The following is a 72,089-nucleotide window of genomic DNA, read 5'->3' as shown; positions in this document are numbered from 1 at the left end:
TCTAAAATCCTTGAAACTGTGGCAAATGGATGTCACTCATGTACAACAGTTTGGATGCTTAAAATATGTGCCTGTTGGTATAGATACTTTTTCTGTGGCCGTTTGGGCCTCTGCTCAGACTGCTGAGGCAACGAAACATGTTATCAGACATCTATATGTATCCTTTGCTGTTCTTGGAGTACCTCAGTCTATTAAGACGGACAATGGCCCCGCTTATTCTTCTGTTCGTTTTCGACAGTTTTGTGGACAATGGGGTATTCGACATGTTACTGGTATTCCTCATAACCCTACGGGTCAAGCAATAGTGGAACGTTGCCATTCGGTACTAAAGACACTCCTTGAAAGACAAAAAGGGAGGAGGAAGGGAGTCCTCCTCAGGACCGGTTAAGTAAGGCTGTATATGTCATGAACTATTTACGCCTTACAGGAGAACGTACAGAACCTCCAATACTGATTCACCAAAAAGCTTTAGCAGACTTTGCTTCGGAACCTTCCACAAAATTTTGGTGGAATTCAAGAATTCCATCACTGGACAATGGGAAGGGCCGGCAGAGGTGAAACTGACTGGTCGAGGTTATATGTGCTTAGTTACAGGTACTGGAGTGCGTTGGGTACCGAGCAGATGGGTTCGACCATGGAAACAAACGCCTTTAAATGTGGATTCACAGTGATAATAATTCTGATACAAGTATTTGGTTTGGGAGATTGTACTGATTTATTTTATTTTAGGCTGATTCCACCAGATTTTAGTAGTAATAGTGTTTTGGTTTTTAAATTTTTGGTAGGTTTTGTTAAATTTTTCTCATATATTGGTAAAGAGTACGATAGATTCATGAGAATGTTTTTCAGAGGCCGAGAAATGCTGCGGAGAGAAAGAAATCCCCCCCCCCCCGCCTCTTTCCCCCGCGGCTGCTTTTCAATCCCCCCTTCGTGTGCCTGGCGATTGCTCCCAGCAAGCTTGCTATAGCTGCAGGTGCTGCCTCTGCCCCCGCAGATACTGTAGCTGTGAGCCCTGCTGGGAGGGGGAGGAAAGGACACCTCATAGCTTCATTAAAAAGACAAAAAAAAGAAAAGTTTCTCTAATGCCTTCTGAAAGGTATGAAGCAGAAGTGGGAAATATTTTTACATAGTTCTGGGCATCAAATGTCCAGGCCTGAATTTTGGTAGGCAGTAACTTGAGGTTTACCTGCTACTCATGAAAGATAGTGATATTTTCTTTTCCTTGAAAGGAGATTTTCGCTATCCATGAAATAGAAATAATTTTGCTTCAATTAGGTTGCGTCACTACTCTGCTTTTATGCAAACTCCAGATATTTTAAAACAACCTACTTTGATGGGCACATCGATTATAATTTGATCTATTGTTTAAGAGAAGAGTTTAAAAGATGCTCAAAGCTGCACTGCAAAATACTGTATACTATGCAGGGAGTGGTGTGATAGAAATTTCTTCAAGTTTAGTTTGAAACCATTAGAATACATGATTCGATAATAAAACCTTTTTCATTTCATACAATCAAAAAAAAAAAAAAAGGGGGGGGGAAAGACAAGGGAAGAGCGTATACCCTCATGAGAAGAAAAAAGAGGGTGACCTCATGAGAGCACTAATGAGTTATCAATAACATTTGCGATCAAACTGGTCGTTGCAACAATTAGGCCTAGAAAACAAGGGAAAATTTGAAATTTGGGTTTCTTGCTGTATCACACATAGCAAGAGGAGAAGCCTTCGGTAAGAATTGATAAAAATCATAAAATATACCAGTTAGCTTGTTGGCTTACAGATTTAATTAGGCAAGGCTTATCAGTTATATATGTTATTATTGCTTTCATATTACTAGTATGTTATTATTGCTTTTGCATCAGTATATATGTTATTATTGCTTTTGCATTATTGGTATGTTATTGCTTTTGCATTATTAGTATGCTGCTTATGACAATGTATCATTAGCATGTTATCTTACGTAAGAAATAAGTCAGAATTGCTCAAAAAACAAAAAGGAGAATATGTTGGGGAAACAGTTCAGAAATATACAGGTTGTGAGCAATCCTGACTTACTTCAATTTAGGCCACATTGGGTTAATGGCTATTGAGGCCTAGTTAGAGGCTTTCTAAAATTGAGCTAATGGGAAAGAGATAACTTAACTGGCAACAGAAGAGGAAAATAATTATGTGAGAAGAAGGTTCCATGAGAATGGAATGTGTAATTGGAATACAAAGCCACCTGCATGATAAGATGGTGTAAACAAGGCTTCTCTATATAAAGTGAGTGCAAGTTGCTAATAAACGATTTCATACAATCATATTGATGTGCACATGGAATCCTTAAGCCTCCGCAGACTGTTTTCCCACACGTATATTTCCTCCAACTGGGGCTCTTGTAGTCCATGTACCATCACTGGCCAACCACACCATTGGACCTAAGTTTTCCACACAGTCTTTTTCACATGTGAGTTGGGGCCAGATATCATCAATAATGATGTGATTCCAGGTATTATTAAGGGTGGTCATTAGGTTTCCGCATACATATCCAAAATATAACAATCTAGCTACATGCTATCATCGCTGTATTTCAGGATCTTTGAAGCTGCAGTTATATCGTTTAGTACAGTTCCACTGGGGAATTATAGGAGCTCTTGATCTCGAGATTCCTAAATTCCCGTAATGTATGTCAGTCTTTAAAGGATTGTAGGCAAGTCCAATTTCTCCTTCAGATGTCAGGCACCAGTTTGTGGTTAGGTCCTGATCCCATTGTCCATGCTGGTGCGTTTTCCAGACTTGGGGAATCTGCTCTCCCCAGGGCATATTTGTACAGTCACTATCTGGTGGCCTGTAGGTAAGAGAGGTTTTCCAAAATAGAGAGGATATGGTTAAATTACAGTCCTGTACTGTATCATTCTTAATTGTATAACTCAATGTATATTCTCTTTTACTATCATTCCATTGTAAATGTCCTCCTGTGCTATTCGGTGTTTTCCACATACTGAGCCATAACTGTTTAAGATCAACAGGGAGCGCTCCAAAATTTATAGGCTCCCCTGCACTGTATGGAAAGGGAAGACAGGCTGTTATAGAGGTAAGATTATGCATTCTTTTGAACCCCTGAATCAGCTGTAAAATCAAATTTTGTGAATCCCCAGATGGGTGTTTATGAAGCACAGGAGTTGTATTTGTTTTTGTTTCTAATAACAGTATCAAACAATAGAAACAACAATAGAAATGCCTCATTTTATCTTACATAATATCAGTGTGGTTGGATTAATTTGACTATCAATTTTCCATGGAGGGTTGTGAGCCTTCTTTATTCTTAAATGATGGATCCAGGAATCTTGCTCTCAGATTCTGACAGCAGTGAAAGATGTAAGCAGCACCTGGAAGGGTCCTTTCCACTGGGGTTCCAAAGTTTTTCCTGTAAGAGACTTAACATACACATAATCTCCAGGCTTAATGTTATGAATGGGACTATCCGATCCCCTACATCTGGTATCATATACTTGTTTCTCAATTTTATGAAGCTGCTTGTTTAGAGCAATCATATATGAGGTCATAGTTTCATCCCCCACTTGTGCTGACAATCCCTGTTGCACCATGTATGGTCTCCCACATAAGATTTCAAATGGGCTCAGTTTTTCCGCCATTTGGAACTTAGCATGGACTCTCAGTAGTGCCAATGGTAAGGACTGAGGCCATGCCAGGTTACATTCTTGTCCTAATTTAACAATTTGTTGTTTGAAGAATTGATTCATCTTTTCTACTTGGCTGCACGATTGAAGCCTGTAGGGGGTATGTAGTTGCCATCTATCCCTAAACACCGACTAATATCTTGTACTATTTTTGAAATTAAATGAGATCCTCTATCTGATGATATAACAGAAGGTATTACAAAATGTGGTATTATTTCTTCTAATAGTGTTTTGACCACCTACCTGGCCTTCTCAGTTCTAGTGGGGAATGCCTCTGGCCAGCCTGAAAAGGTATCTGTCATCACTAATAAGTGTTTGTAGCCCCCTTTCTTTGGCAGTTCTGTAAAACCAATCTATCACTGTTGTCCAGGTCCATTTCCCCTCCCAATTTAACCCACTTATAGTTTTGGAACTACTTTAGGATTGTTTCTGAGACAGACATCACATTGTTGTACTAGTTGCCTGAATGCTGTATACAAATTTCTTCCTATTATGCTTTAAGAAGAAGTTTATACAAAGTTTCTGTTCCCCAATGAGTCTTTTTATGATCTTCTTTTACCAGAGCCCATAACATTGGGGAAGGGACTATAATTTTCTTTTGTGGGGTATAAGCCCACCCCTCATCATTATGTTCTCCCCCTAGATCAGTTATGAGTTTCTGATCCTCTTTTGTATATATAGGTTTTCCTTTGAGTATAATTTTCCTGTCTGGAACAAGGGCATTCTCTGTACCTATTTTTACCTTTGCTGCCCATTTTGCCTCTCTATCCACCAGTTGGTTCCCCATTTCTTCTTTTGAGGTTACCTTTTTGTGTGCCTTAATATGAAATATTGCTATCTTCTGTGGTAGCTGGATTGCCTCGAGCAGCTTCAGAATTTCTTCAGCAAGTTTAATGTGTTTTCCTTGGGTACTCAAAAGTTCTCTTTCTTTTCAAATTGCTCCGAGTGCATGCAGAACCCCAAAGGCATATTTAGAATCTGTGTATCTGTTAATATTTTTCCCTTGGGTAAACTCCAACCCCCAAGTAAGAGCAATTATTTCTGCCTTCTGTGCCGAAGTATTAGGGGGTAGCAGGCCAGATTCTGTTACCTCAGTGGCAGTTGTTACTGCATATCCAGATGGTCTTTTTCCATTCAGGATGAAGCTGCTTCCATCAGTGAACCAATTTTCTGCTTCTTTCATAGGATTCTCCTTAAGGTCTGGTCGACTCAAGTAGGTTGCCTCTATTGTCTGGAGACAATCATGTTCAATGGGTTCTCCTGTATTTCCACTAGGGAAAGAAGCTGGGTTGACAATATTGGTTACTACTATTGTCACATCATCTTGTTCAACCATTATAGCCTGATATTTAAGAAACCTTTGAGGAAATAACCAGTGGCCACCTTTTGCTTCCAGGACTGCTGAGACCGTATGAGAGACTAGTACAGTGATCTTTTGGCCCATTGTGAATTTTTGGGCCTCCTGGATATTAGATAATATGGCAGCCACAGCTCTCAAGCATCCAGGCCAACCTTTAGCCGTGGTATCCAGTTGTTTAGAAAAGTATGCCACTGCCTGTCTGTATGAACCAAGTTCCTGGGCCAGTATCCCTAGGGCTATACCTTGTTTTTCATGTGAGAATAAGAAAAATGGTTTACTCACATCTGGTAGTCCAAGTGCTGGGGCCTCCATTAGAGCTTTCTACAGTTTCTCAAAGGCCCATATTGCTGCTTTATTCCATTGAAGCTGTTTCTGGTCAATGTTGGTTAGCACATACAATGGTTTAATCAGTATTCCATAGTTATAAATCCAAAGCCTACGCCATTCTGTCATTCCAAGGAAGGTTTGTAGTTCTTTGATTGTTTGAGGTCTCGGGGTTTGGCAGATAGCCTCTTTTTGGGCCTGCCACAATGTGCGCTGGTCTCCACACTGATTTCATATCCCAGATAAGTCACCTGTTGCTGAACCATTTGTGCTTTCTTCTTGGATACATGGTACCCATGTAAGCCCAGAAAGTTCAAGATACTCACAGTCCATGTTGTGCATGTGTCCTGAGTTTCATTGGCTATCAGGATATCAACAACATAGTGAAGTAAACTGCCTGTTCCAGTTGGTTGTTCCCAGGATGCCAGGTCTTTAGCCAATTGATTGCCAAAAACAGTGGGTGAGTTCTTGAATCCTTGAGGCAGCACCATCCACAGAAATTGTGTTTTCTGCCCAGTTTTGGGGTTTTCCCATTCAAAAGCAAACAGGTTTTGACTGGCATTATGGAGAGAGAGGCAAAAGAAGGCATCTTTCAAATCTAAAACTGTAAACCAGGTTAATGTTGGGGTTACAGTTGTAAGTAAGGTGTATGGGTTTGCTACTACTGTGTATAGATCCTCTGTGATTTTATTTATAGCCCTTAAGTCCTGTACTATTTAGTATGTACCATCAGGTTTGCGAACAGGTAGTATGGGAGTATTGTAACTAGATTCACATTCCTTAAGTAATCCTAATTGCAGAAACTTTTCTATTGGTTTTATCCCTTCCCCATCTTCTTTTCATAGGTGATACTGCTTCACTTGTACTGGTTGATATCCTTTCTTTAAATGTATAACAACTGCTTTAGCACTCTTTGCTCTTCCTGGGATATCAGAAGCCCATACTCCTGGATAAACTTGATCTATTATCTTTTCATAGGGTTTTCCTTCTATGGGAGTGGTGGCCAATAATAAGCTCATTATTTGAATATAATCTTGATCATTTACTTCAAGAGTTATTTCTCCCTTTTCAAACTTTATTACTGCTCCTAATTGTTCCAGCAAGTCCCTCCCCAGAAGGGGCTTTGGAGAGTTGGGCATGTATAAAAATTTATGTATCCCTATTTGTTTACCCAATTTGTATTTTAATGGCTTACAGAAGTATGCCTTTTCAGCTTGATCGGTAGCTCCCTGTACCATAATATAATTGTTTCCTAATGGTATTAGTTCCTGATTTAACACTGAAGATGTTGCTCCAGTATCAATTAAAAATTCCACTTTCTTTTGTTTGCCCCCTAGCTCCATTATAACCAGCGGATCCGCTAGGGTTGATCCCTCGTGTCTCCATCAATTCTCTATACTGGCAATCACTTGCTTTCCTCTTTGACTACCCTTTTCCTTATTAAGTTCCGAGCACTCATTTTTCCAGTGTCCTCTTTTCTTACAGATAGCACACTGGTCTCTTCCTAGTTTCCATCCGTACCCTCTAGATGGCGCCCGATTCTTTTTCTCAACTACCATTATTTGTCGTATTCCTTTTCTACAGCTTCTCTGTTTCTACAAACTCGCAAGGCTTCATGCAGTAACACTTCCAACCTCTGGTGTTCTTAGTTTTTGTAATTTCTGCTGTATGTCTCCTGTGGATTGTCCCAAAAATAGGGAGACTAATTGTTGGGTGCCAATTTCAGACCCCGGATCTAGAGGCGTATTACGACACATTGCGTCTCGTAACCTGTCCAAGAATTTGGACAGTGACTCAGAGGGACCTTGTTTTATTCCATACAGTATTGATCAATTACTGGTTTTAGGTATTGCCTTCTCTATTCCCCTTGTTATCCATTCTTGATAAGCATTCAATCTCCACATATGTGCAGACATATTCGGGTCCCACTCTGGGTGAAAGTAATCTTTGATATCTTCCCCAATTGTTTTATAATGGGTTTCAGCCAAATTATTTGCTGTTTTTGTCACCAATTGTTTCTCAGTTTTTGTTAAATGATCTAGTAATAGTTATATATCAGTCCAGTCCGGATTATGTTGTTTGATTACAAAATGAAAATATTTGCTTACATTTACAGGGTCTTTCTGATAGTCTTTAGCTATCTTTCCCCAAGCTTCTAAATCCGAAGTGGAAAATGGTGCTTTAATCAGAATGGACTCCCCTTGGGGTCCTACTGCCAGGCGAAAGGAGACTGCAGAGCTGCTGGGGGGTCCCTCCTTCTAGTACATTGAGCCACCAGACTATCGGGAGGTAAACATTCTGAGTCCTCATCCCAAAATCAGGGAGGGGGGCTAAGAATCATAGAATCAGCTGGGTTGGAAGGGACCTCTGAGATCATCAAGTCCAACCCTTGATCCACTACCGCTGCGGTTACTAGACCATGGCACTGAGTGCCACATCCAGTCTCTTTTTAAATATTTCCAGGGATGGAGAATCCACTACTTCCCGGGGCAGCCCATTCCAATGCCTGATCACCCTCTCCGTAAAGATATTCTTTCTAATATCTAACCTAAACCTCCCCTGGCACAAATTGAGACCATGCCCTCTTGTCTTGTTGATAGTTGCCTGGGAAAAGAGATCAACTCCCACCTGGCTCCAACCTCCTTTCAGGTAGTTGTAGAGAGTGATGAGGTCTCCTCTGAGCCTCCTCTTCTCCAGGCTGAACAGCCCCAGCTCCCTCAGCCTCTCCTCATAGGGTCTGTGCTCGAGTCCCTTCACCAGCCTGGTTGCCCTCCTTTGGACCCGCTCGACGACCTCAATATCCTTCCTGAACTGAGGGGCCCAGAACTGGACATAGTACTTGAGGCGTGGCCTCACCAGGGCTGAGTACAGGGGCAGAATCACTTCCTTGGACCTGCTGGCCACACTGTTCCTGATACAGGCCAGGATGCCATTGGCCTTCTTGGCCACCTGGGCACACTGTTGGGTCATGTTCAGCTTCCTGTCAATCCAGACTCCCAGGTCCCTCTCTGTCTGGCTGCTCTCCAACCACTCTGTCCCCAGCCTGTAGCACTGCATGGGGTTGTTGTGGCCAAAGTGCAGGACCCGGCACTTGACCATGTTGAACCTCATCCCGCTGTAATCAGCCCAACTCTCCAACCTGTCCAGGTCCCTCTGCAGAGCCCTCCTGCCTTCCAGCTGATCGACACTCCCCCCCAGTTTAGTGTCATCTGCGAATTTGCTGATGATGGACTCAATCCCCTCATCTAAATCATCTATAAAGATATTAAACAGAACTGGTCCCAACACTGATCCCTGGGGGACACCACTAGTGACCTGCCACCAACTGGATGCAGCCCCGTTCACCACCACTCTCTGCTCCTGGCCCTCCAGCCAGTTCCTAATCCAGCGCAGAGTGCCCTTGTCCAAGCAGAGGTCTGACAGCTTTTTCAGGAGAATGCTGTGGGATATGGTGTCAAAGGCAGGAAGTCCTGATAGACCACATCCACGGCCTTCCCCTCATCCACCAAGCGGGTCACCTGATCATAAAAGGAGATCAGGTTGGTCAGACAGGACCTGCCCTTCCTAAACCTGTGCTGGCTGGGGCACTGAGGATTATCTGCGCCATAACTTTGCCAGGCATGGAGGTCAGGATGACAGGCCTGTAGCTTCCCGGGCCCTCCTTCCATCCCTTTTTGTGGATTAGCGTGACATTTGCCAACTTCCAATCATCTGGGATGTCCCCAGTGAGCCAGGACTGTTGGTAGATGATAGAGAGAGGCTTGGCGAGCTCTTCTGCCAGCTCCCTCATCACTGTTGGGTGGATCTCATCTGGTCCCATAGACTTGTGGGGATCCAAGCAGCTCAGTAGGTCACTGACTGTTTCCTTCAGGATTAAAGGGGGGCTGTTCAGATTCTCGTCTCTTTCTACAAGCTCCAGAAGCCAGATGTCCATAGGACAACCTGTCTTACTGTTGAAAACTGAGGCAAAGAAGGTGTTAAATACCTCGGCCTTTCATCTTTGATAACTATACTCCTGCCCACGTCCAGTAGAGAATGGAGGTTTTCCCTGCCCCTCCTTTTGCTATTGATGTATCTGTAGAAGGACTTTTTGTTATCCTTCAAAGAGGTGGCGAGATTCAGTTCAAGTTGTGCCTTTGTCTCTAATTTTCTTTCTACACAACCTAACTATATTCCTAAATTCTTCCTGAGTACTTAGCCCTTTTTTCCATAATCGGTAGGCTCTCTTCTTTACCCTAATTTCTTTCAAAATCTCCCTGTTCAGACAGACCGGTTGTCTTCCCCGCCGGCTCGCCTTTCGGCACATTGGGACAGCCTGCTTCTGTGCTTTCAAAACTTGCTTCTTGAAGTATGTCCATCCCTCATGGACCCCTTTTTTTTTCAAGGGCTGTTTCCCAGGGTACACTCTGAACTAGTCTTCTGAATAGGCCAAAATCTACCCTCTGGAAGTCCAGCGTAGAGCTTTTATTGACTGCCCTCCTTGCATCCCTGAGTATTGAAAACTCATGATCACTGTGTCCCAGACATTCACCGACCACCACATCTCCCACCAGCCCCTCTCTGTTTGTGAACAGGAGGTCTAGCGGGGCTCCATCCCTGGTAGGCTCATTTACCAGCTGGAGCAGGAAATTATCCTCTATACACTCTGAATTTTCATATACTGCCTCCTCTCTGCTGTGTGGAGTTCCCAGCAGACATCCGGCAGGTTAAAGTCACCCACGAGAACAAGGGCTGACGATTTTGAAACATACACCAGCTGCTTGTAGAATAATTCATCACCCTCATCATCCTGATTGGGTGGTCTGTAACAGACTCCCACCAGGATATCAGCCTTATTGGCCTTCCCCCTGATTCTGATCCACAGGCACTCAACCTTACTGTTACTGACTTCTACAGAGTCAAGAGATTCTCTAATATATAGAGCTACCCCTCCACCTCTCCTACCCTGCCTGTCCCTTCTGAAGAGCCTGTAGACACCCATGGCAGCACTCCAGTCATGGAAGTCATCCCACCACGTTTCCGTGATAGTAACTACATCATACCTTTCCTGCTGCATGATGGCTTCCAGCTCCGCTTGTTGCCCATGCTGCGTGCATTGGTGTACATGCACTTCAGCTGGGCTGCTGATTTGGCTCTTAACTTGGGCTGTCCACCCTTGGGCTCCTTTCTGGAGAGCCCAGTTTCAACCCCATCCACCTTTAAACTGAGTTTAAAGCCCTCCTTATCAGCCCCGCCAACTTATGGGCTGGAGTTCTTTTGCCCTTGCTAGATGGATGAAGCCCATCTGGTTTGAAGAGACTAGGTTTGATGAAATTTGGCCCATGATCAAAAAACCCAAAGTTCCGCCGGTGGCACCAATCCCTTAGCCACCTATTGATAAGGTAGGTTTTCCTACTCCTCTCCTCATTCAGCTCTGCTACTGCAGGAATTGAGGCAAACACCACCTGTGCTCCTGACTCATCAACTAAATGACCCAGTGCCTTGAAGTCCTTTTTGATTTTCTTGGTACTTCTTCCATTAATGTCGTCACTTCCAGCCTGGACAACCAACAGTGGATAATAATCAGAGGGCTGAATTAGCTGGGGGAGTCTCCTACTAATATCCCTCACCCAGGCCCCAGGAAGGCAGCAGACCTCCCTGTGGGATGGGTCTGGTCGACATATAGGGCCCTCAGTTCCCCTCAGAAGGGAGTCACCAACTACAACTACCCTCCTTTTTTTCTTTGTAGCTGTAGTTGTAACCCATCTGGTAGACGGGGGGCGAACAGGAGACCTTCCAGACAGATCTTCCTCTTGTCTGTCCTCTGCCTGATTCTCTGAGTCCAGGGCCTCATATCTGTTCTCTAAGGGCACCTGGGGGGATGGTGGGGATTGAGAGGGGATTCTTTTGCCTCTCCGATGAGGGACCTGGTTCCCTTCCCTCCCATCCACCTGGTTTGCTCCAAGTGCCTGATGGCAGGAGGGGCAGGGCTTCACCATCTCCTTCTGGGCTTCTTTTAGGTTAGAGAAAGGGTGTGACTCCACCAATTTCCCTTTCACTGTCCCTAATATTTCTTAGTCTCTCTACCTCTTTCTTGAGCTCTGCCACCAGGTATAGCAAGTCATTCACCTGCTGGCATCGCACACAGACCCCACTCACACTGTCCTCTGGTGCTAACACCAGGCTCTACGCAGCCAGAAGCCTGAACAGCTACATCCATCTTGGTGTCCCTCTTAAGGGGTTCTGTCTGTGGACACACCCTTCATCTGAACAGCAACAGCTTTTGCTTTGTTGGAAACCATTGCTCCTTCAAGAGAGCTAGGAGGTGGCTGTGCCCCTCCTGCTTGCCATGCCTGCACAAACTGCCGCACCAACTGCCATGCCACATTCCTGTTTGCCTGCTCCATGTCACTGGCACTCCTCGCAGGACTTTATATCCCTCTCAGCAGTGCTGGGTGCCGCCCCCTTATCAGCTGATTGGCCTTGCCTGAGACCACCCTCAGAAAGTTGTGCTGTGAAGATGTATCAATTCCTCCTCATAATGTTTACATACTTTTTCTCCTCTTCTGCACCTTTGTTCTATGCTACAAGCAGAACAACTTTTCTTTAACCATTCCTGCCTTCCTTTTCCATTTTCACTTTCTAAAGCCAAAAGTAAAGGATCACTGGGCAGAGTCAGGCTACAATTTCTCTGACACTCCGGGTGATTTTTAAGAATAAGAAACAAATCTGAATATGTTATCTCTTCCCACTTTTCTTTTCAAAAACGATTCCAGTCTCCTGATGATACTATAATCTGTGCTCCCATTTAAGGGCTACCTAACCCCATCTTCCAACTTATAGAATGGCTACTGCTCATTGCACTATTTGACAAGAGTTTTCTTGCTTTTCATTCCATAATTTCCAACAATGTCTTTCCAACGTGCCAAAATGCACCCTAGGGGACTTCTGATAACTTTCCCACTCTGGCTGCTCTGGCAGCCCCCCATTTTTCTACTTTCCACAAGTTCCTTCCACTTACTTTCTAAGACCTATTAAAATTCAGGTAATTCAAATTCCCATCCACGCCATAAAACCCAAAATCTGTCAGTAATATACCTTTAAGATCGGTATTACATCAACAATTCCATTACATTCATGAGGACAATTACAGCACCTTGGATCAATATTCGAGGAAGAACAACAAATCACCTCTTTACAAGCAATACAATGACTTTTTCTTATTCTATTTTTTTTTTAACACTTCAAAGCATACTTCTGATAACATTAATTCCCAGGATGAAAGGAGAAACATTTCAATACTTTCAGCACTCATTTTAGTCTCACACACTTACTACTCGAATTTAACATAAAACAATGATTGAGTCTGACCTCACTGATTTGCAGCTGTCTCAAAGGAGCAATTTTAAAATGAATAGCCCTAGCTAGGGTGGAGGACCTGGCTGGCCAGAGCTGAGCAGGGGGTGACACCTCAGGATGTGATAAGGCCTATTGGGTGGAGGCTATTCCTCTTCTCTGAGCTCCAGCCTTCAATGCTGGGACATCCCTCCAGGCACGACTAAGCCACCTTGATTGTACTTGCAAAGTACCTGGCTAAGGGGGCTGGAGCAGAGCAAGGATGGCACCAGGAAGAAGATAAGAACTGATGAATGGGTGGAGACTACTCCCATTTCCTGAGAGCCAACCATCAATACTGGGAAGCCCCTGGAGGCACGATGTACCTTGCTAAAGTGGCTGGAAGAGAGGAGGAATAGCATCTGGAAGAAGATAAGAATTGATGAGTGGGTGGAGGGCTACACCCTTCTGCTCCCTCCAGGCAGCCTGCCTTCTAATGACCCTGGCTGACTGACAGCTGCCCCTTCGGAACAAAAGGGACTCCGGTATATATTGCTGTCCATGCTCTGATTGGTGTCGTCTCTTGACCCACCGCCATTTCTGCACTGGACCCTGTCTAGCATCAGCACACCATCCTGAAGAACCTCGCTGGATCCCTGGTGGTGACTCTCTCTCTCTTCACACTTTCTTACCCTTTATTTCTTCACTTCTCTCTCTCATTCTTTCTTACCATTTTCTTACCACTTCTCTCTCCCTCTCTTATATCTTCTTTTCCTCTCTACCTCTTTTGCCTGGCTCTATATTTCTGCCTGAGTCAATTGTCAAATAAAATCTGCTTGCACCCGACCTTTTCTATGGTTGTACTTTGTTTCGCATATCCAAAACAAAAATAAATTTTTATGTTACCTCAGACCGTAACAAACAACAACAAGCAAATGTTACAAATACCTACCTGACCGAGAATCAAACCCAGGCCACAGCAGTGAGAACACAAAATCCTAACCATTAGACCACCAGCTGGTTTTCCTGCTTCCTTTTTCCATCCTCTTATATAGTCAACAACAGGTCCTTTGGGTCTCTTGGGTACCCCCTGCTATTTACCCAATGAATTCTGCCTGCACTAGACATCTCTAGTGCACTCTCTTGGCAGCCTCGACCCAGAGTAAGTGCCCTTACGACTTAAAGGTCTCCATACATAAAATCTAACAAACATAACTTATCCACTATCCATGGGCAATTATTGCCCACACCCACAGTGAGCATTTAGGAGCAAAGCCCCTCTGAGAAGTCTCAGGATGTGTCTAGGTTGTCCGTTTCCCAGTCGATCCTGCAGCCAGATGGAGAAGTGTCCTGCTGTGGTCACCAAAACTGACTTGCGGAAAGACGACTCTACAACTTGGAAAGTTATAGAGAGGTATGTTTTATTCCAGCGCAGGGTGCAAGGGGGATCTCTCCACCTAACTTGCACACCAAACCCATGCCTAGGCTCTTGTTATATACACTGAAGTTATGCATATTCATTAGATTTTGCAATACACCTATACATGCGCATCACCTACTCCCGCTTCGTATTAAAATTAGTCCCAAGAGGTCATTTCCATGATCTCTTCCCTCCTGCACTTGCATAGTGTCTTCTGGTGGTGGTCATGGGGATGAAGTAAAAATGAAGCAAAGGTCTTTCTCTGGGTAAACTTTTCACCTCTTCTTCTCTGAGCATCCACATTCCTTCAGTCCTCAGCCAAGCTGACAACATGTTCTATTTCTTATCTCAAGATTGCTATAGCTATCAGTTTAGTACATATATCTTCCTTGTAAAGTGATGACTACCCAAACAATGCCTTAGTTTCTATTAAACAGGCATTCTATGTTAGTTTCTATTAGGTCAATATGACCCCTAGACAGTTACTAGCAGGCATTTTATATTAACCTTTACATCACCACACTGCCTTCAGTGCCTTTGTGGAACAGGTACAGGACCCTGCAGGAGGAACTGGCTATTAGAGAGGAAGATCACTTGAAGGCCAGAAGCGCTACAAAGGCCAACTCACCCTAGACCAACCATCAAAACTGAGTTCAAAAAGAAAAACAGATGGGTCATTGTTGTGGAAGACTCCCTCCTGAGGGGTGCAGAGGGCCCAATATGCAGACCAGATCCACTGCATAGCAAAGTCTGCTGCCTCCCTGGGGCCAAGATAAAGGATGGTATAGGCAAACTTCCCACTCTGGTGATGCCTTCAGATTATTACCTGCTCTTGGTCTTTCAGGTGGGTAGTGATGAGGTGACAACAAGAAGCCCAAAATGGATTAAGAGAGCTTTCAGGGCCTTGGGGCACCTGGCTAAGGGATCAAGAGCGCACATTGTGTTCTCCTCCATCCCTCCAGCGGTGGTGACAAATGAGAGAATCAACAGGAAGACCAAACAGGTCAATTCATGGCTCCAGGGTTGGTGTCATGGGCAGGATTTTGGGTTTTCTGATCATGGGTTGCTCTACAAGACACCATGCCTGCTGGCAACAAATGGGATGCACCTGTCCCAGAGGGGAAAAATTATCCTGGGGCAGGAGTTATCAGAGCTCATTGATAGAGCTTTAAACTAGTTTCAAAGAGGGAAGGGGATAAAACAAGGCCTGATAGGAATAAGTCTGGGGCTAACATGCCAGGGTTTGTAGAATGGTGTGCTAGTGAAGACACTCGCTCTGCAATCTCAGTTGAGATGGTTTACAGGGAAACAAAGAGGCAAGGGTTATCAATAGTTTGGAAATCACAGAAACACCTGAGAAGGGTCAGGTAGGAATTAGGGCCCATGTCCACAAAAAGGTGTTGGGTTCATTAGCCCATCTGAAGTGCATATCTACCAACGCATGCAGCATGGGTAATAAACAGGGGAGCTTGAAGCCATGATGCAACAGGGAAACTATGACATAGTGACTATCATAGAAACATGGTGGAATGCCTTACATGACTGCAGTGCCACAACTGATGGCTACAAGCTCTTCAGGAGGGATAGACAAGGAATGAGAGGCGGTGGAGTGGCCGTGTATATTAAGATTTGTTATGAATGTCTAGAACTTGAATGTAGTAATGACAGGGTTAAGTGTGTTTGGATCAGGATTAGGGGCAAGGCTAACAGTGCTGATATCACTGTGGGAGTCTGCTATAGATCTCCCAACCAGGGCAGTGAGCTGGACAAAATGTTCTACAAACACCTGAGTGAAATCTCACAGTCATTTGTTCTTGTTCTTGAGGGGGATTTCAACTTCCCTGATGTCTACTGGAATTACAACACAGCAGAGATTAAACAGTCCCAGAGGTTCCTGGAACTTTCTGACTCAGCTGGTGAGTGAACCAAGCAGGGAAGGTGTCCTGCTGGACCTGCTCTTTGTGAACAGAGAAGGGCTAGTAGGAGATGTGACAGTTGGAGGCCGCCTTGGGCAAAGCAACTGCAAAATAATAGAGTTCTCTATTCTTAGACATACCAGGAGGGGAGGGAGGGGGCAGCAAAACTGCCACCCTAGATTTCCGAAGGGTAAACTTTAACCTGTTTAGTAGCCTGATTGCCAGAATCCCTTGGCAATAGGTTCTGAAGGGTATAGGAGTCAAGGAAGGCTGGATGTTCTTCAAGAAGGAAATCTTGAAGGTGCAGAAGCAGGCCATCCCCATGTGCTGTAGGGCAAACCAGAGGCATAGAAGACCAGCCTGGCTGAACAGGGAGCTTTGTTTGGCACTCAGGGAGAAAAAGAGAGTTTATGGCCTTTGGAGGAAGGGCCAGGGTACTCACAATGCCGACAAAAATGCTGGGAGGCTATGCAGGGAGAGAATCAGAAGGCTCAAAGCCAAGCTAGAAATTAATCTGGCCTTTATGGTAAAGGACAACAAGAAAAGTTTCTATAAATATATTAACAACAAAAGAACTACCAGGGAGACCCTCAAACCCCAATTGGATGCAGGAAGAAACATAGTGACAAAGGATGAGGAAAAAGCTGAGGCGCTTAATGAATTCTTTGCTTCAGTCTTTAGTAATAGTACTGGTTATAAAGAAGAAACCCAACTCCCTAAGATAGGAGACAGGTACCAGGTGCAGAATGACCTCACAATTCAGGAGATGGTCATTGACCTGTGTCACAGTTTAACACTGGCCCAGCAATTAAACCAAATAACAGATGCTCTCTATTAATCCCCCTCTCCTCCCTGACAAAGAAAGGAGAGAGAATAAGGGAGAGAGACTTATGGGTTGGAAACTAAACTACACAACTTTAATGAAACAGTAATGATAAATAGAAAAAATTACTAAAAATATACAAATATACAGGAAAATTGATACCACGTTCCTCCCCCTTTTCCCCCCAATAGATCTCACATTACCACCGATGCTGCAGTGCAGCCCTGGGAAAGTCCAGGCTGGACTCCTGGAGTCGGCAGCAGTCGGGAACTGGAGGCAGGAACACAGATTCAGGCTGGCATGGATCAGGACAACAGGCAGACAAACAGACGGAATCCTCCCAGGATGCTGAAGCAAACAGGGAACGGGCAAAGAAGGGGACGCAGGAAGGGAAGAAGGGGTTTGACCCTCGTGATGCCTCAAATTTATACTGAGTATGATGTGTATGGGATAGAATACTCTGTTTGGTCATTTTGACCATCTTCCTTCATACCACAGAGGTTTCAAACTTTTAGCTTGTTTAATTGAGGCACATATGTCACAATCGTGGATAACCTGCGCAATAGCATCCAACGTTAAATCCACCCCTTGGTCACGAGCCCATCGATATGTTCCATCCCCGCCTTGATGACCTGAAGCATTGTGAGCCCATTTGGCCAAAAACAGTTCACCTTTATGGTCCCAGTCTAGATCTATTTGGAACACTTGAGCAGCCTCATCTGATCGTTGGTTGTTTTGATGTTCCTCAGTACCTCGATATGAAGGTACGTGGGCATCTACGTGACGCACTTTTACATTAAGTTTCTCTAACCTAGCAGCAATGTCTTTCCAGAGTTCAGCAGCCCAGATAGGTTTATCTCTACGTTGCCAGTTGTTTTGTTTCCACTGCTTTAACCAACCCCATAAGGCATTTGATACCATCCATGAGTCAGTATAGAGATAAAATCTCAGCCACTTTTCTTGTTCAGCAATGTACAGAGCCAATTGGATGGCTTTTACCTCTGCAAATTGACTTGATTCACCATCTCCTTCATCTGTTTTTGCAACTAGTCGTGTAGGATTCCATACGGCAGCTTTTCACCTTTGATGGCCTCCTACCAGACGACAGGATCCATCAGTGAAAAGAGCATATTGTTTCTCATTCTCTGGTAACTGGTCATATGGTGGGGCTTCTTCAGCCCATTTTACCACTTTTTCTGGTGGCATTCCAAAGTGTGTGCCTTCTGGCCAGTGTGTTATTGCTTCTACAATTCCTGGACGATTAAGTCTTCCTATCCTAGCTCTCTGTGAGAGAAAAGCAATCCATTTACTCCAGGTAGCATCAGTAGCATGATGGGAAGATTCTTTGCCTGTGTACATAAAACCCAGTACAGGTAATCGTGGCACTAGGAGGAGCTGTGCTTCAGTACAAATCACTTCTGAAGCAGCTCTAACTCCTTCATATGCGGCCAGTATCTCTTTTTCAGTGGCTGTGTAGTTGGCTTCGGAGCCTTTGTAGTTTCTACTCCAAAATCCTAGAGGTCGGCCTCGAGTCTCTCCTGGAGCTCTCTGCCAGAGGCTCCATGTAGAACCATCACCTCCATCTCCGGTGTAGAGCACTGTCGTGATTTGTGATCCGCTTATTATTTTATATATTGATTATGAGGATAAATCAGCCACTACCCATAGACGATGCTTGAATTACAAAATAACAAGACTGGAGTAAAGGTATTCATTACTCAGGATGACCGCAAGTGGCAGAATCATAGAATAGAATCATAGAATTGGCTGGATTGGAAGGGACCTCAGAGATCATCGAGTCCAACCCTTTTACCACCGTTGCGGTTGCTAGACTATGACACTGAGTGCCACATCCAGTCTCTTTTTAAATAGCTCCTGGGACGGAGAATCCACTACTTCCCTGGGCAGCCCATTCCAATGCCGGATCACTCTTTCCGTAAAGAAATTCTTTCTAATATCTAACCTAAATTTCCCCTGGCACAACTTAAGACCATGCCCTCTGGTCTTGTTGAAAGTCGTCTGGCAAAAGAGACCAACGTCCACCTGGTTACACCCTCCTTTCAGGTAGTTGTAGACAGCGATGAGGTCTCCCCTGAGCCTCCTCTTCTCCAAGCTGAACAGCCCCAGCTCTCTCAGCCTCTCCTCATAGGGTCTGTGCTCAAGTCCCTTCACCAGCCTGGTTGCCCTCCTTTGGACCTGCTCCAGGACCGCGATATCCTTCCTGAACTGGGGGGCCCAGAACTGGACACAGTACTCGAGGTGTGGCCTCACCAGGGCTGAGTACAGGGGACTGTTGGATTTAAAATTAGTTACAAGGGTTTATTTCTAAAAACAGGGAAAGCCGGTTTACTGGCAAAAAGGCCTTTGCATAAAGTAATCACCTTAACAGGAGGTTAGATTAAAAGAGAGAAGAACAAAAGAGAGAATTTATCACCATCCGTGCGACCTGGCCTCGGGCTGGGGTTGCTCCTGGTTCTCAGCTGTTCGAGCCTCTGCTGTGTCTTTTCGTAGCTGGAAGCCGAGGTCCCGAGAGGAGGGGGCGTCTGGACGAAGAAGCCGCGTTTTCCTTTTTTCCTAGCGTTTTTTATACCCCAAAAAGGAAGAGGGCTCCCTTCATTGAATATGGCCCTGATACATACAAATCTCCAGGCTTCCTGGGATGAGTCATCCTTATCTTTTGTTTCCTGGTGTCCTGCTAGTTTTGGGCGACCTGATAAGTAATCTTATCTTCTAGGTGTCTGTCAGGCATACATTGAGGTAAACATATGGTAATTACAAGCAGGATGAGGGAAAAAGGAAAAAAAAGATTCAAGAGACATATTTTATATTTTCAATTCCACATGTATACCACTAGCACATTTTTAATGTCTGGCCCTGTTCAAAATTTTCCAAGGGCCATTGCCTGCACAATCTCCTCTTTAATATATCCTCCAGAAACCAACAGTTCCTAAGAAGGACTGAGTTTCCTTTTCGGTAGTTGGTGGGGCCATAGCTGTCATTTTGTTAATCATGTCCATTGGGATGTGGCGACGTCCATCTTGCCACTTAACCCCCAGAAACTGTATCTCTTGCGCAGGACCCTTGACCTTGCTCCTTTTAATAGCAAAACCAGCCTCGAGAAGGATTTCAATTATCTTCTTACCTTTCTCATAGACTTCCTTTGCTGTGTCACCCCACACAATGATGTCATCGATGTACTGTAGATGTTCTGGAGCTCCACCCTTTTCCAAGGTATCATGGATCAGTCCATGGCAGATGGTAGGACTGTGTTTCCACCCCTGGGGCAGTCGATTCAAAGTGTACTGGACACCTCTCCAGGTGAAGGCAAACTGTACCCTGCATTCTGGTGCTATAGGAATAGCAAAAAATGCATTAGCAATGTCAATAGTAGCATACCACCTGGCTGCCTTTGACTCCAGCTCATACTGAAGTTCTAGTATGTCCGGCACAGCAGCACTTAGTGGCGGTGTAACCTCATTCAGGGCACGATAGTCCACTGTCAGCCTCCACTCTCCATTAGGCTTTTGCACTGGCCATACAGGACTGTTGAAGGGTGAGTGAGTCTTGCTGATCACTCCTTGGCTCTCTAGTTGCCGGATCAGCTTGTGAATGGGGATCACAGCATCTCTGTTGACGCGATATTGTCTTCAATGCACTACTGAAGTAGCAGTTGGCAGCCGCTGGTTTATAGTTCTCAGCAATCCCACTACAAAGGATTTATCTGAAAGGCCAAACAAAGCATGCAGCCATTCTGCATTCTCAGTCTTAATAGCTGCAGTACCAAAGGACCAGTGGTACCCTTTTGGGTCCTCGAAATCACCTCCCTTGAGGTAATCTATGCCAAGGATGCACGGAGCATCTGGACCAGTCACTATCGGGTGTTTATGCCACTTTTTTCCAGTGAGGCTCACATCAGCCTTCACAATAGTCAGTTCTTTAGATCCCCCCGTCACTCCAGAAATAGTGACGGATTCTGTCCCTTTCTGATTCGATGGCATTAGGGTGCACTGTGCACCAGTGTCCACCAAGGCTTTATACTTTTGTGGCTCTAATGTACCAGGCCATCGAATCCACACAATCCAATAGATTCGGTTGTCCCTGTCCTCCACCTGGCTGGAGGCAGGGCACCTCTAAGCTTGAGCACATACAGCATTGTCAGTATGTGCATTACTGGAGCTTGCATCCCCAGTACTCACACCTGATGTGCTGGGATCTTGAGTCACCATCATTTTTGGATTGGGTAACTCCACACTGAAGACTTGAGCAGCCATCTTTTTAGAAGGACCTCCTTTTGCCTTCGGCTTACTTATCAACTCAAACACTCTGTCCTGTAGGGCAGCAGTAGGTTTCTTGTCCCACTTTTTCATGTCCTCTCCATACTCACACAGGATCGCCCATAGGGTTCCTCTTGCTAATTTCTGTTTCTCTCGATTCTGTCTCATAGGAGGGCGTCTCCTCTTAATGGCTGCAATGCGGTGTCCTCCGTCTGTCTGAGGAGAAAGGGGTGAATGGAGTTTCTCAGATGCTCCCTTGATAGCTGAGACCCAGGCCCAACAAGGGGCTATGACAGCATCTTCACACTCTCGTACTGTTTTAATCACTTCACCCACAGTTCCCTCCACATCTGCAGGAACCCATAGCATTACTGATAGTGTATGGTTAAAAGGTGGTGGTGCAGCATGCACAAACCTTTGCATCATAGGTTTAGGGCACGGTACGTGATAAGGATCTTCAATGTCATCATTATTATAGATCACGTCCCGCACAGCCAATTCTTCGAGATACCTGATAGCTTTTCCAAGTCTGGCTGCTTTGATCTGTGGGCAGTCTGTCCTGGTTTGGGCCAGCATAAAGTGATTTTTCTGTCTTGTACTTTTGCTTTTAGCTAAGTCTCTTGTAAGTAGTTGCACTTGCTGAAATTAACAGCAAGTTTCTCAGTGTGTGTTTCCAGGATTGATAACACTTGATGTTTATAGTTATTGCTAGAGACTGGTATGCAGAGCCAAGGACACTGCTCAGCTCTGAGGAAAACATTTTACCGTCCAGGAGGAGTAAAGAGGTCCCACCTGAGCCCTCCTTAGGGGAGGAACAGACAAGATAGATGCCAGAATTGACCAAACAGAGTATTCCATCCCATATACGTCACACTCAGTATAAATTTGAGGCATCACGAGGGCCGAGCCAGATCTTTTCCTGATTTCCTGCTTCCCTTCCTTCACCTGGCATCCTGGAAGGATCCCGTCCGTTCGTCTGCCTGTGGTCCTGATCCCTGCCAGCCCATATCTGTGTGTTCCTGCCTCCGGTTCCCGACTGCTGCCGACTCCAGGAGTCCAGCCTGGACTTTCCCAGGGCTGCCCTGCAGCCTCGGTGGTGACGTGAGAGTTATTGGGGGGGGAGAGGGGGGAGGAATGTGGTATCCATTTTCCTGTATATTTGTATATATTTAGTAATTTTTCCTATTTATCATTACTGTTTCATTAAAGTTGTGTAGTTTAGTTTCCAACCCATAAGTCTCTCTCCCTTATTCTCTCTCCTTTCTCTATCAAGGAGAGAGAGATTAATAGAGAGCGTCTGTTATTCGGTTTAATCGCCGGGCCAGTGTTAAACCGTGACAAGTCTATTTCCTCTTTATAGGGATATCTCTCCCTTACAGCTGACAAGAGTCGCTTCCATAGGCTGGTAGTTCCAGCCTTTTCCCCAAATGCCCGATCAATACCTGCATCTCTGGCCAGGGATCCCAAATGCCTGGCTTCCTTCTGAGTTAATGTTATGGTAGCAGCCCCCTCATTCCAGCATCGGAGTAACCAAGAGAGAAGTGGTTCACCTGAAAAACGGCTGTAGTCTTTTCTCAGAGTACGCAAGTCTCTCATGGAATAGGGCTGAGCAGATTCTGAGTCTGAGTCCTCAGCTGACTCTGCTTTGGAGTATGCTCTAGCTGCTCTACGAGGAGAGGCAGTATCTTCTATTTCCTCTATCACCTGGTCATCTCGTTCAGACTTTGAAGGGTTAAGGCTCGTTTCTGATTTCCATTGTTTTCCTTTTCTCCTACTTACAGGGTCAACAAGTAACTGTGTGGGCTGAGGGGGAGAGGCTGAGGTGTCTGCAGCAGTAGCAGCAGCAGGGCTTGCTTTCTGAGCAGCGGCAGTGTCTGTGGGAGTAGACACAGTAGCTGGATCTGTAGCAGATACGCTGGCAATGCTCGCCAGCCTTATCTGAGTTGTGCCCTTGCGTGAGGGGGGGCGAGAAGCGGCTGCAGAGGCAGGAGTGGGGGTGCTCTCTTTACGAGGTGCACTCGTTCACCTAGTTGTGGTTGTCTTACTCCTCACCAACATATGGTAGTACATGAAAATATTCACAGACACCTGAATAATAATGCCTACAAGAATCAGGAGGTTCAAAACTATAACAATCATAATGCCATTTTGATAAGAATCCATTGAACTCAGCCCAAGAGTGATATACTTCCTCAAAAGAAGGCTGAAAATGTAATTACCAACAAAGTTCTTAATCCTTCTATGAAACACCACTACACCATGCACCATGATATACATCAGTATTGAGGACCATATTGCAACGATGGTTCTTAAGCATCTCTTACGAAAGAAAAACCACATATTAACAGCAATTCCAGCTGCAAATAAGCAGATTGCATACCCTAAGTACCAAAGGTACGGCACGATTGGTTTAATCTCCAACCCTGTGAAATTTCCGAAGAACAAGGTCTGATTCCAGCTCAGGAAAGCCATTCTTTAACTGGAGTTGGAATTCAAACTGTTCAGGCAATTTAGGCAAAATTTAAACTAGACTCGAGCCAATTAGCTCAGGCCCCACATTGGGCGCCAATAAATCCGTCACAGTTTAACACTGGCCCGGCAATTAAACCGAATAACAGACGCTCTCTATTAATGTCTCTCTCCTCCTTGATAAAGAAAGGAGAGAGAATAAGGGAGAGAGACTTATGGGTTGTAAACTAAACCAAACCTTTAATGAACAGTAATGATAAATAGGAAAAATTACTAAATATATACAAATATACAGGAAAATGGAAACCACATTCCTCCCTCCTTTCCCCCAATAACTCTCACGTCACCACCGAGGCTGCAGGGCAGCCCTGGGAAAGTCCAGGCTGGACTCCTGGAGTCGGCAGCAGTCGGGAACCGGAGGCAGGAACACACAGATATGGGCTGGCAGGGATCAGGACCACAGGCAGACGAACGGACGGGATCCTTCCAGGATGCCAGGTGAAGGAAGGGAAGAAGGGAAATCAGGAAATCCAGAAGTCTGGAAATCTGGAAATCCGGAAAAGATCTGGATCGGCCCTCATGATGCCTCAAATTTATACTGAGTGTGACGTATATGGGATGGAATACTCTGTTTGGTCAATTCTGGCATCTATCTTGTCGGTTCCTCCCCTAAGGAGGGCTCAGGTGGGACCTCTTTACTCCTCCTGGATGGTAAAATGTTTTCCTCAGAGCTGAGCAGTGTCCTTGGCTCTGCATACCAGTCTCTAGCAGTAACTATAAACATCAAGTGTTATCAATCCTAGAAGCAGACACTGTCTGAGAAACTTGCTGTTAATTTCAGCAAGTGCAACTACTTACAAGAGACTTAGCTAAAAGCAAAAGTACAAGACAGAAAATCACCTTTATCCTGGCCCAAACCAGGACAGACCCGTCCTTCCTGCTTGGTTGATTTTCTCCACTTTTCCTTTCTTCCGCTGTTGCTGTCCCGTAGCTGAAGCCGAAGTGGAAAGACAAGGGGGGGGGTGGGGGGCGCAGAGAGAGCTGCATCTTCTCCTTTCCTCTTGGAGTTTTTATACAAAAAAAAGGGATCTGTCGTTTCATAAATCACTGGCAGACAGACTTGCTAAAGATGACAAAGACTTTTGCCATCTCAAGAATTTATCTTTTATTTATTCTTATCTTTCAGTCTTTGTCTTCTTGCTAATTTTACTGTTTTTGTCTGGACCATGTACCAGGAAGCAACCTGATAAGCACTCTTATCTTTAGGTGCCTGTCAGGCATGATATAGTGAGGTAAAGATCTGTTAATTGAGAGTATGTTTGGCATGTTTAAAAAGAGCAGAAAAAACTACTGATTCGAGAGACATATTTTGTACTTTCAAAGTGTTTACATCAACTGTGCACCGGTGTCCACCAAGGCTTTATACTTTTGTGGCTCTAATGTACCAGGCCATCGAATCCACACAATCCAATAAATTCAGTTTTCTCTCTCCTCCACCTGGCTGAAGGCAGGGCACCTCTAAGTTTGAGCACATCCATCATTGTCAGTACGTGCATTACTGGAGTTTGCATCCCCAGTACTCACACCTGATGTACAGGGATCTTGAGTCACCAGCATATTTGAATTGGATAACTCCACAGTGGAGACTTGAGCAGCCATCTTTTTAGAAGGACCTCCTTTTGCCATCGCCTTTCTCAGAAACTTACATACTTGCTCCTCTAGGACAGCAGTAGGTTTCTTATCTCACTTTTTCATGTCCTCTCCATATTCACTCAGGAGTGCCCATAGGATTCCTATTACTGAATTCTGTTTCTATCGATTCCATCTCATAGGAGGGTGTATCCTCTTAATGGCTGCAATGCGGCGTCTTCCTCCTATCTGAGGAAAAAGGAGTTAATGCAATTTCTCAGATGTTCTCTTTATAGCTGAGACCCAGGCCCGATGAGGGGCCATGACAGCATCTTCACATTCTCGTGCTGTTTTAATCACATTGCCCACAATTCCATCCATATCTCCAGGAACCCATAGCATTACTGATAGTGTATGGTTAAAAGGTGGTGGTGCAGCATGCACAAACCTTTGCATCATAGGTCTAGGGCACGGCATGTGATAAGGATCTTCAATGTTTTCATCAGTATAGATCAGATCTAATACAGCCAATTCTTCCAGATACCTGATAGCTTTTTCAAGTGTGGCTGCTTTGATCTGTGGGCAGCCTATTTCCTCTATAGGGATATCTCTCCCTTACAGCTGACAAGAGTCGTTTCCATAGGCTGGTGGTTCTATACTTTTCCCCAAATGCCTGATCAATACCTGCATCTCTGGCCAGGGATCCCAACTGCCTGGCTTCCTTCTGAGTTAATGTTATGGTAGCAGCCCCGTCCTTCCAGCATTGGAGTAACCAAGAGAGAAGTGGTTCACCTGAAAAACGACTGTAGTCTTTTCTCAGAGTAGGCAAGTCTCTCACGGAATAGGACTGAGCAGATTCTGAGTCTGAGTCCTCCTCAGCTGACTCTGCTTAAGAGTCTTCTCTAGCTGCTCTACGAGGAGAGGCAGAATCCTCTATTTCCTCTATCACCTGGTCATCTCGTTCAGACCTGGAAGTGTTAAGGCTCATTTCTGATTTCCATTGTTTTCCTTTTCTCCTAGTTACAGGGTCCACAAGTAGCTGTGTGGGCTGAGGGGGAGAGGCTGTGCTGTCTGCAGCAGTAGCAGCAGCAGGGCTCACTTTTTGAGCAGCAGCACTGTCTGTGGGGGTATAAGACTGCAGCTGTAGCAGAAACACTGGCCGGCCGTATCTGAGTTGTGCCCTTGAGTGCCGGGGGGCGAAAAGCATCTGCAGAGGCAGGAGTGGGGGTGCTCTATGTAGGAGGAGCAGCTCTCACTCTCCGAACAGCAACTCTCGGCCTCCGAAAAGGCATGCTCATTCTCATGACTGTGTTTTTTTGTTGGGGAAACAGTTCAAACTGAGAACAATCCTGACTTACTTCAGCTTAGGCTACAGTGGGTTAATGGTTACTGAGGCCTAGTTACAGGTTTCTAAAAATGAGCTAATGGGAAAGAGATAACTAATTGGCAGTGGAAGAGAAAAATAATTATGTGAGAAGAGTGGTTCCATGAGAATGGAATGTGTAATTGGAATACAAAGGCACCTGCGTGATATGATTGTGTAAACAAGGCTTCTCTATATAAGTGAGTGCAAGTTGTTAATAAACGATTTCATAGGATCATATTGATGTGTACATGGAATCCTTAAGCCTCCGCAGACATTTTTCCCACGGTTTTTGTCTTACTCCTCACCGATATATGAGAAAAATTAACAACACCCACCAGAAGATTGAGAAATGAAATGCTATTGCTGCTAAAATCTGGTAGAGTCAGCCTGAAATAAGATGGAGTGGTATAATTTCCCAAATCAAATCTGGGAGTGTAATTACCAACCAAGTTTTTTATATCTGTATGAAACACTACTGCATCATGCACCATGATATACATTGTTGGGAAACTGTCTGGAAGAAAACAGACATGTGAGCAATCCTGACTATTTAGCTTTAGCCAGAGTAATCTAAGGGACTTGAGACCCAGTTGCAAGGTTACTGAAATATTAGCAATGGGAGAAAGATAAGGGAGCTGGCAGCAGAAAAGAAGAATAACAGGACAATGATGTAGCCAGCAGAACTTCTTCGAGAACAGGATTTGTGGCCAAGATATAGCCACCTGCAAGATATCGTTATATAAACAAGGGCTCTATATAAAGCGAGTGTGAATTGTTAATAAATGACTTCACTTTAACCATATTAGTGACTACGTGTTGTCCTTAAGCCTCCGTGAATTTTCTACATCAGTATTGAGGACCATATTGCAACGATGGTTCTTAAGCAGCTCCTATGAAAAACAAACCACATAGTAACACCAATTCCAGCGGCGAATGAACATATTGCATACCCTAAATACCAAAGGTACGGCACGAGTGGTTTAATCTCCAACCCTGTGAAATTTCCAAAGAACAGGGTCTGATTCCAGCTCAGCAAAGCCATTCTCCCTTTGGAGTTGGAATTCAAACTATTCAGGCAACTTAGTCAAAATTTGAACTGGGCTCGAGCCAATTAGCTCGGGCCCCACATTGGGCGCCAATAAATCTGTCACGGTTTAACACTGGCCCGGCAATTAAACCGAGTGACAGATGCTCTCTATTAATCCCTCTCTCCTCCCTGATAAAGAAAGGAGAGAAAATAAGGGAGAGAGACTTCTGGGTTGGAAACTAAAATACACAGCTTTAACGAAACAGTAATGATAAATAGGAAAAATTACTAAATATATACAAATATACAAATATACAGGAAAATTGATCCCACGTTCCTTCCCCCCTTTTCGCCAATAACTCTCACATCACCAACAAGGCTGCAGGGCATGAAGCCAGGTAAAACCTAGGAAGCGAATATAGTGTAGCAATACAGGAATTAAACTCAATATGCAGGCTTAAGCAAAAGCATAGAGAACTTAGTATGGAGGGACAACGGAGGTAATAAATCCGCTAGGGTACAGGTCACTTTGACATAAAGGAACTAAAGAATGCTAGCATCCCCAAAATAAGACATGAAAAAATGGAACCTATGAAAAACAAAGGGAGATAAGGAAAGAGATGAGCTGAGCAGTCAGCATTTTTGTCAGACACGAAAAAAACCCTGCCAAATGCACAAGGAAACTATCCTAATTAGGAAAAAGTTATGGAAAGGACACCAGTTCAAGAGGATGAAAAACAGGAACAACCCCCAAAATCCTCTCCAAATTGAAGACCAAGCCTCTAACTCTGCCTCAACTCTGCCTGTTATGAATATTAAAAGTAGATGTTGCAATATGATGAATATTCATAATGTATGTTGCAATTGCTTGGCAAAATTGTATAAAAGCTGAATTGTGAGATTGCTGAATTGGAGCAGTTTGCCCAGGACAACCTGGCTGCTCCCCAGCCATTAATAAATATCTCCTGCTTAAAGGCTACAAACTTTGAGCATTTACTCTGTCCGTGCCTAGTTCGGGGCATAAAATTGGCATCAGGCAGCCCTAGGAAAGACCAGGCTGGACTCCTGGTGTCGGCAGCAGTCAGGAGCTGGAGGCAGGAACACACAGATATGGGCTGGCACGAATCAGGACCACAGGAAGAAGAATGGACAAAATCCTCCCAGGATGCCGAAGGAAACAGGGAACGGGTGAAGGGAGGCAGGAAAGGCAGGAAGGGCAGGAAGCCGGAAGCTGGAAATTAGCTTGACCTTTGTGATCCCTCAGATTTATACTGAGTATGACGTGTATGGGATGGAATACTCTGTTTGGTCAATTTTGGCATCTATCTTGTCCGGTCCTCCCCAAAGGAGGGCTGCAGGTGGGACCTCTTTATTCCTTCTGGAGGGTAAAATGTTCCTCAGAGCTGAGCAGTGTCCTTGATTCTGCACACCAGTCTCTAGCAGTAACTATAAACAGTGTTATCAGTCTGTAGCAAAATGTGTAGGGGAATGGCCTGAGCATGCATACACAGCCCCATGTTTGAGGCACTTAGGTGCTAATTACGAGGTGGGAGGTGTGAGCTTGTGTTAAGCCCACCTGTGTTAAGCCCATGCCCAATTAGTGTTTGCCTCAGCTGCACATGAGCAGGATTGGGGGGCAATAAAAGGTGAGCTTCCGAAGACAAGCTCAGCTCACTCTTGAGCAGCCAAAGGAGGAGGTTAGCTGAGTCTGGAGCAGAAGCACTGAACAAGGCTAGCTGAGTCTGAAGGCAGCAAAATTGGAGAACTGACTTTGCACCTTGATGAGAACACCTCTTTGACATCGGAGTGCCATGCCCCAAGAAAGGTTCGCCCATCTGCACCCATTTACATCAGTCCTAGTAGCAGATGCTGTCTGAGAAACTTGCTGTTAATTTCAGCAAGTGCAACTACTTACAAGAGACTTAGCTGTAAGCAAAATTACAAGATAGAAAATCGCCTTTATCCTGTCCCAAACCAGAACATATTCTCATGGTAAAGAACTTTTTCCTAATTTTTTTTTTCTCCTAACAATATTAGGATGAAATTCTTTAGCATGAATGTGGTGAGACACTGGTACAGGCTGCACAAGGTAATGGAAGCCTCATCTCGAGGAGTATTTAAGGGGAGGTTGGATGGGGCTCTCAGCAACCTGATCTAGTGGTAGTGATGTCAGTTATTACACAACAGTAGTTGTCTCTGCCCGTAGCAGGAAAGTTGGAACTAGATGATTTTTAAGGTTCCTTCCACCCATAGCCATTCTATGATTCTATAATCCAGTCTCATAATCATGATTAAAAAAATCACACCCTTAAACTAAACAGCCACTACTCTATTTTAGCCCTTACCTTCTGAACATGTGAAGAGAACAATCAAGGGCAATAGATAGGTGTGAAAAGCATTTTAACTGGATCTCAACTTCTACTGTCTAAATATTCTTTGTTCTGTCAGTATGGTGTTCTAGTTTTTTTGCAATAGCCTGCTAGCACCCAATCCTTCACAAGATTGTAATAAAACCATTATATAGTGTAATGTGGATACATTAAAAATAGAAAAAATACCTTTTCAGTCAGCAAAATCCTTGCTGCGCTGGCATAGTTTACCCTGTTTAAAATGTATTAAACTTATTTCCATCAGCAAAAGCCCCTCCACACCAGCACTGCCTTTCCCGATTTGCAATCTTTAAATGTATCAAGACTAATCTCATGAAAATGCTAATCAGAATGACTCCTGATAATTCAGAGGAAAAAGAGAAAAATAAGAAGCGAACAGAAGCGAATCAGCAGCATGTCAAAAGCCTAAAGAGCGACAAGCAGTGGCAAGACCAGAAAGAAGGAACAGTGACACCAGTGGCCAGGCGCCGCACAAGGCGGTGATTTTCTTCGATTTTCTTCAGAGGATGAGAAGAACGCTAATTGTCCTCTTTCTTTTCTTAATAGCCCTTTCTCAGAAGTGATTAATTTATTTTTACAAAATGTTTTATATGCGTATCTCTCCCACTGTTATCTCCTTCCTAAGACCCCTTTCAGCCTGGTGTCATTTTCCCTGAAATAAACCACTCAAATACTTCGTTCAAACCATAAACCTATTTAATTTTGCAATTTTTAGGAGGTATATGCACAGTGGCTAATATTTCCTCACAAAGAAAATATAAAATATTAACAGTTATGGACTGTGACATCTTGTCTCTGTGTGTTGATTGGACTTCTCCCAATGGGTAAAAAAAATATTTTTTGGACACTACAAGTGCCTCTTTACCTTCCTGGATGCCAAGATAAGCTATAATTAGGAATAACCACAAGAAAACTGCTCTATTTAATGTTTGGTCTTTCTCAAGTCTGGTCTATCAAGATGGCTTGAGCTCACGTTGAGATGCCATGTTGTTCTCCTTTCTTAAGAAAATTCAAACTACAATCATAAATCCCTGCCAAGGCTTAAAGAGGATTTTGAAATTATTTTGTATTCTTCTTGAAATGATTTTGGGGAAGGTGATGAAGTGACATTACAGTCAACTGAAAATAACTCTGGCTCTCTGAAGTGAGTTGTTCTGTGTTTGTTACATTTATCTTTAGTTACTGCTTCTTTTATATATTTGTTTATTGTTTATCTGGAAGTTGAGTACTCGTTTTCCTACTCAGTCAGCCTTTTTTTTTTTTTTTTCACCCCATTACAGGGTCAGCTATGAAAAGCTTTGAAAGTTTGACTAACAGTCATGGAACAAAATTTCTTTCAGGTGATAATGTTTCCCAGGAGGAAAGCATTTGGATTGTTGGAAAACTAGTTAGTTATGAGAATATAAAACCAGATTCCAGGATGAACAAGGGAATTGTTTTGTTCCTTTGCAGTACAGAGTTAGTGAACCTCAGGGGGTCAACTCTAAATCAGGCTGGATAATTCCTTGTTTTCAATTTGATATCCCTTTGCCTCCATCCAGCCCAGCTCTACAAAATTATTTTCTATATTGTATATCCAGCTGGGGTCTGGAAAACTAAGATAAGTATTGCAAATGTGTGGTCTGGAGATTTAAAACTGGGTAATCATGTGTCCTGGCTTGAGTCAGGATAGAGCTAATATTCTCTTGCAATTTTGCTTTCAGCTAAGTCTCTTCTAACAGCAAGTTTCTCAGTCAGTGTCTGCTTCTAGGACTCATAATACTTGATGTTTATAGCTATGGCTAGAGACTGGTATGCAGAACCAAGGCCACTGCTCAGTTCTGAGGAATATATTATACTTCAGAAAGATAAAAGGAATAAGGAGGTCACACCTGAAACCCTCCTTTAGGGAGGAGTGGACAAGATAAATGACTGAAATTGACCAGAGTGTTTCACCCCATAGGCATCATGCTCGGTATAAATTTGAGGGATCATGAGGTTCAACCCTGTTGCGACGAGGGAAGAACGGAGACGCTTAATATAAGAATCCACCAAGCTCGTTTATTGTATTCCAAGTTCAGGTTAATATACTCTTGTTAATTACCTCATACATATTGCAAAAGCTGAGCTCCTGATTGGTGCTCTAATTAAAAGTTATCTACTGATAAAGCTGTATCAACATCCTGCTTTGCTAACCGCAATGGCATGTATCAGGACACCGTGACCGTGAGAACTGCTGAAATCCTTCTACCTTTATCATGCAGCTGCAGCTTAGGGAGTTTGCACCCTGAACCTTGCTAACTTGTTTGTAACTTTGCTCATGTCCATATGTCCTTGTTCTGCCAACCATCCTTCCACGCGACCCCTCTCTTCCTTCTTCTTCTTCCCCTTCCTTCAGCTTTTCACCTTTGCCTGTCCCTGGTTGCTTAGTCATCCTGGGAGGATTCCGTCCATTTGTCTGCCTGTGGTCCTGATCCATGCCAGCCTGAACCTGTGTGTTCCTGCCTCCAGCTCCCAACTACTGCTGACTCCAGGAGTCCAGCCTGGACTTTCCCAGGGCTGCCCTGCAACCTTGGTGGTGACGTGAACATTTTTGGGGGAAAGGGGGGAGGAACACGTTATATTTGTATATTTTAATAATTTTTCCTTTTTATAATTATTTTTTCATTAAAACTGTATAGTTTAGTTTCCCACCCATAAGTCTCTCTCCCTTATTCCCTCTCCTTTCTTTATCAGGGAGGAGAGGGAGATTAATAGTGAGCATAGAATCATAGAATCATAGAATTGGCTGGGTTGAAAGGGACCTCAGAGATCATCGAGTCCAACCCTTTTACCACCGTTGCGGTTGCTAGACTATGGCACTGAGTGCCACATCCAGTCTCTTTTTAAATATTTCCAGGGATGGAGAATCCACTACTTCCCGGGGCAGCCCATTCCAATGCCTGATCACCCTCTCCGTAAAGAAATTCTTTCTAATATCTAACCTAAATTTCCCCTGGCACAACTTAAGACCATGCCCTCTTGTCTTGTTGAAAGTTGTCTGGCAAAAGAGACCAATGTCCACCCAGTTACAACCTCCTTTCAGGTAGTTGTAGACAGTGATGAGGTCTCCCTGAGCCTCCTCTTCTCCGGGCTGAACAGCCCCAGCTCTCTCAGCCTCTCCTCATAGGGTCTGTGCTCAAGTCCCTTCACCAGCCTGGTTGCCCTCCTTTGGACCTGCTCCAGGACCTCGATATCCTTCCTGAACTGGGGGGCCCAGAACTGGACACAGTACTCAAGGTGTGGCCTCACCAGGGCTGAGTATAGGGGCAGAATCACTTCCTTGGACCTGCTGGCGACACTGTTCCTGATACAGGCCAGGATGCCATTGGCCTTCTTGGCCACCTGGGCACACTGCTGGCTCATGTTCAGCTTCCTGTCAATCCAGACTCCCAGGTCCCTTTCTGCCTGGCTGCTCTCCAGCCACTCTGTCCCCAGCCTGTAGCGCTGCATGGGGTTGTTGTGGCCAAAGTGCAGGACCCGGCACTTGGCCGTGTTAAACCTCATCCCGTTGGAATCAGCCCAACTCTCCAGTCTGTCCAGGTCCCTCTGCAGAGCCCTCCTGCCTTCCAGCTGATCGACACTTCCCCCCAGCTTAGTGTCGTCTGCAAATTTGCTGATGATGGACTCAATCCCCTCATCTAAATCATCTATAAAGATATTAAACAGAACTGGGCCCAACACTGATCCCTGGGGGACACCACTAGTGACCGGCTGCCAACTGGATGCAGCCCCATTCAGCACCACTCTCTGGGCCCGGCCCTCCAGCCAGTTCTTAACCCAGCACAGGGTGCTCCTGTCCAAGCCATGGGCTGATAGTTTTTTCAGGAGGATGCTGTGGGAGACGGTGTCAAAGGCCTTGCTGAAATCCAGGTAGACCACATCCACAGCCTTCCCCTCATCCACCAGTCGGGTCACCTGATCATAAAAGGAGATGGGGTTGGTCAGGCATGACCTGCCCTTCCTAAACCCGTGCTGGCTGGGTCTGATCCCTTGCCCATCCTGCAGGTGCTGTGTGATTGCACTGAGGATGATCTGTTCCATGACCCTGCCAGGCACTGAGGTCAGGCTGACGGGCCTGTAATTTCCTGGGTCTTCTTTCCGGCCCTTTTTGTGGATTGGCGTGACATTCGCCAACTTCTAGTCATCTGGGATGTCCCCAGTGAGCCAGGACTGTTGGTAGATGATAGAGAGAGGCTTGGCAAGCTCTTCTGCCAGCTCCTTCATTACCCTTGGGTGGATCCCATCTGGTCCCATAGACTTGTGGGGATCCAAGCATCTCAGTAGGTCACTGACTGTGTCCTTCAGGATTACAGGGGGGCTGTTTAGATTCATGTCACTTTCCATGAGCTCCAGAAGACATCCATCTTCAGGGTAACCTGTCTTTCTGCTGAAAACTGAGGTAAAGAAGGTGTTAAATACCTCAGCCTTTTCTTCATCTTTGACAACTATATTCCCACCCGTGTCCAGTAAAGGATGGATGTTTTCCTTGCCCCTTCTTTTGCTGCTGATGTATCTGTAGAAGGACTTTTTGTTATCCTTCACAGAGGTGGCGAGATTCCGTTCACATTGTGCCTTTGTCTCTCTGATTTTCTTTCGACATGACTTAACAATATTCCTTAATTCCTCCTCAGTAGTTAGCCCTTTTTTCCATAATTGGTAGGCCCTCCTCTTAACCCTAATTTCTTTCAGAGTCTCCCAATTCAGCCAGGCCGGTCGTCTTCCCCACCGGCTCGCCTTTGGGCACACTGGGACAGCCTGCTCCTGTGCTTTCAAAATTTGCTCCTTGAAGAACGACCATCCCTCCTGTACCCCTCTGTTTTCAAGGTCTGTTTCCCAGGGTATACTCTGAACAAGTCTTCTGAATAGGCCAAAATCTGCCCTCTGGAAAAAAAGCAGAAAGCAGAAATACATATACTTATGTTATGATTCATCTCATCATAGTGTACACTTTTCACTCTATACTTCCATCTTAAAAATGAGATGCAATAAATGTAAAAGTTTGCAAAAAAGAAATAATAAAAAAATAAACTTGATCTTCTATATTTTCATTATAAACAGCAATGATAATAGAGTTTGAAAGACCCTCACTTCAGATGATAAAAGAAGGAAGGTGTCCTTTTCAGACTCTAAAGCTAATCTACTGCTGTTATAGGCATACTGTGTCTGTTTCTAGCTAGTTACCATAGGGGAACACTGTGTTTATTCAGGCCTATTGTGTTTATTTGGGCCTGGGTGCTTAGTGGAAATTTCACAAGGCAAGAACATGAGCCAAGAGAAAGATAGCAATATTTATACAAAAATAGTACTCAAAATCCCACCCAGCTAATATAAGGCTACATCATCATGTTAAGTCATCCTTTTGGCGATGTTATTACCTTACTATACCTTCACTAGTTCTTCTGGTGGTCTTCTGAGGGTTTTGGGGGGAATACTTACTTCCCCGAATATCTCTTATAAGGTATTGTGTAGAAAATCCACGCAGGCTTAAGGACAACACGTAGTCACCAATATGGTTAAAGTGAAGTCGTTTCTTAACAATTCACACTCACTTTATATAGAGCCCTTGTTTATATAACGATATCTTACAGGTGGCTATATCTTGGCCTCAAATCCTGTTCTCACAGAACTTATGCTGGCTACATCATTGTCCTGTTATTCTTCTTTGCTGCTGCCAGCTCCCTTTTTCTCATACCTCATCTTTCAGTAACCTTGGAACTAGGCCTCAAGGCCCTTAGCTCACTCTAGCTAAAGCTAAATACTCAGGCTTGCTCACGTCTGTTTTCTTCCAGACAGTTTCCCAACATATCCCCCTTTTTGTTTTTGAGCAATTCTGACTTACTTCATCATGTGAGATAACATGCTAATGATACATGATCATAAACAACATACTAATAATACAAAAGCAATAATAACATACTAATAATCAAAACCAATAATAACAAATATAATTGATAAACCTTGTCTAATTAAATCTCTAAGCTATCTCCATATCCTTAAATGATTTAACCATTCATTTAACCCAGTATATGCAACAGTTAATTTTTTCATGTTATCTTAATCAATCGGTTTTGGTTGTGAATTGACTCTGAATGATCAGATAAATTTATGCAAATACACCCTATCCAAGTCTTCAAAACATAACCTAAAAGCTAACAATAAAAAGTCAGTGGCAGCACGACTTTGTAAAACTGCATGTCTGACACTATCAACATCTTTTAGCATCTGTGTTAAAATACCAAAAGTTAAGTTCATCTGCTTAGCAGTGCAACAGAATAGCACAATCAACAATCAACATATAGACAAGGGATCCCATAATCAACATATAAACGATCACATGAATTACAACAGTAACAAAAGCCTGTTATCAATACAATACAATACGAAAAGCACATTTCACACTGCAGGGGAAGGACTTAAATACCTTTTTAGTATGAGGAAGCTTTGGTGTCCACTGGCGCGTAGAGCCAAGGGGGTAGAGGAGGCTTATCTGACAAAAATTGGCCGGGGGGCCCCAAAAGCGTGCCCAGACCCCTCCCGGGTCACGGCACAGTGGAGTCCTGGTTTCCTCCATGATCGTCAAGTTGAGGCCCAAAAAGGACAAATAAAATTGTTTAGAGACAAAATTTCTTTTTTTTTTTTTTTTTTTTTTTCCTCTGCTGTGGTGTCTGCAGCAGGGCTCATTTTCTGAGCAGCAGCAGTGTCTGTGGGGGTAGAGACAGCAGCTGCAGCTTTAACAGATACGCTGGCGATGCTCACCGGCTGTATCTGCAGCAACTCTCGGCCTCCGAAAAGGCATACTCATTCTTATAACTGTGGTTTTTTTGTCTTACTCCTCACCAATATATAAGAAAAATTAACAACAACCACTAGAAGATTCAAAAATGAAATGACATTGCTACTAAAATCTGGTGAAGTTAGCCTAAAATAAAATGGTACAATCTCCCAAACCAAAACTGCAAGTGTAATTATGTGCCAAGTTTTGTTTTTTTTTTTATCTCTGTACGAAACACCAGTACACCATGCACCACAATATACATCAATATTGAGGACCATATTGCAATGGTGGTCCTTAAGCAGCTTTATCTGCTTCTAGCATTCTCTCAGATGCTTCTAACAATTGGGCTGCTGTAGCACCTTTTGGGAGTAGTCCTAATGCACGTTTAGTTTTTTCATTAGCATTGTCATATGCTGATATATAAAAAACAGTTGAGAAGGAGTTAACAGAGTATCAATGAGCATTTTTGTGTCATATGGCATCAACTATTGAGCAGTAAAAAGATGTTGCAAATTAGACTGAGCAAATGACGATTTCAAACTGTACTGCGTAATGGCAGCTTTGGCTTCTTTTATCATTTTCCAATCTAATGCGACCCATTGACCTCCTCCTCCTGGTCCCACAATCACTGGAAAACCATCGGACCCATATTGGGAACCATTTCTCCTTCAACTATAGCATTTTGAATAATTCCCTTCCATCTAGTTACTGGATACACACTCCCACCCATCCCACGACCCCCCCCCCACCCTCCCCTCCCCATGTTGGATCTGGAAGAGGTGGAGCAGTGGGTGTTAAAGGGTTAAGGGAAGTAGGAGCAGGAATAGGGAACACTCCACTCCTGCCGCACCGTTGCTTTGGTCGGCTTTCTCATTATCCTCTCATTCCAGCTGTCTTCATCGCTTCTGGAAGCAATAGCGAGAGGGTCCCTGTTCGGGCGCCAAATGTAGAAAATCCGCAGAGGCTTAAGGACGACACGTAGTCACCAATATGGTTAAAGTGAAGTCATTTATTAACAATTTACACTCGCTTTATATAGAGCCCTTGTATATATAATGATATCTTGCAGGTGGTTATATCTTGGCCACAAATCCTGTTCTCACAGAACTTATGCTGGCTACATCATTATCCTGTTATTCTTTTATGCTGCCAGCTCCCTTATCTTTTGCCCATAGCTCATCTTTCAGTAACCTTGGAACTAGGCCTCAAGACCCTTAGCTTACTCTAGCTAAAGCTAAATAGTCAGGATTGCTCACATGTCTGTTTTCTTCCAGACAGTTTCCCAACAGTATTGGTTCCACTCAGGACATGACTGTGCACTTGTCTTATAGCCAGGTCCATGGTCCATTGTCCAGGGAGGATGTAAATCTAAATACAATACATAGCATGGACTTTTCTAAATACCTTTAGCTACACCTGGTACATTGTCTATTGTTTTAGTATATGTTACTGTTTAACCCAGAATTAATTATAGCTTGTAATAAAGAACTCTATATATCAATATCAGGGGTACAATCATGCAAACATGAAGAAATTTTGGATTGAAAAGACCTATGCAAATCCTTTAGTCTAATCCTGCCTAAACCCAGGTTAAATTGAAAGAAATATCTGCTCACTTGTCTGGTCAAGCTTTTTGTGGACTCCTAAGTTGGTGGAGATACCACAGACTCTCTGGGTTCCTGTCCCAGTGGTGAATCTTGTTGAGAAGTATTTTTTCACTACTCAGTTGAAATTCCCTTGTTGCAACTGGAGTCTGTTGTCTCTCTTTCACTGAACACCTCTAAAAAGCATCTGACTTGTCTTTTCTATAGCCCTCTTGGTAGATGGTGAAGGACTATGACAAGGTTCTTCCATAGCTACATTCAATATTAAAGTGAATCTCTTGCATATGTCAAAGCTTCTTGATCTTCACTGGCTATAATGGAAGCACAGAATAACCATATCAATAGTAGACAGTGTAAGCATCTAAAACTACACAAGATGAATCTCTACCACAAATGAGTCAGCTGATGTACTCTTAAGTTATAATTGTGAGATAAATTCTGGGAAAATTTACTTTGAGTACTGTTTTTATTTGTTCATCCGTTAGAATCTTCCCAAAAAATCAAGCAGTTGCTGGAATCAATGAAACATTTTAGAGGCCAGGTTTCTTTTAGCTGTTGTCCAGAACTACGTAACAGATGCATGCACAAGTAATCATTGTGACTCCAGAATTATAAAAAAAAAAGAAAACAAACAAAACCTCAGATTCCATAGTTTTACAGATTTGCCCTTTACTAAATTACTTGTGACTTCTTAAGCCACTAGACTGATTATAGCCAACTCCAGTAGTCTACATGTTACAGCAAAGCTCCTAGAAAAATGTCCAGCTATGCCAAATGACAATATTCTGACATAATTGATATAATCAGTGTACCCAAGTTATTCCAGGAACAGGTGGATGGATGTTTTCCTTGGAATTAATCTGAGAAAATGTGCTATCAAGCAGCACATATTTTTAATTGCTGTGATAGCCCTATTGCTAACCTATTATATAACTATTACTGGTAGTGATGTTCTGAACTGTTGCTTGGTGTCCATCCATACAAGGAGGAGAAAAGCAGTTCAGTTGTGATAAGAATGAGACTTTGTTTTGACCTTAAAATCCTCAATTCTAAAGACCTTTTAATTTTCCTATTAGCCCCTTTGGTGAAATCAGGACTAGCTGCTGAAATACAAAACTATCAGGAAACAAGTTTTATTTTATTCTAGTAAAAAAAGATGCAGCAAAAGTGTTTTGTCTTTCCTAAGAATTTCAGTGTACTACTCTCAACACAGATATGCATCTGCTTCTTGTTGAAAAAGCACCCAAAAACCTTTGGCATCCATCCTAAAGCAGATTACTATTTTAAGGATCTTCCGGCACTAACCTGTACACAAATTTCACTTACTTGCTTCATAGCAACATGTACTAGTGCAACAATCACATTGTAACACAACCAGAGAACATGAAAATAAGTATTTTAAAGTGAATTAGTACTGGAGTTAATTAAAATCTCAAAGTTGCTAAACTGAGCCTAAGTATTTTTTAATAGATTCATCTACTGTATTGCTAATGATTTTAAAGCTAGAGCTTTAGCTGAAGTTATTCACATGCTGGCTATTCTCTGTGGTCAAGGGAGAGAAACAGCCACAGCCAGAGATGAACTCATCATATTCTAAGGGTCTGAGAGGTCTATATATAACACACCTGTCTTTCTAGAATAATGACAGAGAGGAACAGATGATCTTATACTACGTACTGAAAATTTAAATGGTTAACACAGAAGGAGACGAATCTCATTTAAAGAAAAAGAAAAAAGAATCCATACTCATAATTAAGCTTTCACACCGTGTTATTGTCATATTTGTTTCCATTCTTTCTCAAATGTTAATTTTGTTAATTATCTGATAATCCCAGAATTAACTGGAACATAAAGCAAAATATGTAGTTTTCTTGTGTAAAAAAATGAATAGATGCTAGATATTCAGTTTTCTATACTGATTTTGGAATAGTCTCCTAGGGGAAGAGGTGGATCCCCCCACTCTGGAAAGTTTTATGTCTCAGCCTGACAGGATGCTGAGACATCTCATATAAACAAAAATATTAGAAGTGTTGGACCAGATGATCCTTGAGGTCCCTTCCAACCTAACATTCTATTATTCTATGATTTTTAGATTACTACTTTCTCTACTTCTAGCTCTACATTTAAACAGTATCTTGCTTATAATAGGCATTATCAGGAGTAGTGTTTAGCTGGGAATGCCTATGTGATGCTTCTCTTGGAGCCTCGGGCTGCCTAAAGCTTCAGAAGAGGCCTTGTGAGGTCACAGATATATGGAAACCATGTACAGGGACATGGTGCTGCCTCATAAATGCAATTTAGAAAGATCTGATTACTGTTCCTACTTTGGACTTACCTTTTATGACAATTTTGTTGGACACTTTGGAGTATGTTTATTTCACCTCTATCTGCATGGACAGAAGTTTCTTTCATCAAGTTATTCTTTCATCAAATTTATTATTTGTGCAGCATCATAATGCCCCCCAAAACTAATACACTAACACAATTTTTTTAAAGGACAGCATGTCCTGCTTTGAGCCAAGATACAACTGATTTTAAATTAATGGCGTGTTTCTCAGTGTCTGCTTCTGGGACTGATAACACTCAAGGTTTTTAGTTACGGCTAGAGAACGGTCTGCAGAACCATGGGCACTGATCAGTTCTTAGAAACATCTTATGCTCCAGAAAGAGAAAGGGAGTAAAGGGTTCACACCTGCAACCTTTCTTTAGGAGGAGAGGACCAGACAAATGACCAAAATTGACCAAATGGAGTCTTTCATCCAATACATGTCACACTTGGTATAAATTTGAAGGAGCACGAAGGTCAAGCTCTCTTGTCCATTTGTCTATGTTTGATCCCAATCCACACCCTCCTGAATCTGTGTTGCTATTCATCATTACTGTTTTATTAAACATGTGTAGTTCCGTTGAAGCCCAAAAAGGCCAGCAAAACTGTTTAGAGACAGAGTTTTGAGCCTTTAAACAGCAAAGGTATTTATTTTCGGATCTGGGGAACTCCCAGCTCGTGCCGGACAAAGAGTTCCACCAGTCAGGGGAAAGGGTTGGGCTATTTATACAGTGTAGTGGAACAGAGCGACCAGGTGCCTCTGATCATCAGGAAGTGGGTGTGAGCCGCTATCAACTCCACCTGTGCCCAGTCAGGGCAGGGCCCCTATGGAGCATGTGCAAGACCATGGGGCCAATAAATAGTGAGGCTCACACCCACTGGGGCAGCTCATTCTGGAGCTAGTTGAGAGAGTGGCTGGTTGCTTCTGTAGCAGCAGACCATCTTGCTAGTTCCTCGCTGTGGGCAATAGACTCAAACCACATCCTCCGAGTCTATACTACCATATTGACACCTCGATCTCGGACTAGAGACTCCATTTCCGGCTACAATACAGTTAAAGGGGGAGGTTACATACATATTCATAAGACTGCAGCATATAATTATAATATTCATGACAGGCGGAGTCTGGGCGGAGTCCTCTCTTGGGGAGATATCAGGGGGTCGTCAGGGGGTCTTTGGATGAAGTAAGAAGTCTTCCTCAAACTTGAACTCTTTATCTTTCTTGTTTTCGATGACTTCATTCTCTTGTTACAGAGCAAAATTAGACCCTAGCCATAATTTTTCCCTTATCTGCTGGTTGTGGCATTTTTATGTTGTCTTTGTGCAGATGTTTGCATTCTTTTGCTGCCTAGTTAGCCTTGGCAGTGCCTTGTTTTGAGAACAAGACCTACACTTTTACTTATATTGAGACAAAAGTTAATCCCTTCGGTGCCTAGTTGGCCTTGGCAGTGTCTTGTTTTTAAAAGCAAGATCTGTACTTTTAATTATCTTCAAGACAGAAGATGTTCACACTGCTTCAGTGGAAAGTTACAGGAATTAATCCCATCAGGAGTTAACCCTGTCAGGGTCTTCCTCTGTTTCACAGTTTCCAACCCATAACTCTCTCTCAGTTCTTTCTCTATAGGGGAGGGGAGAGGATTTGAGAGCATCTGCCATTCATTTATTTGTCATTTAATTGCCAGCCCAGCATTAAACCGTGACACAGTAATACATCAATAGATATCAGTGAGTGTAGATGATTTTTAACTTGTTATAAATTGTCACCGTTTAGGCCCAGTACCAACCAGGCTTCTGCTTGCTCACTCCCCACCCCCACTGTAGGACAAGGAGGAGAAAATCCCCCCAAAGGTTGTTAATTGAGACAAGGATAGGGAGGTTTTCATTTCCCAATTCCAGCAACAGGCAAAAACCAGACAGGTTCAACTTAAGAAGGAAAAAACCCTAATTTAATCTACAAAGAAAAAGATAAAACATGGACAGATCTTAATGCCTCCCCCCCCACCCCTCCCTTCTTCCTGGGCCCAGATCACTTCACTCCTGCCTCCCTCTCAGTGGCACAGGGGGACAGGGAGTGGGGATTTAGGGTCAGTTCCCCATACTTTGTATCTGCCACTCTTTCCTCCTCAGGGGGAGGACTCCTCATGTTCTTCCCCTCTCCAACATCAGGTCTCTCTAATGGTAGAGAGCCCTTCACAACCCCCCCTGACATGAGTCCATACCATGAGGCACAGTCCCTCAGGAAAAGACTGTTCCAGTTTGGGCTACCCACAGAGTCATGGTCTGCTTTGGGAACAGTCACCTCGTCTCGCACAGGGTCCTCCATGGCTGCAGATCGACATCTGCCCCTCTCCACAATCCTGCCCAGGCTGCTGCTTCACATCTTCCCACCTGTGACACTTCAGGGGTTACAAATCCACATTTACCCGAACGTGATCCTTCAAGGAGTGCTCCACCGTGCTCCTCCATAGGCTACAGGGGGACAGCTGCCATCTTACCATGGGCTGTAGGGAAATGTCTACTCAGGCACCTTTCCCCCTCCTTAATCACTGACCTTGGTGTCCTTTCTCTGGCATTATTCTCTCACCTACTCCTCTCTTCTGCAGGCCTCTTTTTTTTTCATATTTTTTGTAGTTTTGTTTTCCCTTTCTTAAATATGTTACTGGCAGAGGTGCATTCATCCTCCCATATCTGCTTGGCCTTCGGCAGAGATGGGGCCAGGATTGGAACCGTGGTAACTTCTAGCAGCTCCTCACAGGAGCCACCCCTGTGCTCCCTCCCCCCTTAACCACCACACAAACCCAAGACATTAATTAATATTGCTTTCCTAATGCTGCATGTTGCCTGGCACATTCCAGGTTAGTGTAATGGGCAGGATGCATACTGGCTACTCAGCAAACAATTGGCTAGCAGCTATGGAACATAAAAAGAAGAGATTCTAACCCCTGTGCCTCTCCTAGGATTGGACCACCACCCATCCACCATGAGACGAACAGGATGCCTTTGGATCTGTGGGTGGTGATTTTCCCTTTCTTCCTCTCTCTTCTATCTCTCTTTGAGTGGTGACTTAACCTCTTTATTTTCCTTTCTTCCTTTCTCTTTTCTCTTCCATCTCTCTTTTTATAGGATTAGGTTAACAGCTATGTTTTTATGCCTACCAGTTCTGTGTATGTTCAATAAATCTGTGTGATTGCACCTGATATTGTGTTACCATTACTTTGTCCTTGTGGGATCCAACAAGAAACTCCATGTTTCCAGACTTTGGAACATGACAAGTTGTCTCACTAATACAGCTGGTACAAAATTAGAATGACTCAGGCATTGATTTCAATACAGACATATAGAACATGGATATAAAAATGTATGAACATGAATAGAAACAAAACATTTTCCCACCACTTCCCAGAGACAATATTGAGAACTTCAGCAAAATCAGATTCCTTTTAAAAAATTCACCAGAACCTCAGAGACTTAGAAAGATAATGCTGAGAAGCAAGGGCAGTAAAATTCTAGTACAGGTGTCAACCCAGGTAATAAGACTGCTTCTCTCTATTAGCTGTATAGACAGCAAAGTTTTGGCAGGGCTGAGGAGGAGGCAGCATGTGCTTATTATGACTTGCATTTCTTAGACAATAAAATTTAGGTAAGGATACCCTACCAATGTAGACTACAAAACCTACAGTGTCGAAGTCAAGCACCTGTAGCAGCCAGTCTGGATTGACCATAGTAATTAAAAAATGTTGCCCTCATCTGAGAAACTTTTTTGCCACTCCACAATATATAAAGTTAGCAGTCAGAGGTTTTTAAAAAAACACATTTTAAACTTAGGGTTTTACTTCATTTCTTGTTTTAGGGCTGTGGCAGATCCTAATTTTGCATTCCACAGCCAACAACATGTGTCTCTATTGTTTTGCTAAGGAAAAATTGTTTCAGGAAAAAGATGATCTTAAAAATAACAAACAAAAATAGTGGGGGTTTGCTCAAATGGGAGTTATTCCCAGAACTTTACAGCAGCCTTTTGTGGAGACCTTGGATGTTGATTTGCCAAGAAAATTTGAGCAATACATTTTAACAGCAATAACCTTTCCAACATAAAAGTACTCATGAAAAAGCACAGGAAAAGACACTGAAGCATCCTGGAAGAGACCAAATAAAGCACCTTATTTGGAGGAACTCTATTTCTCTGTATTTTACTGCAACAGTAAAATTCTGGATTAAAACTTTACTTAATGAGAGAAGAATTATAATTTCTATTAAATAAGTTCAAACAAACTCCTTGTTTCAGTTTTTAGGAGCTTATCTTCTGAAGGTTCTCAAACTGTTTTAAGAAGCACATATTATTTCAGGCACTTTTGATGACTGCTTATGTTGGTATTATGTGTCTTAGTCTGGAGAGATAAAGATGCATGATGGGGCTCAGGAACTTATCCTGTCATCTGAGTTGGAAAGGACGCAAATATTGTGTTGGAAGGCATCTAATAAATAACTTTTTAGAGATCTACCTTGACCTCTTGCCATCATGACCTATGGCTGGAACATGCTGCCCTGATAATTTTTTCTGTTTATTATTGGTATCACAATTTCTGATTTCTCGTTCCATGTAGAATTAGCTTGTTTCAACAGGATTTACTGTCTAGATTAGTGCCATCTTGCCATCCTTGGCTAATATAATGCATAAATGGGATATATAGCTGACAGCTATATTGTGCTGTTCCCATAAATCACAAATGATTCAGTTGATGAAATATAGGTTTCAACTGCTATTTGAGATGTCTTATTGTATCCTAGTTATCTGCAAGGGATTAGTAGATATTTCAAAATTACATTCATACACCCATTCAGTCCTGGAATGCCATTTGGAGGTCATGCAAGACATCCTAGAGTTTCTGAAATAGTACAAGATGACTGCCTACATAAGCAACTGTGATCATTCCTAGAGATCTGTGCAGCCTGCTGGACTATTGATCAGCCATTAAGGATAAGACTAATTAGTTTCCAGTTTCTTCTGAATCATTCTCAAAGCTCTATTGACTTTATTGGCTAGATCTCCATCAACTCTGAGCACTCAGGCATATATAATCAAATCTTGTGTTGAAGCTTGCCTGTTTTAAAAGCAGCCACCAGTTGGCAGGAATTAGCTACCTACCCCATCAAAAGCCTGTAACCCTTGATGTCAGCTTTATAGAAAACATTAAATCCCAGTAAAGTGAAAAACTAATAGCTGCCTGTTATTGCATTTTGTGCCCTGTGTTATTCTGTCTGTGCTGTAGTGAAGCTCACTGGGGAAAGAAAAAAAAAATAAAAATCACTCTTGCCCCCTTGCCAGAAGCAAGACGAGCATTTGGAGAAGTTTGCCAGTAAACAAAAATTGGACTCATGTTTCCCATTCTGCATGAGCAATATTTCATGTGTATGTATGGGCTCCTTAGTTTGCATCTGCTTGTGTGTTTGACTTCTTGAAACTTTAGACAAATGCTTGTTTTGCACATAATTGATTATAGAAAAATACTCTATTTACATAAATAAAAACGTTCACCCAGGAAAAAAAACATCATCACCAAGATATAATCCCCTTTTGTCATTGCATATGCAATAACCCTGAAGAGAATGAATGTTCATTCTTGCCATCCAAAGATACATTATTCTACTTGACATACTTGGAGCTGCACAAATGAGTCAGCAGGCATCGAGCAGTCTTCGAAAAAGAGTTGGCATCTCCCTCCCTGACACATCTACTGAGTTGGAATGGCACTCATTGGCATGGCTTGGCAAAATTAGTTACATTCCAAAGCCTTTTCAAAAACAATAAACCCTTTTGCCAAACACTGATCACAGAATCACCTTGTTTGGAAAAGACCTTGAAGATCATGAGTACAACCATTAACCTAACACAGACAAGTCCTCAACTAATCCATATCCTTAATTATTATGTCTATATAACTCTTAAATATCTCTGGGGATGGTGACTTCATCACTGCCCTGAGTAGCCTGTTGCAATGCCTGAAAACCCTTTCAGTGAAGAAATTCTTCCTAACATCCAATCTAAACCTCCTCTGGCCCAACTTGAGCCCATTACCCCTTGTTCTGTCACTTCTGGCACCCAAGAGTGTTGCTGTCATTTACCAGCAGTCCTGGCTGATTAGAAAGGTACCAAGAGATTGGAAATCAGCCAATATAACGTCTATATATAAGAAGGGACAGAAGGATGATGTGGGAAATTGAAGGCCTGTTAGTCTCACTTTGGTACTGGGGAAGCTGATGGAGCAGATCATCCTGAATACTGAATACCGTTATGTGGTGCCTACAGAACAACCAGGTGATTAGGCCCAGTCAGCATGGGTTCATGAAGGGCAGGTCCTCTTTGACAAACCTGATGTCCTTCTATTACAGGTTGACCTGCTTATAGGATGAGAGAAGTGCTGTGGATGTTGTCTGTTTTGACTTTAGAGAGGCCTTTGGCACTGTTTCCCACAGCATTCTCCTAGAGAAGCTGGCTACGCACACCCTTCAATGGATACAAAACTGGTTGGATGGCTTGGTCCAAAGAGTTGTGGTCAATGGAGTTAAATCCAGATTGCTGCCAATTATGAATGGTGTCCCCTAGGGCTCAATGCTAGGGCTGATACTGTTTAACATCTTTAGTGGTGATTTGAATGAGGGGATTGAGTGTACCCTCAGTCAGTTTGCAGACAACACTAAGCTGGGTGGAAGTGTTGACCTGCTTGAGGGTAGGGAGGTTCTGTAGAGGTATCTAACCACTAGAGATGAGCCTAGGGATGGCATGGTGATGCTAAGGGCAAAAGCGATAGTTCTGTTCAAGAAAAGTTTTTACTACACTAAGGACAGTTGCTAACAGATGCCCTTGGCCTGAAAGAGAACCACAGGCCAATAGGAAGGCATGTGTACAGATAGATATAAGCCCTGGCAGTAAGGCTGTTTTGAAGGGGGCACATCTCAAATGCCTCTATGTGAAAGCACAAAGAGCAGGGAAAAAAAAATTAAAAAAAGAGGAGTTGCACACGTCTGCATACCTGCGGGGCTATGATGATATTGGTGTTATTGAGACGTGGTGGGATGGCTCCCATGACCGGAGCATGGGGATGGCTGGGTATAAACTGTTTACCAAAGACAGGAAGAGCAAAAGAGGAGGGGGTGTTACCCTCTATATCAGTGACCAGGTAGAGTCCATGGAACTCTGCCTGGGGATGGATGAGGAGCTGACAGAGACCCTATGAGTCAGGATTAAAGGGAAGTCAGGGGCAAGAGATATCATAGCGGGGGTCTACTACAGGCCACCCAACCAGGATGAAGAAATGGATGAGGCCCTCTTTACACAGATAGGAACTGCTTTGCACTTCCAAGCCATGGTCCTCAATAGGGGACTATAACCAGCCTGACATCTGCTGGAGGGACAACAGAGCAAAGCACCAGGAAGTTCCTGGAGTGCACTGATGACAACTTCCTCAACCAAAGAGTAGAGGAAACAACCAGAAAAGTAGCTTAGATAGACCTTGTTCTCACCAACAGAGATGGGCTGGTGAGTGATGTAAAAATTAATGGTAGACTAGGCTGCAGTGGCCATGACACTGTAGAATTCAAGAACCTTAGGGCAGCGAGAAAAGTGTGAAATAAGTTCATGGCACTTGATTTTAAAAAGGCAGACTTTAGTCTCTTCAAGAATCTGCTAGGCAGGGCAGAATGGGATAAAGACCTTGTTGCAAGACGAACCTCTCTGAGGGTACGATGCTCCAAGGTCCAACCAGGCGTTCCAGCCAAAACTCACAAAGAGTGCTCTGAGTCTATAGCCCTCAGGGTTGACTAGCCTGGATCAGTGCTATTGCTCCAAGAGCAGCTAGCCTCTCTGCTGGCCTGCTCTGGAATAAGCTGAGCCTATGCTTCAAGCCTCCCCTTTTATTGGCCCCCTAATCCTGCTCATGCGCAGTTGGGGCCCACCTTAATCAGGCACAGGTGAGCTTAAAACAAAGTCATGCCCACTCCCTGGCAATTAGTGGCACCTGGTTGCCTCATTTCACTACATTTCCCCCCCTCTTTTTTTTTCTTTTTTTTTTTTTTTTTTTCGTGAAGAACTACCATTTATTACAATGACAATTGTAATAGCTTCTAGTAAACACAAATACAACAAAAATGACAATTCCTCTCTCTCTCTTTGTTTTTTTGGTTTTTTTTTGTTTTTCTTTGGTTTTTTGTTTTTTTTTTGTTTGTTTTGTTTGTTTTGGTTTGGTTTTTTTTTGTTTTGTTAAAAGAACACAAAAAACAAGCAAGAAAAATTATACGATGTCCAACTGTGCAAATTTGGCAAGGTTATTCAATTTGAGCTGCATCGTTGTCCATTAGAGATCTGGTCGCGGCAGGGCGCGTCCATTTACTGGGTACCCAAAGAGGTCCGGAGTCTGTGGAGACACAGCTATAACCTCTTTCAGTAAACAGTAGTGGCTTGGGCCCTACCCACTGACCTGCAGATGGATCCTTGTAGTTAATTTGGACTTCCGGCATGCAGTTGATTTTCTGGGACGAGTAATGGAGTAACATGGGAGGTTGTTGGGAATCACGGCTTAGACTAAGAAAATTCAGTGTAAAAAGCACTTTGCTAAGCTGCATCTGTGGGTCCATGTCTTTGCTGTCTTTTTGTTTTTGTAAATATGTCTTCAGGGTGCAATTAGCTCTTTCCACTATCGCCTGGCCTGTAGACGAATGAGGGATCCCTGAAATATGTTTTACTCCCCCAGCAGCAAGAAACTGCTTGACCTTCCCGCCTATATAAGCAGGAGCATTGTCAGTTTTTACTACTTGAGGGACCCCCATAACAGCAAAGCAATTGGTCAGGTGACGGACCACATGTAAAGCCTTCTCCCCTGTCTGAGCTGTCGCCCAAAGCATGCCCAAAAAGGTGCCTATCGTTACATGGACATATTTGAGTCGTCCGAATTCTGGAACATGGGTGACATCCATCTGCCAGATCACTCTAGCCTGCAGCCCGCGTGGGCTGACTCCCACTCCTAGGGCAGGGCCAAATTGTGCACACTGAGGGCATGCTTTAACAATCACTTTTGTATCTCCCCATGGAATTGCAAACACGCGCTTCAGTGCCCTGGTGTTTTGGTGGAACAAGGAATGGCTGTTTTGAGCCTTCGCGAACTGACTTACAGGACCCTGCATTCCTAGGCTGACCAGGGAGTCAGCCCTTGCATTTCCTTCTCCTAGGCCCAAGGACGTTTTATGGCTGCGGATGTGCAAGATGCAGCACGGTTGTGTGCGAATTTTCAGCACACGCTGTAATGTAAGAAAGAGCTCCAATAGCCGCTGGGTTTGTACTGGCTTGATAAGAGCATCCTCGATACGGTTCGCCACTCCTACCGCATATTGCGAGTCAGAGACGATGTTAAGGGGGACACGTCGCCATTGTGTTAAGGCCCAAATGATAGCCAGTAGTTCCAGAGTCTGCAGGTTGTCTTTGTCGGTGCCCGGAATCAAATGTTGCTTCCACTGTCCCTTATCCTGCCATATGCAGGCGCCCGTTTTTGACCTTTTCCCAGCATCAGTGAACACGGTGATACCAGGCACTGGGTGCTCTGAAACAATTGGTCATTCTATCCAATGGAACTGGCTGATGGCCTGTAGGCACTTGTGTTTTGGGCCTCCATGACAGATATCCCCAGAGTATTCAAACAAGGCGAGTTGTAGTGGTGTAGAGCGTTGCAGCAACCAATCAAAATCAATTGTTTTGATAGGGATGCTGATCCATCCTGGCTCTCGACCATCTACTTCAAGGCAACGCTGTCGTCCCTTTCGTATCAGGAATGCTGTTATTTCGGTTTGTTGCCAGATGCCTTCCTGGGCCGTGGGGAGTGGAAATAATCATTCCAAGATGGCTATCGAATCTGATTTTTGCAAGCTCTGATTGTGGTTTTGATCACGGTATTCATAGTGGTGTTCCCCATTTTCCCTTTCCCAATTAAAATCCTGCAACAGCAGTGCGAATGGGAATGAAAGGTGGTTGAATACCCAGATTCCAATGGCTTGAGTGGCATCTCGACGATCTGCAAATCTGGTTGCCAGTTTGTGGACGACCCGTTTTAACGCATTGGTATGGTTATCGGTCCAGTCCACTAATGCACCTGGTTGTGTGCCCCGTAACAGTGACAAAAAGGGGTGGATGTCCGCATTGGTGAGACCGCAAAAACTAGAAGTGATAAGCTCGATCAAAACATTGAATGACACCCAAAAGTGGTCTCACCATGGCATGAGTGACTTGCCACCCTAAGTAGCTCCAGGGCGATTGTGTTTGCACTTTCTCAGGAGCTACTATTAATCCTTTTGCCTTCAGCTGATTGGTCAATATTTGACTAAAGTTGTTGGGGATACTGCTTTCTGGCAAAGCAGAATGTCATCCATATAGTGGTAGATTAGCATGTCCAGCATTTCTTTTCGGATCGGCGAGAGTGCCCATGCCACATACATTTGGCATATCGTTGGGGAATTTCTCATCCCTTGGGGCAACACTACCTATTCGTATCGCTTCGCAGGTTCGCTTTTGTTGATCAATGGGATGGTAAAGGTGAAGTGAGCCGTGTCTTCGGGATGTAGGGGAACGTTGAAGAAGCAATCCTTAAGGTCAATAACCAGAAGGTGCCAGCCTCTGGGTAACATTGTGAGTAGGGGCAGCCCGGGTTGGAGGGCGCCCATCGGCCACATCTGGTTGCTGACCTTGCGTAAGTCATGCACTAATCGCCATTTTCCTGTCTTCTTTGGAACTACGAAGATGGGCGTGTTCCAAGGACTGACAGACGGCTGGATGCATCCTACATCCAGCTGCTCCTTTACCAGATGGCTGGATGTGTCCTGCATCCAGCTGCTCCTTTACCAGACGGCTGGCTATTGCTAGCCGCTCTTTGGATAGGGGCCACTGCTCCACCCAGACAGGGGTGTCTGTCTTCCACTGCAGTCTGGGAGTTTGCGGCACATCTGCAGTGGCCCTTATTGAAAATGTTGAGGGGGTTGAATGGGTTTGGGGATGGAGAGAACAGCCCCTAGTTGGCCCATCACTTCCCTGCCAACCAACCCTCCAAGTTGTCCCGGTAGAGGCAACACATAAGGACGTACGGTCACCACCTGTCCTTCGGGAAACTGTAATTGCACGGGTTTAAGGGCCTGAAGGGGGGTGGAACCACCACCTATTCCCTGGATGGCATCGTGGGCAGTGATAAGTTTCCAATGACAAGGCCACACATTAAGGTTGATTGTTGTTACATCAGCCCCGGTGTCCATCATCATGGAAAGGGTCTTGACCTCTTTTCCAGCGGTCAGCTTCACAATAACGATGGGCCTTGTCTTCATCTGTTGCACTAAGGTTATCAGAGTGCTTCCAGAAGATCCAAAGCCTTGACGGCCTCGTGCCACTGGGGCAGTCTCCCCCAGATTAATTTTTGGAAGGAGGACCAGTTGTGCTAGCCGGGTTCCTGCTTTGATTATCAGGGGCGGCGTTAATGTAAAACAAGTTATCACGATCTCCCCTGTATGATCCGCATCTATTACTCCTGGGAGCACAACAAGTCCTGCAACTCCAGTGGAAGAATGGCCCATTAGTAAGGCTCCAATCGTGCTTTCTTCTTGGTATATTGGTTTATAAATTCCCGTCGGTATCCGGTACACCTGTGTTGTCGTGAGCGTGACATCTATTGCTGAGGGCACATCGATGCCCAGGCTTCCCCTTGTGGCTGGGGCAGGGAGCTGGTGTAAAGCGCTGGCCTGGCTACTTGTGTCATGGCGGGGGGGCTTTGCGTGCTGCGCCTTCTGTTTTTTGCAGACCTGCATGCCAGGTTGTTGTGGTTGTCTCTCTGGCATCGGTCACACCACACTGTGGCTGAGCAAGCTCTTGCTGAGTGGCCTGTGACTCCACATTGGAAACAGACAGGGGTGGATTTTCTTGATCGATTTCCCCTTCTGTATCGATTTCCCCTTCTGTCTAGTTTCTGCGCAACTGCCGCAAGGAGCTTTTGGATGGGTTCCAAGGCGGCGGCAAAGGCACTGGCCATGCCTTGGTTTTGTTGTGTTTGGGTGGCCCTGGCAGCTACTTCTAACATCGGAGACGTCAGCCGTTTTTGGTAAAGTGGAGAACAGCGACTTCATTCTCAGATTTCCGTTTTCAAATGCCAGCAGCGTGAACATAGATTCCTTTTGCTCTACTCCCAGCTCGGACTGAGCCATGATAGATTGCCAAAGTCTGTCAAGAAAATGTTGAAAAGGCTCATTCATCCCTTGCTTGATGGCAGTAAATGAAGGGACTAGAGTAGGCTCTGGGACCACATAGGTGGCTTGGCGACCTAGGTGCACAGCGACGTGGTGGAGTGCTGTCGGGAACTGTAGCTGGACTTGGACATCTGCATAGCGTCCTGAGCCCGTGAGCATCTCGGCAGTTATCCCTGATAGTGGATCCCCGGGTGCTCGAGGGCGATTTGCCTCTACTTGGGCCAGGCGCTCCCATTCTTTGGCCCAGACAATCTGCTGGGAGGGGATGAGCAGGTACCCGGCCAGATTGCAGCAGTCGTGGGGGCAATTAGTGTCGGCGGTGAAAAGCCAATCCAGGACGGCCTGACCACTCTCTGATTTTAATCCTCCCTCTCTCAGGGTCTTCTTGGCTTGCTGTAAGGTTTTCCAACTGTGCTGTTCAAATTGAGGTGGCCCATTGTTATCATGAAGAACAGGGCAAGCAATGGTGCTGGCCTTCCAATCCCCTTCGAGAATGGCATCGCGGATGAAACCAGACCATCTTCCAGGTCGGGGTTTATCAGCACCTTTGATGCCTTGGTTGTTCTGTCGTGATCGCAGCGGGGTTGGAATGTCCTCATCGTCATTATCAGGGAGGGTGGGTGGGTCTCGATATTTATGGAAAGACAAGTGTTGTTGCATGTCTGTCATTCTTTTTTCTAAAGATTTCACAGCCTGATTTGTTTGTTCCAGGCGGGCTTTTATTTTGTCCTCCAGGCCGATGGGTGCAGCTGGTGGGTGGCCGCTTCTTTCCCATGCTCTTTTTCTGAGCTGGGAGCTGGCAGTAGGGATGGTTTCAAGCAGCAACTAGGGCTGCCCATCTCGGGGGCATGTGCTGCTGGCATCTTTGCATTCTTTTGTACGTTTTCTTCGGTGCTCGGAGCAGGTGTTTCTTCTTCCTCCGGCCTGATTTCTGATAGAAACTCGGCTATAGAGTGGTGCGACTTTCCTGTCATGCCCTTGATGGCAAGGCCGTTGTCCCTTAGTCCTAAGAATGCCTTCCGGGTTTTTCCACCCTTAGGAGGAGGGGTGGATAGCGGAGGCGCTGTGGGGACAACACCAGATACTGCTTCTGGTGGTGGTGCTGTAGAATCCATGCTAGCGTTTGGCGGAAGTGCTGCAATGGCCATGATGGCAGCTTCCACCTCGGCTTTTATTTCTTTTAGGGTATTGATCACCACTCCCCAGGTACCGTCTAATCCCGTTATGTTTTTATTCATTTCTTGAGTCTGGAGGCTTCCCAACAGGTCACTGACCTCCTGCCAAAGTTCCCATGCGGCCGCAGAGGACGGGGAGGAGGAGAGGTCTTACTCCACCCGTGTCACCAGCTTCTCATTAACAGGGGTGCTTCCTGACAATCCCATCTTTTCCTTTTTCTTGGTCAGTCAGTGGTAAGGAAGGAAGGGTAGTGGATCTTCTTACCCGACTCCTTGGGTTTTCTGCTAATGCTAGTTTGCGCCGGACTGGCTCCCGTTCTTCTGATTCATCTGAGCACGGGCTAGATAGAGGTCTATGCCCGCATTCTCCACCAGATGTTGCAAGACGAACCTCTCTTAGGGCACGATGCTCCAAGGTCCAACCAGGTGTTCCAGCCGAAACTCACAAATAGTGCTCTATAGCGCTCAGGGTTCACTAGCCTGGATCGGTGCTATTGCTCCAAGAGCAGCTAGCCTCTCTGCTAGCTTTCTCTGGAGTGCACTAAGCCTATGCTTCAAGCCTCCCCTTTTATTGACCCCCGAATGCTGCCCATGCGCAGTTGGGGCCCGCCTTAATCAGGCACAGGTGGGCTTAACACAAGCTCATGTCCACTCCCTGGCAATTAGTGGCACCTGGTTGCCTCATTTCACTACAGACCTGGATGGGAAAGAAGCCCATGAAAGCTGGTCCAAATTCAAAGATCACCTCCTGCATGCCTAGGACCATTGTGTCCCAATGAAGAGGAAGGAAGGCAGACAGGAGTGCCAGGAGGCCAGCACGAATGAACAAGGAACTCCTGGACACACTTAGAGGTAAAAACAAGTAGAAAAACCGTGGAGGATTAAGGACAACACGTAGTCACCAATATGAATAAAGTGAAGTCGTTTATTAACAATTCACACTCGCTTTATATAGAACCCTTGTTTATATAACGATATCTTGCAGGTGGCTATATCTTGGCCTCAAATCCTGTTCTCACAGAACTTATGCTGGCTACATCATTGTCCTGTTATTCTTCTTTGCTGCTGCCAGCTCCCTTTTTCTCATACCTCATCTTTCAGTAACCCTGCAACTAGACCTCAAGGCCCTTAGCTCACTCTAGCTAAAGCTAAATACTCAGGCTTGCTCACGTCTGTTTTCTTCCAGACAGTTTCCCAACATATCCCCCTTTTTGTTTTTGAGCAATTCTGACTTACTTCATCACGCGAGATAACATGCTAATGATACATGGTCATAAACAACATACTAATAATACAAAAGCAATAATAACATACTAATAATCAAAACCAATAATAACAAATATAATTGATAAACCTTGTCTAATTAAATCTCTAAGCTATCTCCATATCCTTAAATGATTTAACCATTCATTTAACCCAGTATATGCAACAGTTAATTTTTTCATGTTATCTTAATCAATCGGTTTTGGTTGTGAATTGACTCTGAATGATCAGATAAATTTATGCAAATACACCCTATCCAAGTCTTCAAAACATAACCTAAAAGCTAACAATAAAAAGTCAGTGGCAGCACGACTTTGTAAAACTGCATGTCTGACACTATCAACATCTTTTAGCATCTGTGTTAAAATACCAAAAGTTAAGTTCATCTGCTTAACAGTGCAACAGAATAGCACAATCAACAATCAACATATAGACAAGGGATCCCATAATCAACATATAAACGATCACATGAATTACAACAGTAACAAAAGCCTGTTATCAATACAATACAATACAATACAATACAATACGAAAAGCACATTTCACACTGCAGGGGAAGGACTTAAATACCTTTTTAGTATGAGGAAGCTTTGGTGTCCACTGGCGCGTAGAGCCAAGGGGGTAGAGGAGGCTTATCTGACAAAAATTCGTCGGGGGGCCCCAGAAGCATCCCCAGACCCCTCCCGGGTCACGGCACAGTGGAGTCCTGGTTTCCTCCATGATCGTCAAGTTGAGGCCCAAAAAGGACAAATAAAATTGTTTAGAGACAAAATTCCACGTCTTTAAACAGCAAAGGCACACTCTCCCCCCCCTTTTTTATTCTTTTTTTTTTCTTTTTTTTTTTTTTTTTTTTTTTCCTCTGCTGTGGTGTCTGCAGCAGGGCTCATTTTCTGAGCAGCAGCAGTGTCTGTGGGGGTAGAGACAGCAGCTGCAGCTGTACCAGATACACTGACGATGCTCACCAGCCATATCTGAGTTTTGCCCTTGTGTGCGGGGGGGCAAGAAGTGGCTGCGGAGGTAGGAGTGGGGGTGCTCTCTGTATGAGGCGCAGCTCCCACTCTCCGCAGCAACTCTCAGCCTCTGAAAAGGCATACTCATTCTCATAACTGTGGGTTTTTTTGTCCTACTCCTCACCAACATATGAGAAAAATCAACAACAACCACTAGAATATTCAAAAACGAAATTACATTGCTACTAAAATCTGGTGAAGTTAGCCTAGAATAAAATGAAGTGGAACAATCTCCCAAACCAAAACTCATATCATAAACAGCATCGCTCTGAGTCCGCATTTGAAGGCATTTGTTTCCATGGACGAACCCATCTGGCCGGTACCCAACGCACAACACATATAACCTTGACCAGTTAGTTTCACCTCTGCCGGCCCTTCCCATTCTCCTGTGTTAAAATTTTTGAATTCCACCAAAATTTTTTGGGAAGGTTCTGAAGCTTCAGAGTCTGCTAAAGCCTTTTGATGTATTAATATCGGACGCTCTGTACGACCTCCTATAAGGCGCAAATAGTTCATGACATATACAGCCTTACTTAACCGGTCCTGCAGAGGACTCCCTCCCCTCGTTTTTGTTTCTCAAGGAGAGCCTTTAATACTGAATGGCAACGTTCCACTACTGCCTGACCCATAGGGTTATAAGGTATACCAGTAACATGTCGGATACCCCATTGTCCACAGAAATGTCAAAAGCGAGCAGAAGAATAAGCAGGGCCATTATCCATCTTGATGGACTGAGGTACTCCAAGAACAGCAAAGGATACATATAGATGTCTGATAACATGTTTTGTTGCCTCACCAGTCTGTGCGGAGGCCCAAATGGCCATAGAAAAGGTATCTATAACTACATGTACATATTTTAAGCGTCCAAACTGCTGTACATGAGTGACGTCCATTTGCCACAGTTCCAAAGACTTCTAACCTTTAGGATTGACTCCCATCTCAATACCAAGATCAACTTGTTGGCAATCAGGACAAGATTTCACAATTCCCTGGGCATCCCCCAGAGGTAAATGAAATTGCTTCGCTAGCACTTTAGCAGATTGATGAAAAAATGCATGAGATTGTTGAGATTGTGAAAAAACATCAACAGAAGGACCAGTCCATGCTGGTGCAACCAAATGGTCAGCTCGGTTATTACCGATAGCCAAACCTCGGTCACTAAGATGACTCCGGATATGAGTAATAAAGTAAGAATGTTCTCTTTCCACTAAGAGTCTCAATAGCTTCTGCAATAATAAATACAAATGCTTATTCGAAACTTCCTTCAAAATTGCATGATATTTCCTCAAGATAATACCTATTACATAAATTGAGTCAGAGATTATATTAACAGCAGTGTTATTCCATGTTTTGAAAACCCAAACAACAGTGGTAAGTTCAAGGGTTTACAGAGAGTCAAATGACTTCCCTTGAATTAAATGTTCTTGCCATTGCCCAGGCGTCTCCTCCCAGGTAACAACAGCTGTACGGGATTTTTTTTCCAGCATCCGTAAAGACCGTTATGCCGTCCACTGGACTGTCAGACAAAAAACTACATGACTCCCACTGCATGTTAGATAAAAGCGGTAACAAGCGATATGAGGGGTAAGAATTTGTTATTTCCCCGCCAAACTGTGCCAAGGCTATTTGCAGGTCCATTGAAGTTCGCAGTAGCCAAACCAAATAGTCCTGCATATGGGGCAAAATGATCTGTCCCGGGTCCACTCCAGCAATGTCTTGACATCGCTCTCTGCCCTTTATAACAATTTGAGATAAGACTGCAACCCTCGTTGTAATCGTTTTGCGTAAGCGGATTGACAAAAAGATCCATTCTAAAATTCTTAAAGCTTGTGTTTTCTTGGCATCCCATTCAACTAATAACCCAAAAGGATGAACTCGATCTTGACCTGAATTCATTACCATTAACGTTATTGGCAACTCGGCTACAAAGCGAGATGCATGACACGTCAAAATGTTCTCCTGAATAACAGTCAAGGCCTTTTGATGTATGGGTTGTAACTCTCTTTTATCAGTCACATTAGACGTGGTACCCAAAAGATCAATCAAAGGCTGTAAATCATCATTAGTAATCCCACAAAGTGACCTCACCCATTGGATATCACCCACAAGTTTCTGCACATCACTTAAAGTATTAATTTCTGTTTTAAAAGCAACCTTCTGTGGCCGTACTGCACTCCCTGTGATTGTCCACCCCAGATATTTCCAAGGCTCATGCTTCTGTACTTTTTCTGGAGCAATTTTTAAACCATGTTGTTCTACAGTCTGTGTTACATAAGCTAAAACATTGTTGTGATTGAGTGTTCTCCCTGCAATTAAAATGTCATCCATATAATGATAGATAATCAACTCAGGAAACTGTGATCGTAAAGGCTGCAGGGCCCAGGCAACATGATTTTGATACATTGTTGGGGAGTTCTTCATTCCCTGCAGTAATACGACCCAGTGATATCTTTGTGCTGGCTCAGCCTTATTAACAGAAGGAACTGAAAAAGCAAAACGTTCAGCATCGTCTGGATGTAAAGGAATTGTAAAGAAACAATCTTTTAAATCTATTACCAATAGATCCCAATTTTCTGGTAACATTACCGGGGACGGTAGTCCAGGGTGTAACGCTCCCATATCCTCCATGACCGCATTGATAGCACGCAAGTCATGCAGTAAATGCCACTTTCCAGATTTTTTAGGAATTGTAAATATAGGTGTAGATGGTGATGTAGACGGTACAGTATGTCCAGCCATGAGTTGTTCTTGTACCAATTCCTTCACATGCTTCAGCCGTTCATTATTTAGTGGCCAGTGATCTATCCAGACAGGATCGTCAGTAGACCACTTAATTTTTAGGATAGGCTGCCCCTCAGTGACCGCTACTAAAAAGGCTGTGTTACAAGTCTAGCATTCAGCTGACTGAGTACGTCTCTCCCTATTAACATAATAGGTGCATGCATGACATAGGGTCTGACACTTGAGACCCGTCAGTAAATTGCAAAGCAACTGGATCTTTACTAATCCTAGTCTCCTGCGTTCCTCCCACCCCCATAATACTTGCGGGGGATGGTACCGTGGGCCATGTTAAGGGCCAGTGTTGCTGAGAAATTATTGTGACATCTGCTCCTGTATCAATCATCATTGTCAATGTAATAGTCTCATTTCATTTAGATCTGAGCAGTACTTCTACTTCAGGTTTCCCTTTCATTATATCCATTGCAAAATAAACCTGTGGCACTCCAGTGGAGCCAAAACCTCCACTTTCTCTATCCCTGTCACCTTTACACGGTACCTGTGACACAAATGGTACTAACTGTGCTATCCTACTGCCTTTTGGAATGGATACCAGCGGAGAGATAATATAAACCATAATTTTTACCAACCCAGTAGAATCAGCATCAGTGACACCAGGAACTACAAAAATACATTGCCTAGAAGTAGATGATAGTCCTAAAAGTAAAGCACACAAATTATGTCCCAAGGGTCCCTGAATATTCGAGTCCACTAAATGCACGTCAGTGTTTAACAATGTTACATCTACTGCTGTTTCCACGTCAACTCCAGCACTCCCGTGCATGGCGGAGCTGATGGTATCCAGGGCCCATGAGGTCCCTGAACTCCCTGACCAGCGGACCAGGCTCCCCAAATTTGTGTCTTGGCGCATGGGTAATTCGCGCTCCGCAGCCGGTTTCCCGATTGTCGGCACTCAGATGTATTGTGATTATCTCTATTGCAATTTGAGCACCATTTCCGTCTGGGTCCTGCACCTCTGCATTGCGATTTAAAATGACCTGCTTTACCACAATTAAAACATTTTTTATCATTCGCCAACCTGCCTTTTGGCGCTATTGAAACCACATCTTTTAGCGCTGCAGCCATAAAGGCGGCCTTTTCCGATTGCCGAGTGCGTTCTACGAGCTCAATCATATCTGCAACCTCAGCTGTTCGAGGCAATGGTCCTAAAATTTGCCTTGTTTTATCATTCGCATTATCAAAAGCTAAAACCCTAAACATACGCTGTCTGGAATCTTCATCCAAATCAGGGTGGTTTTGGATCGCCCTGAACAGTTTATCAACAAAGTCAGGAAAAGACTCATTTAAACCCTGTCTGATATGAGCAAAAGCATGCGGTCGGCCAGGTTCCTGGATCAATGTCAGCACCTGTAAAGCAAGTTTTTGAGTTAATTGCAACACCTGTGGAGCAAACTGAATTTGCAAATTGCTATTGGCAAAAGGACCTTGACCCATTAGCATTTGCACCTGAATACCATACAATGGGTCGTCTTGTTGTCGTGGCTGAGATGCTTCGGCACTGCATAATTTCTGCCATTCCCTAGAAAACAATAGTAATTGAGAGGGGGAAAGCAAAATGTCAGTTAATTGAGCTATATCTTGCGGTATCAAAAAATCACATGTAAAAATGTATCTCAACATTTGTTGTACCATAGGAGACTTAATGCCATTTTGACTTATTGCTGCTCTAGCCTTTTCTAATATTTTCCATTTAAAAGGCTCCCATTTTTGTGTCCCATCCGCTTGCATCGTCACGGGGAACGCTGACAAGTTAGGTACAAACTGTCCCTCCACTACTGCGTCACGTACGACCCCTCTCCACCTTTGTCCAGATCCTGGTTCTCCTGGAAGCTCAGGAACCGGATTCCACAAATGAGGTGGAATAATTGCTTCCACACACGGAGGAGTCTGTGGAGAGTCAAGGGGTACCAGGGCCAAAGACTCTAAACCCAAGCGCTCTCCTGCCAGTTTAGCTGTAAGATCCCTCAGTTTTTGAATAAGGCTGTTTAACAACTTTTCAACAGATCCTTCTCGTTCTGAGCTGATAAGAGGATTATCTGACAATGGTGGACACTCTGTGCTCTGTAGGGCTTCCGATCAGTTAGTACGCTGGGCTTCAGATAAAGTACCAGACTCATTATTTTAAAAAAATTGTCTTAACTCATCCTCACTCGGAGGATGCGGCAAATCGGGTTCATGAGATGCACTTTCTCCTGCACCCGCATATTCTAGCTGTCCGCGCGATGTTATGGTGCCGAGAAGTCCCGGTAAGGGCGGCAGCGGGCTACTGGCAAAAGGATTCAGTGGAGGCGCCGGCGGCATTTCGCTAGCAGGAGCCGCAGCGGCTGAGCTATCAGTCTTAATGCTTTTACTGGTCTTTTCGGGAATCGGTGCAATGAAAACAGTGGCGGCTGCCGCTCTTTCACTTTCCATCTCTTTTAAAGTTTCTTTAATCAGTTTCCAAAGTAACACTAAGCTTCCTGCCTCCTTATTTCCTTCGCTAATTTTTTTTTCCATAGGGCAGTACCTATGGCTTCCCAATAGTTAACTCAAAAATGGTACCCATCGAGGGGATCAAGTCTCTATCCCGTGCCCATTTCAGCAATTCTCGTAAGGATTTGCCATCATATGATAAATCTCTCTTAGAGAGAATATATTGGAGGAGCTTAACTACTGCCTCTTCTTCTTTAGAGAGCGTAGACCCCATCTCCTCCCCAGCTGCTCACCTGATCAGGGCAAGATCCTTCAATTCCAAGGTACCTCTTTTGTGCCGTAGCCGGGCACCAGCTACATAGATTGCCAGGGCAGCAATCTCCTTTCGACAGGCTTCTCTGCTACCCTCTCATTCCAGCTGTCTTCATCGCTCCTGGAAGCAACAGCATGAGAGTCCCTGGTCCGGGCCACCCTTAGTCCCTGTTTGGGCACCATTTGTGGGAAAAAAGTCTGTGGAGGCTTAAGGATTCCATGTACACATCAATATGATCATATGAAATCGTTTATTAACAATTTGCATTCACTTATATAGAGAAGCCTTGTTTACACCATCATATCATGCAGGTGGCTTTGTATTCCAATTACACATTCCATTCTCACAGAACCACTCTTCTCACATAATTATTTTTCTCTTCCACTGCCAATTAGTTATCTCTTTCCCATTAGCTCATTTTTAGAAACCTGTAACTAGGCCTCAATAACCATTAACCCACAAGCTGAATTAAGTCAGGATTGTTCACAATCTGTATATTTCTGAACTGTTTCCCCAACATTATTGGACACCCAGTGTGTTTACCTGTAGCACAGCGAATCCCTGGTGCAGGTAGCACAGAATTATGGGCCGATCTTATTGGCCCCTCAAACATGGGGTTGGGCACGGCAAAGGGGTAACGCCCCCTACCTTTCGGGAGCATTCGGGAACATTCTACAACATTCTACAACAGTCCAGTCTATTTCCTTTCCTCCTTTTCCTTTTCCTTTTCCTTTTCCTTTCGGTTCCCTTCACTTCCCTGCACTACGAACAACTGGTCTAAAGGTTTGCTTTAGGATCTAAATACTCAAATCCTCCCTTCCTCAGGCGATCTTCCACTGTTACTCATTACCTCTCCAAAAGTCCCCAAGAACAGACCTGGAATTCCAACCCAAAGTGTGACCACCAAAATGTCCTTTAGCCCTAAACCACTCATGGAACCCTACCCACAGAACCACCAGCAATTGGGTACGGGTTTGCTTTAGGACATAAAACCTCAAATGTTGGACACAACCCCCCCCCCCTTCTCCATGGATCTTCCACTGTTTCTGATATCACCTTCACAAGTCCACACGAAAAGACATGGAATTCAAACAACAAGACTGACCACCAAAAAATTCTATTCTGCCCTAACCCACCCATGGAACCCTACCTACAGCACCACCAACAATATGGCTATGCAATTGCATTAGGACCTAAAACATAAAGTATTCGACACGTCCCCGCCTCCTCCTCGCCCATTCTCACACTGTTATGGATATCACCTTCACAAACCCACAAGATCAAACCTGGAATTCAAACACAAAGAAAAACCGCCAAAACCTCTTGCCGGCCCCCACCCACTCATGGAACCCTACCCACAGGTCAACAACAATTGGGCTCCGCATTTGCTTTTGGACCTAAAGCATCAAATGCTCGACACCCCTCACACTCCTCGGCAGCTCTCACACTGGTACAGATATCACCTCCACAATCCCATAAGAACAGACCATGAATTCAAACACAAAGTGTGACCACCAAAACCTCCTGCTGGCCCTCACCCACCTGTGGAACCCTACCCACAGAACCACCACCGATTGGGTTGGTTTTTCTTTAGGACCTAAAACTTCAAATGTTGGATACAACCCCTCTCTCCTGAGGAAATCTTCCATTGTTACTGATATCACTTCCATATATCCACATGAACAGAAATGGAATGAAAAAACAAAGAGTGACCAACAAAAGTCCTGCTTGCCCTCACCCACCCATGGAAACCTACCCACAGCACATCCAAATATTGGGTACGGTTTTGCTTTAGGACATAAAACCTCAAATGTTCGACACACCCCACCTCCTCCTTGGCCGCTCTTACACTGTTACGGATATAAGATCCATTAGTCCACAAGTACAAGCCTAGAATTCAAACCCAAAGAGTGACCACCAAAAACTCCTACTGGCCTTCACCCACCCATGGAACCCTAGTCACAACACCACCAACAACTGGGGTATGGGTTTACTTTGGGACGTAAAACCTAAAATGTTAAACACCATCCACCCTCCTCGGCTGCTCTTAAACTCTTACGGATATCAGCTCCATAAGTCCACAAGAAATAAACCCTATACACAGCACAACAAACAATTGGGAATCGGGCTTTCTTTGGGACCTAAAACCTCAAATGTTCGACATACCCCACCCTCTCCTCAGCCGCTCCCACACTATTACTGATATCACCTCCACTAATCCACGAGAACAGACCTGGAATTTAAATACAAAGTTTGACCCCTAAAAACTCCTGTTGGCCCTCACCCACCCATGGAACCCTACCTGTAGGAGGATGGTCTGAAAGGCGGGGGTGTGCGGTGTTGCTGTATGCACAACCCCAGGTTTTGACTGTTCAGAGTCACAAGGACACCCTGTCCTGGACATGAGATTAGGAGAAGGCACAAAGAAAAACAAGTGGCTTCTACCCCTGCACCAATAGGATTTGCTTTTGCTGCATGTGAACGGCACTGGGTGACCTGTAGTAGGTAGTTTTGGAGTGTGGTGGAGGGAGGCGCGACCACTGTTGTCATAGAATGCTCTCGAATGGTCCCGAAAGGTAGGGGGCGTGACCCCTTTGCCGTGCCCAACCCCATGTTTGAGGGGCCAATGAGATCGGCCCACAATCCTGTGCTACCTGAACCAGGGATTCGCTGTGCTACAGGTAAACACACCGGGTGTCCAATAAAACACTATGTTGATGTTTGGTGATGGGGGTGTGGTCACAAAAGCACTATAAGAAAAAGTTACTGCACAATAAAGCAAAGCTTGTTTATCAACCATATTGGTTGCACGAGTTTTCCTTGCCGTTTCCTAACAACTGGCGCCTGAACAAGTGATAAGGCCCTGAACAATTAAAAAGTCTGAAGAGTCTTGAAGAAAGTTTGAAAAGTTCCGAAATCGACAGACACACTCTGCGAAAGACCGATTTTCACCAGGGAAGCTTTGTGGAGGACTGAACCATCTATAGCACCAATCACAGTTCGGCAGGTAAAACCACTGAAACCAAATAACTTGGCTGGGAACGGGGGGGCTCCAGGAAAGCACCGAAAAAAAAATAACATCCTGGAGGATAATAAATTCCTCTTGACGCAGGCGGAGAGAGGCAAATCGTAACTGAATGAAAATGAACGAGTTCGTTCGCTGCTGCAAAAGGGTTACTGTTTTTTTATTGTAAAAACCCGTACGCAAAAGGCTCGTTTGGAAAAGCCCGAGAAAGGCTCGGATTAAGGCTGCAGCAAAATATTAGAGGGATAGTTAAGTGCGCAAAAAATGGAGAATGAAGTAGCTCTAGACCTTCTTATTAGTTTCTTAAAGAAACGTGCCATAAAAGATTTAGATCTTAAAAAAGATCCAGCAGCGCTTGTAAAATACGGCCTGTCGCACCAGCTGTTTACTGAGCCTTCTAAGTTATTTGATAAGAAAGAATGGAAAAGCTTGGGAGATATTTTGTGGTATAAGGTAATAGATGAAGATAAGACCGCTCGTAAGTTGATGAAACCGTGGCGTGCTGTCTTTACCTGCTTGCAGCATTATCAGACAGAGAAGAAAATCGCCGCTGTACCCTCGGCAACCTTAGAAGGGCAGCCGATACCAGATTTGCATCAGTTAGGGGTTAATTACGATTCATGCCCCTCCACGGGGGAAAAGATAATTGTACAGCTTGCTCAAAATTCCAGTGACGTTCCAGTGCAACCCGCTGCCCCTACCCCACCTCCCTCTGATGTGGCCTGTGCCGGCCATCTTGAGCCACGCGGCTCGGAAGATAGGAACGGGACGGAAGTTACCGCTTCGAGCACCGGAAGCGGACTGAACCAAAATCCGGAAACGCTACGTCACACATTTTCCGGAGTGAATGGTCCCAAGGGCGGCCCCGGTCCCCAGTGGGTGCCACCTTCGGCTCCGCCCCTACGTCTCGCGTCATTCGGCAAGAGGGGCTCCGGAGCTGCTCCCGACCCCCAGCAGACCCCGCCTTCGGCCCCACCCCTACGCCCTGCGTCATCCAACGGGGACGTTCCAGGCCGCCAGCACCCCGCCTCCTCCCCCCCCTCCTCGCCCTCCTCTGACCAGGCGGCTACCCCCGCACTGCCGCAAGCAGCCGCTCCTCAGAAGCGAAAGCCTGCTGCACGGCGTTGCCGCGTTTTAACGATTAATTGGTCGCAAATGCATGAGGAGGCCCGTAATAATTATGATTTATCCTCAATCATAGATAGCCTCCCACAAGCTTTCCTGATCATGTATACAACAGATAATCGGGGAAATGTGGAGGTGGAATATTGCTCTTTAAATTGGAAACTGCTAACACAATTAAAAGCTGCTGTAAATGAATGCGGGTTGCATGGTGAACCAGTCAAGCTAATGATAAATTATATCTGGGAGTCAGGATTACTGCTTCCAGAGGATATAAAGGGGATAATGAGAATGATTATGACTCAGCACTAATGTTATGGCAAGCTCACTGGCAAGCACTATGTCACAGATTTGCAGACATTCCTAGAGAACAAAATGACCCCCTGCATGGGATAACAGTGAATCAGCTTATGGGTTATGGACAGTATGCTAATTTTGAGGCACAGGCAAGATTAGGCCCACACAAAATAAGAGAATCCATGAGACTTGCAAAAGAAGCTATGAGTAAAGTCAGAACTACACCAGCTGCTCCATCTTTGTCCTGGTTTGGGCCAGGATAAAGGTGATTCTCTGTCTTGTACTTTTGCTTTCAGCTGAGCCTCTTTAAGTAGTTGCTGAAATTAACAGCAAGTCCCTCAGACAGTGTCTGCTTTTAGAACTGATAACACTTGATGTTTATAGTTACTGCCAGGGACTGGTATGCAGAGCCAAGGACACCGCTCAGCTCTGAGGAAAGCATTTTACCATCCAGGAGCCCTCCTTTGGGGAGGAACAGACAAGATAGATGCTAGAATTGACCAAACAGAGTATTCCATCCCATATACGTCACACTCAGTATAAATTTGAGGGATTTTCCGGATTTCCCTCTCTTCCTGCCTCTCTAGCTGCCTCTCTTGCTGCTTCTCTTCCTGCCTCTCTTGCTGCTTCTCTTCCTGCCTCTCTAGCTGCGTCTCTTCCTGCTTCTCTTCCTTCACCCAGCATCCTGGAAGGCTTCCATCCATTCCTCTGCCTGTGCTCCTGATCTGTGCCAGCCCATATCCGTGTGTTCCTGCCTCCAGCTCCCGACTGCTACCGAATCCAGGAGTCCAGCCTGGACTTTCCCAGGGCTGCCCTGCAGCCTCGGCTGACGTGAGAGTTATTGGGGGAAAAGGGGGAAGGAATGTGGTTCTCATTTTCCTGTATATCTGTATATATTTACTAATTTGTCCTATCATTTCTGTTTCATTAAAGTTCTGTAGTTTAGTCTCCAACCTATAAGTCTCTCTCCTTTATTCTCCCTCCTTTCTTCATCAAGGAAGAGAGAGAGAGAGATTAATACAGATCGTCTGTTTCGGTTTAATTGCCGGGCCAGTGTTAAACCATGACAATCTTATATGTCAATTAAGCAAGGCAGGGAAGAGCCCTTGGCACAGTTTGTACATGAACTCACTGATGCTATTAACCAGGCTTGTGTACCAGAGTACATGAAAATTGCATTGCTTCATCAGTGTATCTTAGAAAACAGCAACACTCCCACAAAAAATGCAATTTCCTCTATGCCATTGGAAGCAACAATTGAGGAGATGCTGGAACGGTTAGCTAAAATGCCAGTAGGGGCTCAGACAATGTTAAATGAGGCAATACAGGGTGTAGGGAGTGATTTAGTGCAAGCCTTTGCAGCCCTAGCCCCGCTACGTCCTACCGACACCAAAGAGCTGCAACGATCAACCAGCAAATGTTTTCACTGTGGAGGCAATGGACACTTTCGAAGCCAGTGTCGTAAATCCAGAGTCAGCACTGCAATATGGATGGTCATGCTACTGAAGCCTGGAGACAGACACCAGGGAAACGAATCGAGGAACGCGAGAAGCCACGGGGCGAAGACCCCAACTGTGGCTCCAGTATGGTCCCTTCCAAACAACTCCAGCCAGCCACTTCCCTTCAACCAGCAACCAGCGGGAGCCTTGGGCTGGACCTGGCAACCGCATTAGATGTGACTTTTATTGACACCAAGCCCCAAAAGATCCCTATGGGTATCACTGGCCCAGTGAAATATGAGGGAAAACCATGTGGAACCCTCTTATTAGGACGATCGTCTGCCGGACTTAAGGGTTTGTTTGTCTTGCCAGGAGTAATAGACAGTGACTATACTGGAGAAATTTGTATTATGGCTATGACTCGGACACCGCCTATAGTAATGCCAAAAAGAACTTGAATTGCTTGGTTAGTTCCGACATAGCAACTAACTGATGCAGCAGCCACCTCTTCGACAGTTCCCTGCTGAACAACAGCATTTGGCTCTACAGGAGAAATGGCCTTACTATGCCTCCTGATGGATCAACGCCCCAAAGCACCAATTTTGTTAGAGCATCAACTGGACCAGTGTCGCCTTACAGCATTACTGGACAAATTGTGTCTGGTGCCTTTGCCGTTTATAGGCTCAGAATTCTGTCACTAAACAATTTTATTAGGCCTTTCCTTTCGTACTGTATTGTATTGGTATTGTATTGTATTGTATTGATAACAGGTTTCTGTTAATGTTGTAAGTCACGTGACCGTTTATATGTTTATTATGGGATCCCTCGTCTATATGTTGATTGCTGATTGTGCTATTTTGTTGTATTGCTAAGCAGATGAACTTAATTTCTGATAGTTTAACACAGATGCTAAAAAGATGTTGATAGTATCAGACATGCAGTTTTACAATACCGTGTTGCCACTGACTTTTTGTTAGCTTTTAGAATATGTTTGTAAAGACTTTGATGACGTGTATTGCATTAATTTATTTGATATGTTTATGAAGATTTTGATGATGTGTATTGCATTAATTTATCTGATCATTTAGAGTCAATTCACAACCAAGAGCAATTGATTAAGATAACATGAGAAAATTAACTGCTGCATATACTGAGTTAAATGAATGGTTAAATCACTTAAGGATATGGGGACAACTTAGAGATTTAATCAGACAAGGTTTATCAATTATGTTTGTTATTATTGGTTTTGATTATTAGTATGTTATTATTGCTTTTGTATTATTACTATGTTGTTTATGGCAATGTATCATTAGCATATTATCTTGCGTGATGAAGCAAGTCTGGATTGCTCAAAAACAAAAAGGGTTTTTGAAAGAGAACGGATATGTGAGCAATCCTGACATTATAGTAACTGAAATTGGCCTGACAATTTTTCTGCGCTCCGTGGATCGCCGTGACGTGAACTTATCCATAGACTTAACCATTCTTACGGGTAAGCAACATTTACTTGAAGCTCTCATGCAGTCCAAAAAAAGAAAAAGGGGGAGACTGAGCTTGCTGATATTCGTGTGTTAGAATGGATCTTCGGACCATTACAGCCAAAAACTACAATCCAGGCAAAGATTGAGGTATTGGCCCTTCTAATTTGTAAAGGCTGTACCCATATTATACAAATTACTGGAGATGAACCTAGCACAACCTATCTCCCAATGAAACAAGGAGAGTTGGACTGGTATTTGCAGCACTCTCCAGCCCTACAGTCAAGCCTCCTAGAAACTGCGCAAACCATTGATCTTTCCCCGCTGCGGTCTACTGCGTTAAAGTGGATGTCCTTGCATGAATGGATTCCTGTTCCAAAACAATCTGAGGAACCCCTTCGAGATGCATTAACGGTCTTTACCGATGTAGGAAAATGCTCACGACGAGCCGCAGTGACGTGGCAAGAAAAAGAGTAATGGTGCCATGAACTCTTGTCCGCACAAGAGGGTGATACCCTACAGACTCTAGAGCTGGCAGCCATCGTTTGCACCTTCTCACGCTGAATGAATGTGCGCCTCAATGTTGTCTCAGATTCCTTATATGCTGTAGGAGTTGTACAGCGAATTGAAGATGCCCATCTCAAAGATGTTGCAAACCGGCGACTAAATGACTTATTTCGCCAATTGCGGGCTGCCATTCAGCAGAGAGATCAACTCTATGCTATCATTCATATTCGGAGTCACTAGTGGCCTGACGGCCTGGCAGAAGACAATGCCCGAGCAGATAGACTGGTCTCATTATCCGTACCTGTGGTATACATGTGGAACTGAAAATATAAAATATGTCTCTCGGACCAGTTTTTTTTTCCTTCGGCTAGTAAATTACCATATGTTTATCTCAAGGAATGCCTGACAGACACCTGGTCGCCCAAACCTAGCAGGGTTCCAGGACACAAAGATAAGAAATGACTCATCCCAGGAAGCCTGGAGATATGTATGTATCAGGGCCATCTTGAATGAAGTGACCCCCCTTTCTTTTGGGGGATAAATAACCCTAGGAGAAGACGGGAAGTGGGAGCGCTTTTTTGGCTCGACGTCTCCTCAGCTAGTCATCCCGATTTCCAGCTTCACACCGATTTCCAGCTACGGAAAGACAGAGCAGCGACTCAACAGCGAAACCCAGGAGCAGCCCTCCAGCCCGAGGAACCAGGCCCTGCGCCGAACGGTGACATTTTCTCTCTTTTGTTTCTCCTTTGTTACTCTTAACGACCATCGACTGAGGTGGTTACTTTATACAAAAGGTCTTATTGCTAGTATAACCGGCTTTCCCTATTTAGAAATAAACTTTGTAACTAATTTTAAATCCAGCAGTCTGGTTACTGGTCAATTCAAGCGTCATCTCTGAGTCAGTGGCTGAATTTTCCTCGCAATCAAAATATAAATAATAACTCGGATCGTAACAGTACCCATGGACGAGTTTACTAAGGCAAGAAATGCGCATGCTACCTTCCATCAGAATGCCAGAGGACTGCACCGTCACTTCCAGATTTCCATGGTCGAGGCCAGAGGCATTGTGAAAGCTTGCCCACAGTGTAATCAAAAGGGACTTGGTCTTGGCCTCGGAGTTAACCCCCGAGGTCTTGATCCAAATGAAAAATGGCAGATGGATGTCACTCATGTGCCAGAATTTGGAAGACTTAAATATGTTCATTTTACTATTGATACTTATAGCCATTTTGTCTGGGCTACGGCTCAGTCTGGTGAGAAAGCATTACAAGTGATACGGCATCTCACCCTTTGTTTCGCTGCTGTGGGTGTGCCAGAGCAAATAAAGACAGACAATGGACTGGCCTATATTAGTAGCAAGCTAGCTCGGTTTTTTCAACAGTGGGGAATTAAGCACATCACAGGCATTCCCCATTCGCCAACAGGTCAAGCTATAGTAGAGAGGGCAAATCAAACATTAAAGGATTATCTAATGAAATTTACAGATTTGCAAGACCCACAGGAGCAATTGGCAAAGACTCTATTTGTCTTGAATTATCTGTGTATATTTGGGGAACAAAAGTTAGCGCCAGCATATGTTCATGGGACAAAAACCCAAAAAGCCGACCCCTCTGAAGCCCCACTGTATGTGACCAACAGATATCCCGCCACGGGTCATGGTTTAACACTGGCCCGGCAATTAAACCAAGTAACAGATGCTCTCTATTAATCTCTCATCCTTGATAAAGAAAGGAGAGAGAATGAGAGAGACTTATGGGTTGGAAATTAAACTACACAACTTTAATGAAACAGTAATGATAAATAGGAAAAATTACTAAATATATACATATATACAGGAAAATGGATACCACATTCCTCCCCCCTTTTCCCCCAATAACTCTCATGTCACCACCGAGGCAGCAGGGCAGCCCTGGGAATGTCCAGGCTGGACTCCTGGAGTCGGCAGCAGTCGGGAGCTGGAGGCAGGAACAGACAGATATGGGCTGGCACGGACCAGGACCACAGGCAGACGAACGGACGGAATCCTTCCAGGATGCTGGGTGAAGGAAGGGAAGCAGGAAAGGCAGGAAGGGCAGGCAGCCGGAAACTGAAAGCAGGAAATCTGGCTTGGCCCTCGTGATCCCTGAAATTTAAACTGAGTATGACATATATGGGATGGAATACTCTCTTTGGTCAATTCTGGCATCTATCTTGTCTGTTCCTCCCCAAAGGAGGGCTGCAGGTGGGACCTCTTTCTTCCTTCTGGAGGGTAAAAGTTTTCCTCAGAGCT

The sequence above is a fragment of the Calypte anna genome, chromosome W (genome assembly GCF_003957555.1).
Source record: "Calypte anna isolate BGI_N300 chromosome W, bCalAnn1_v1.p, whole genome shotgun sequence".
Taxonomy (NCBI): domain Eukaryota; kingdom Metazoa; phylum Chordata; class Aves; order Apodiformes; family Trochilidae; genus Calypte; species Calypte anna.
The sequence above is the reverse complement of the archived record's forward strand: the minus strand, read 5'-3'. Positions refer to the sequence as shown.